The sequence below is a fragment of the Lucilia sericata genome, unplaced genomic scaffold (genome assembly GCF_015586225.1).
Source record: "Lucilia sericata isolate MDLA Ls3-8-SP2 unplaced genomic scaffold, ASM1558622v1 Contig000058F_arrow, whole genome shotgun sequence".
NCBI lineage: Eukaryota > Metazoa > Arthropoda > Insecta > Diptera > Calliphoridae > Lucilia > Lucilia sericata.
This window is the reverse complement of record NW_023994094.1, coordinates 460,050-532,138: the sequence shown is the minus strand read 5'-3', so window position 1 is coordinate 532,138 and position 72,089 is coordinate 460,050. Positions and strand designations below refer to the sequence as shown.

General features: G+C 33.7%; 3 protein-coding genes across 11 annotated transcripts; 1 reads left to right on the top strand and 2 right to left on the bottom strand.

Moving 5' to 3' along the window:
* Positions 1 to 12,133: 12,133 nt before the first annotated feature.
* LOC119616146 (titin) lies at positions 12,134 to 27,235 on the top strand. Of its 8 annotated transcripts, none has more exons than XM_037972409.1 (6): positions 12,134 to 12,371; positions 12,871 to 14,797; positions 15,402 to 15,668; positions 15,746 to 15,819; positions 15,882 to 15,952; positions 16,017 to 27,235. In XM_037972409.1, the coding sequence occupies exons 2-6, from the start codon at positions 13,130 to 13,132 to the stop codon at positions 26,993 to 26,995; spliced, it is 13,059 nt and encodes a 4,352-aa protein (XP_037828337.1). In that variant the 5' UTR covers positions 12,134 to 12,371; positions 12,871 to 13,129; the 3' UTR covers positions 26,996 to 27,235. The 8 variants fall into 8 exon arrangements, with proteins under 8 accessions (XP_037828337.1, XP_037828336.1, XP_037828335.1 ...); XM_037972408.1 differs by having other exon boundaries at positions 12,843 to 14,797; XM_037972407.1 differs by having other exon boundaries at positions 12,134 to 12,421.
* A 622-nt stretch (positions 27,236 to 27,857) lies between these two features.
* Positions 27,858 to 32,621, bottom strand: LOC119616148 (vesicular inhibitory amino acid transporter). 2 transcript variants are annotated; one of them, XM_037972414.1, is made up of 4 exons: positions 32,528 to 32,621; positions 31,713 to 31,862; positions 31,521 to 31,650; positions 27,858 to 29,577 (listed from the first exon to the last, which is right to left on the bottom strand). In XM_037972414.1, the coding sequence occupies exons 2-4, from the start codon at positions 31,837 to 31,839 to the stop codon at positions 28,281 to 28,283; spliced, it is 1,554 nt and encodes a 517-aa protein (XP_037828342.1). In that variant the 5' UTR covers positions 31,840 to 31,862; positions 32,528 to 32,621; the 3' UTR covers positions 27,858 to 28,280. The 2 variants fall into 2 exon arrangements, with proteins under 2 accessions (XP_037828342.1, XP_037828341.1); XM_037972413.1 differs by having other exon boundaries at positions 31,713 to 32,395; positions 32,528 to 32,608.
* A 2,219-nt stretch (positions 32,622 to 34,840) lies between these two features.
* LOC119616147 (putative transcription factor SOX-15) lies at positions 34,841 to 60,381 on the bottom strand. Its single transcript, XM_037972412.1, has 3 exons — positions 59,554 to 60,381; positions 36,823 to 37,613; positions 34,841 to 36,719 (listed from the first exon to the last, which is right to left on the bottom strand). The coding sequence occupies exons 1-3, from the start codon at positions 59,637 to 59,639 to the stop codon at positions 35,047 to 35,049; spliced, it is 2,550 nt and encodes an 849-aa protein (XP_037828340.1). The 5' UTR covers positions 59,640 to 60,381; the 3' UTR covers positions 34,841 to 35,046.
* Between the last annotated feature and the right edge of the window lie 11,708 nt (positions 60,382 to 72,089).

Genomic DNA, 72,089 nt, shown 5'->3' with positions numbered 1-72,089 from the left:
ACTGTAGACTAGACTTTAGACTATACTATAGAATAGACTTTAGATTAGACTATAGACTCGACTGTAGACTTGACTATAGACTAAACTATCGACTAGACTGTAGACTACACTATAGACTACAATATAGACTAGACTATAGATTATACTATAAACTAGACTATTGGTAAGACTGTAGACTATACTTTAGACTGGACTATAGAATAGACTTTAGATTAGACTATAGACTCGACTGTAGACTAGACTATAGACTAGACTATACACTAGGCTTTAGACTAGACTATGGACTAGACTATAGACTAGACTTTATTATAGATCAGGCTACACACTAAAGTAAAAACTACACTGTAGACTGAAACAGTTCGTATACAGTCAACGTTGCTGTTCTAGACTCCGTAGATAATACCCCATTTGGAACAGTTGTTCCTGCTAACCTTGGCTTGAGACTATTACAAAAAACTATCATAGCAGTCCACACACAATATTTCGATTTTGCTGTTAAGCTAAATCAAATTAATGCGATTGCATGTTTCTACAGATTTTTAATTAAACACAAACAAGTAGTACGTTCAATTGTGGGTGTAACTGTAGTTTTGGTACAACAGAATGTGCCGCCTCACTAATAATGAATATGTGCTGTGAAAAAAACGGCTTCATTTTGTATTTTTTTTTTTTTTTAATAATTATTTCAACAACCATTTGTTTTGATTTAATGTTAGTAAAAATAAAGTTCTCATATACTCGTACAGATGACCTTGTTTTCATGAAATGTTATTTCCTCTTATTAACTAAATATTTTGTTTATTCATATTTGTTAGAGATTTTAGCTTTTTTTTAATTTGTTTTAGAGTTGGATAACAGTTTGTTGTGCTTTTTTATGAAAATCGTCTGTGCTATTTAAGCCGGTTTTGAGATTTTAAGCGTTTTTTAATGGGGAGTTGTGTGCTGTCGTTTTTAATTTGCTTTATCGACTGTAGCTAATGTTTTAAATTTTCTATATAAAACTGGATTTGAAAGTTATTATTAAATATTTACATATTTATTTAACTATGAGGTAAATAAAAGTAAAGATAGTAGAAAATAAAAAAACTTATTATCTGGGTAAATATAAAAATTTTAACAATAATATTTATATTTGTAAAGTAAAAATAAAAATTGCAAAATATTATTTATTGATTTAGCAACATTTGAAATTTAAAAGTTAAAAATCTTTTAATGTTTTCTTTTAAACTAATGACGTTTTGTTCTAAAAATAACTAATAAAGAGTTAATTATAAAATTATTTTCCTACAAATTTTAAAAGATTTTTTCTCTTCTAATAACAAACGTTTTTGTTATTTAACAAATATTTTTTTTTAACAATTTTTGTTTTGCCGTTTAAAGTAAATAACATTAAAGCTAAAAACTTTTATTTACACTGTAAACATATTAATAACAAAAAAATAAGTAAATTATATAAATGTGTGACAAAAATATTTAAAAAGATAAATTAATATTTATCACGAATATAAATTGTTTAAATAATTCATGAAATCAGTGTGCAGTAGCCAGCAGTCAGTAGTCGAATGTTAGCAGTTAAAGATAAAAATTCAATGCAGTTCAAATTTGTACAACAATTATAAAAGAAATATTTTAAAAGAAATATTAACATTAAAATGATAAAAATTTTAATAGTTATCAGAGAAAAAGACAGTTGTTAAGAAACTGTATATATTTATTGCTAAAATTTAAATTTTAACAAGAAGTTGAATTTTTTTATTGTGCTAATTTGCAAATTATCGTTTATTTGCCCTGTTTTTAAACTTTCGCTACAGTGTGACGTAATCGTAAGACAACAATTTTTTATTGATTTAAAAAATCACGTTAACAATTTTATTAAGAATATGAGAATGAAATTATTTTCCAATATTTAAAGGCGCTTGAACTTTATTTCAACAAAGTGTTCAGTGTTCGTAAAAGCAATGTCAATGTCTTTTTTTATTATCCGAATGTTTAAAAAGGCCTGTTCGGAAATCTGATAATCGTGTTTGTTAACTTTAAGATTCTGACGCGAAACAGCTACAGTTCCAGATCTGATTTTGTTCAGTTCTAGTTCAGTTCTATTTCAGTTCTATTTCAGTTCTAGTTCAGTTCTAGTTCAGTTCTAGTTCAGTTCTTGTTCAGTTCTAGTTCAGTTCTAGTTCAGTTCTAGTTCAGTTCTAGTTCAGTTCTAGTTCAGTTCTAGTTCAGTTCTAGTTCAGTTCTAGTTCAGTTCTAGTTCAGTCCTAGTTCAGTTCTAGTTCAGTTCTAGTTCAGTTCTAGTTCAGTTCTAGTTCAGTTCTAGTTCAGTTCTAGTTCAGTTCTAGTTCAGTTCTAGTTCAGTTCTAGTTCAGTTCTAGTTCAGTTCTAGTTCAGTTCTAGTTCAGTTCTAGTTCAGTTCTAGTTCAGTTCTAGTTCAGTTCTAGTTCAGTTCTAGTTCAGTTCTAGTTCAGTTCTAGTTCTAGTTCGTTCAGTTCTAGTTCAGTTCTAGTTCAGTTCTAGTTCAGTTCTAGTTCAGTTCTAGTTCAGTTCTAGTTCAGTTCTAGTTCAGTTCTAGTTCAGTTCTAGTTCAGTTCTAGTTCAGTTCTAGTTCAGTTCTAGTTCAGTTCTAGTTCAGTTCTAGTTCAGTTCTAGTTCAGTTCTAGTTCAGTTCTAGTTCTAGTTCAGTTCTAGTTCAGTTCTAGTTCAGTTCTAGTTCAGTTCTAGTTCAATTCTAGTTCAGTTCTAGTTCAGTTCTAGTTCAGTTCTAGTTCAGTTCTAGTTCAGTTCTAGTTTAGTTCTAGTTCAGTTCTAGTTCAGTTCTAGTTCAGTTCTAGTTCAGTTCTAGTTCAGTTCTAGTTCAGTTCTAGTTCAGTTCTAGTTCAGTTCTAGTTCAGTTCTAGTTCAGTTCTAGTTCAGTTCTAGTCCAGTTCTAGTTCAGTTCTAGTTCAATTCTAGTTCAGTTCTAGTTCAGTTCTAGTTCAGTTCTAGTTCAGTTCTAGTTCAGTTCTAGTTCAGTTCTAGTTTAATTCTAGTTCAGTTCTAGTTCAATTCTAGTTCAGTTCTAGTTCAGTTCTAGTTCGATTCTAGTTCAGTTCTAGTTCAGTTCTTGTCAGCAAAGTTATACATTAAAGAAAAAAATTAAAATTTTGATTTTGAAGAAATATCGAAATTTTAAGATATTTTAAAAAAAATTTCAAAATAATTTGAAATATTGAAGAAATGAATGAAATTTAAAATAAATATCTAAATTTAAAAAAAATTAAAAATTCCAAAATTTTTAAGAAAATTTTAAATTTTGAAGAAATTTCAAAATTATGATAAAATTCGAAATTAAAACGAAATTTAAAGTTTTGATCAAAACTCAAAATGTTGAAAAAAATTAAAAATTTTAAAGAAAAATTTTATTTTTATATTTTTTTGAAAAAATTCAGAATCCCGGATTGAGAATCAGGCCTGTTGACAAATGATTTGCATTTGAAAACGAGTAAAATGGTTCGAAATTTCTCTTTTTGTGATTATAACAGGCGCAATATCGAACAAGACATCAATAAGTATATTCGATATTGCAAATTTGTCTTCTTAAGAACTTTACGCTTAAGATTAAACAAATATGTATTTTATTAAAAATCCATTTAAAAACGTCAAACACCTTTATATTGCAATTGACTCATCTCTCATCAACTTTAAGTAATAACAAACATTTTCAACTTTAAACAAAATTTAAATTTAATTTATTTATTTTTATAAAAAAAATCAATAAATAAAATATTGATATGGGTTTCAATTGCTATTCATGACAAAGGTATGATAAATATTGATTATAACATTTCGTATTTAAGCGAATATGCCTAAAAATACTTGGAAGGCAGAAAACCCTTATTATCATTTTATTTATTACTTTATTTGTGGGAATTATAAAAACAGTTGTTTACAAAATAAATTTGTTAAAAACAGTATGAGTAAGATTAGCCATATATTAGACATTTATTTTTTTATATATTATAAACAAATACTAATTATAATAGACGAAAACGGTATTTAACAAAGTCATTTTAAATAATATTTTAATAAAAATAATGATTTATTAGTGTTTTTAGTTATTCGATTATAAAGATTTTGAAGGAATTATAAATCTTTAAAATTATTTTAAAATCTATAAAATAAAGTTTAATATCAGGGGCAGGTATCTAATGGCGATCAAATGAATTATGTTGGATTTCTTTCGTGATAGTTATAAACTCAAATTGGAATCGATTAATTCTAATTGATCAAGAATGAGTGAAACTTTTTAATCGATTACTTGTAATTTTATTAACCGCTATATCAGTTCCTACTGATGTCTGGCTTTTTAAACATAATTCATCTCAATATGAGCATAATAAACTATAAATTTCAAATATTATTGAAATAAATTAGTCATTCGTAATTTTTTTTTTCAGTTTTAAATTAAAAATTAAATTTATATGGTTAAAACAAATACGTGGGCGCCTGTAAACCACATTAATATTTAACGACATGTATTGCAATTCAATTCAAAGAAAAAAAAAACAACTTCACTGCTTTTTTTCCTCTTTTTCTCCTCCCTACATTTGGAATAAGTTTTGACAGCGCCGACAACTTTCAAAAACCAGACTTTTTTCAGTCTGTTTCAGTGTGTGTTTTTTTCTTCAAGCTATTTTCTAACTTTAGACGATTTTTTTAAATGAAATAAATAAATTTTTGAAATGACAAAAACATAATTAGAAATAAAATTAAAAAATCAATAAAATTTCTAAGAATTTTCAATGATTTCAAAACAGATGTCATCATATTGAAAATAATGAAAAGAAATCGCATAAATTACCCTTAAATGTCAATTAAAAAATAAAGTTTAAAAAAATGAAAATAAAAATAAATAACGTCATTGTCGACATTATTCGTATTACTTTACCCATCCACAGAGTATTAAATGACAACTTTTCTCTCCTTCAAAAGTCTTCTTTTTTTTAAATTTAAACGAGAAGAATTTTTGGAACCTAAATAAAAAAAATATAAAATTGTTTTGAAATTCATGAGTATGCAAACTAAAAAAAAAGTATAAAATAAAACAGAATTAAACACTACAATAACAAGTGAAAAAGCAGTGAAAATTACGTCATGTTTTTTTTTCAAAAGCTACGTTCGGAAGGTTAATTTGTCTGTGTTTTTATTTGTTTATAATTTTTTTTTTTTTTAATTTTTTTATAGTTGTTGCTGTCATTATTCATCTTTGAGTGTGATTTTATTTTCAACTTCGACTTTGATTGCATTTGGTTGTTGTTTAAATCTGTATTTATTTTCTTCTCTGATTTCTTTTAAGTGACTGCATAATTTTTTAAAATATTTTATGACTCAATTTCTCGGTATTGGTCCCGTAGGTGAAATTAGACATTGTTCTAAAAGATAATTGTTCTAAAAAGAGATTTTGTTGTTCTAAATATAGAAATGACTCCATTTTTTAAATTTAAGTTTATATTATATAATTTTTAGTTATTTTTTAACTATTTAAGAATATCTCTGTCGTAAAAGCCGAACTTTTTTCTTCAACATCACCGATCTGTAAAATTCAATAAATATATAGACAGATAGGTAGATAGATAGATAGATTGATAGATAGATAGATAGATAGATAGATAAATAGATAGATAGATAGATAGATAGATAGATAGATAGATAGATAGATAGATAGATAGATAGATAGATAGATAGATTGATAGATAGATAGATAGATAGATAGATAGATAGATAGATAGATAGATAGATAGATAGATAGATAGATAGATAGATAGATAGATAGATAGATAGATAGATAGATAGATAGATAGATAGATAGATAGATAGATAGATAGATAGATAGATAGATAGATAGATAGATAGATAGATAGATAGATAGATAGATAGATATATAGATAGATATATAGATAGATAGATAGATAGATAGATAGATAGATAGATAGATAGATAGATAGATAGATAGATAGATAGATAGATAGATAGATAGATAGATAGATAGATAGATAGATAGATAGATAGATAGATAATAGATAGATAGATAGATAGATAGATAGATAGATAGATAGATAGATAGATAGATAGATAGATAGATAGATAGATAGATAGATAGATAGATAGATAGATAGATAGATAGATAGATAGATAGATAGATACATACATAGATAGATAGATAGATAGATAGATAGATAGATAGATAGATAGATAGATAGATAGATAGATAGATAGATAGATAGATAGATAGATAGATAGATAGATAGATAGATAGATAGATAGAAAGACTAGACTATAGAATAGTCTAGTCTAGACTGAACTTAAAGACTAGACTATAGACTAGACTATAGATTAGATTAGATCATAGATTCGACTATAGACTAGACTATAGACTAGACTATAGACTAGACTATAGACTAGGCTATAGACTAGACTATAGACTAGACTTTAGACTAGACTATAGACTAGACTATAGACTAGACTATAGACTAGACTATAGACTAGACTATAGACTAGACTATAGACTAGACTATAGACTAGACTATAGACTAGACTATAGACTAGACTATAGACTAGACTATAGACTAGACTATAGACTAGACTATAGACTAGACTATAGACTAGACTATAGACTAGACTATAGACTAGACTATAGACTAGACTATAGACTAGACTATAGACTAGACTATAGACTAGACTATAGACTAGACTATAGACTAGACTATAGACTAGACTATAGACTAGACTATAGACTAGACTATAGACTAGACTATAGACTAGACTATAGACTAGACTATAGACTAGACTATAGACTAGACTATAGACTAGACTATAGACTAGACTATAGACTAGACTATAGACTAGACTATAGACTAGACTATAGACTAGACTATAGACTAGACTATAGACTAGACTATAGACTAGACTATAGACTAGACTATAGACTAGACTATAGACTAGACTATAGACTAGACTATAGACTAGACTATAGACTAGACTATAGACTAGACTATAGACTAGACTATAGACTAGACTATAGACTAGACTATAGACTAGACAATAGACTGGACAATAGACTAGACTATAGACTAGACTATAGACTAGACTATAGACTAGACTATAGACTAGACTATAGACTAGACTATAGACTAGACTATAGACTAGACTATAGACTAGACTATAGACTAGACTATAGGCTAGACAATAGACTAGGCTATAGACTAGACTATAGACTAGACTATAGACTAGACAATAGACTAGACTGTATAATAGACTATAGACTATACTGTAGACTAGACGCTGAACTTAAAGCTTTTCTCTCAGTGACTTTAAGAATCAGCTATATATGTATTTGAATGCAGAAATTCAGTCCTTGTATCGAAAATGTGCCAAAATGTATTAGATTTCTGGTTCTATATCGAATGCCATCATCTGAAAAAAGACTATTACGATAATTTTTACTTGATCACAATTGCAGTAATTCGGCTCCCGGAATGCGTTAAAAAGCAAAGAGCACAAATTAGCACATTCGTAATTGAGTAAAGTTAATACAAATTTATATCGTATTGAACTGAGCGTCATTTCGGAATGAAATTAATTTTTATAAACTTCTATACGAAGTTTCAGATAAATTCAATTGCATAATGTATAAAGAATGTTATCTGTAATTTAATCATTGCAGGCATATTGATTAAAACCAACCAGTCGTAAAGTTGTAAAATTTTCGAGACATAATATCCACACAAATAACTAAAGGAACCGGTAGGTGTTATGTAATCTAAGACATAAGACTGTTACTATATTACTTCAATAATATTAATTTACTTGACTTACTAAAAAAATTCCAGTAAATTTTCTTGTTCAAAAGAAAAAAAAAAAAAAAAACTATAAACATTTACTTCGTAAAAATAGTTAGTTAGTGAGTATTTCATATCAAGTTTAAAAATAAATAAAAAATCTTGTATTTGAAAATAAAAGGGCCGGCCGACAAAGACTACTACGAGCTAAAATAAAGTCTAGCCAGTTGACAAGATTATACTATAAAGGGATTTGTTTATATTTGAAAAAAAAAACAGCAGCAACAAAATTTGATTTTTAAATTTCATTCAGTTCAAATTACAAATGAATGGGAATTATATTAAAACAATTAAAAAAAAAAATCTCAAACATAATGAAACCTCAAAACCGACATTTGTTGTGTTTTTTTACAACACCCATTCGTAAACCACAAAAGGTAGAAAATTGAGAGAAATGATGTCTGCTAATATTTAAATAATTATATAGTAAAAACCGGAGTATTAGTGGCAGAATACAATTAATTGGATTTTTGAACTTATTTGTCCAAGTATTTTTTTTTTGTGGTAGTGTTATTATTAAGCGGTCATTATGTGAAGAAATTTAGTTTAAAGAAACAAATAACTCAAATGTTAAGAGTTGTGTCTGACATTTTTCAACAGGAAAACGAAACGGGAGAGAGGGAGTTAAGTATGTTACAAGTTTGGCTTAAAACGACGTCGAGATGAATGTGACTGTGTTTGTAAATTTGTGCTACATGTCGCGTCAGATTGTTTCCTACGCAATGTTTGGTCTTACCTACACGCTTTTGACTTTTTTCGCCTTTTAAGTATGGACGTGTGTTTTGTCGTTGTTGTTGTTTTTGTTTCTTAGTCTTCTTTACAAATATGTCAGTGAGCGTTAGAAATATTGAATTGAATACTTACATTGCCCCACCGCATATGTTGGAGATGTGTTAGATATTGATACACTAGTTGATATTTGCATAAGGGTGATAATATTATTAAGAATCTACCACTATAATATGCAAATATCGAACAATTAGTTGTGTATATAAACGATTCACAGGGTATTACAGAGGCTTTAGACTAAAGCTATGGGTTATTATGGACCGATCCTCATGGAAGTTCATATAGAGATCTTGGTTTTTATAAAGCTTATTTATTTCGTATTCCAACGTTAATTTTCAGTATTATTTCTGGGTGCATGAAACTAACTTTGGTACAATTTTATACCGAATACTGAACGATCGTCATATTTATAACTGTTTAAATTGTATTTCTAGTAGTCGTGGACCGATATCGACAAGTTTTAACATCTTTAAGAAACCGTTTTAAAAGAGAATATTTGTAGAAAATGTTCATTACTTATTTCAGCATAAAGACATACATGGCTATATCATATTAGAATCTAATATGGACCCAGAATATACTTAATTTTATGGGTCTACGACAATATTTCGTTGAGTAATAAACAAAACCCCATCTTTTTTGATGGTGAATATATCGATCGATCGATACAGTTACTAGGAAACAGAAACAATTCCGATCGGAATATGTGACAAGCATTCAAGAAATCTGGTACAATATATCATTTTTTCGGTATTCAGTTTTTCCTTGTGTCCATTGAAAGTACGATAAAGCCTTAATAGAAGTAGCAAAGGATATGGAAATATCCTCAAATATTGAAAATTAATTTGGTATTGGAAATATGAAGATTCGGTCCAACTAGTTTAATATCTTACCGTCCAATACAACATGCAATTAAAGCGCTTAATAGGTTTTAAACTGATTACTGACAGGCCGACAGATTTTTACCCAGAAACCATTGTATACTCTATTAAAGGTTTGCGCCGCGCTAAATCAGAATCTGGTCTCTCCATCACTTCTGCAAATTGAGATATCGTGTACTAAAGTTTGAAAAAACGCCATTTTCCCATTTTGGAAACGTTTTAACAGCGTCAAGACAACTTTATTTATAAAATGTTGTATCAAAATCTGACCTCATATCTGGGATTCAAGATATCGTGTCCTGAAGTTTGAAAAAACACAACTTTTTCCTTCTTTAAGACGTTATAACAGCGTCAAAATAACTTTATTTATAAAACGTTGTACGCCATCTGACAGTACATTCTGTCAACTTTAAAATAAAGACTTAACATCAGACATATCTTCTTTCTCCTTAAGCAGGAGATCACTGTATACTCTTTTAAAGGTTTGATCTGCGCTGAAACAGAATCTGGCCTCCATCACTCTGGGATTCAAGATATCGTTTTAGTTAGTTAGTTTGAAAGGAGGATGTATATACATCAAATCCGAAGAAATACACCTAGGCCTCTATCGGGCCTGTTGTGCGCTCCTTAACCAGTGCCTCAGGTGGGAATCGAACCCACCACCTCCGGTCTACCAGACTAGAACACTAACCACTAACCTACCGGAGGCCACAGATATCGTTAAAAAAAAAAAAAAAAAAACGTAATTTTTAAGGCCCTTTTTGGGATCTTAAAATAGCTCCAAGATAACTTTATTTATAAAGTGTTGTATGCCATCTGAAGGTCCATTCTGTCAACTTTAAAATAAAGGCATCTGACATATCGACGAGCTTGAAAACTCATGGTTTTCGGCATATTTATGGTATTACTATAATCCAGAGGGTGTTATGCTTTGTAAATATTGTTTATAACGTATCAAAATATTGGTTTCACACCTATCTAAAGAGGTTCCAATCGACTCAAAATCCCTTTAATATCAAGTTATACTTTTTCCTTTAGAAAGCAAATATGTTGAAATTTTTATGCATTACTCCGTATTTCGATTCGAAATATATTTAGCATATAAATTCGATTTTTTTCATTTGTATTGAGTTACCCCGGGCAAAAATTGAGACTACTCCGCACACTTGTGTAAAAAGTACTCCTCAAAGGACTGGCCCAAAACTTATCCAAATACATGGAAAGAACATACTCCATTTAACACTGTGATGTCCTATATGAGGACCACGTAATCCCAAAACTATTCCGTTGCTTAAATAATGGGATTACATGATCCGCAAGATGGTCCCATGTAATGCAGGCTATGGACCATGTTGTTTTCAAACTAAACGAATCATGTACTCCAATAATGTATACAGAAAAGTAGTTTTTGGATTACTTAAATGGATCATGTACTCCAATAATGTTTGCAGGGACAGAGTAAACCCTCGGGTAATATTTTTTCAATATCATACAAGATAATACATTTTATATTAAGTTCGATATCGGAATTTCTATTCTATATGAAAGCCAATATAGTAAATCGGCCACTGCACAATTCATAAAGAATTGCACAAAAGATCTTTCGAACACATTTAAAGTAATTCGAGCCCAGAGCATGCGATATTGATGAAAATGTTAATAGAATTTAAATGTAGTTTTTAATCGTTATCATATATTATAGGGCCGGCATATAGGTATATAGGACCGCTTTATATTGTATATATAAACAATTTCGTTATATAAACATAATCAAAATACTTGAACAAAGAGTTCCTTTCGAGTGGCCAGATTTTGCCGGACGTTGGATTGAAATTACGATGGATAGCAGACGATGGTTAAGTAAAGGAGTATAGGGCCCTACAATATAAAGCGGCCCTATATACCTATATACCGGCCCTATATACCTTTACTTACCCATCGTAATTTCCAGCCTACGTCCGGCAAAATCTGGCCACCCGAAAGAAATGCTTTGTTCAAGAATTTCGATTTCTGTTTATATAACGAAATTGTTTAGATATACAATACAAAAAGTAACTCTTGCCTTATCCTAAAAAGGGGTCAAAATTCATCTACTTTACTGCAGTCTAATGCACTTGAAAGATATTTTTAACTATTACCACAAAGAATTCAAGACAAGAAAACCAAAGCGCGCTGTATTATCTTATCAAGAAAACATTTTTGCAAATAAAAAATGTCTGTGAACAAATTGCAAATTTTGTTTAAATTTTTCGATAAAATATCAGTTTTGTTATCTATAAGGTTAAACATTTAATACAGATACATTAATTTATTTAATTATTCATATAGAACAGAACCTTTTTTGCTAATGGTATGCTCCCAAAAAAAAAAAAAAAAAAAAAAAAATGGGGGCTGCCTTTATTTAAATAACAACAAATGTAGAAAGTAACAAAAAGAGTTTGTATGTTTGTAGGAGCACAGGCGAAACCCACTTGTGTTGTTCATTTATAAAAAAAAATAACAAAAAAAACACAAAAAATTAAGAGCAGTTGACGGCGCTGCCTTAAAAAACTATCGACAGCAGCCAGGTTGTTTAGAGCTCCAGTCACAGCAAATGATCAGTTCATATTTAGTGCTGGTACGCGACGGTCGACTTTTCCGAAAATAAAAAGTAAAGCATTTAAAATAAAAATAATCTTTTAATAATTAAAAAAAAGAAAAATAATAATAATAAAAAAATAAAAAATTAATTAAAATACAACAAACATATTAAAAAAAGAAATTAATTAATTAAACAAAAAAAAAAAATAATAAGAGAATAGAGAGAATTATCCAAACGAAACGAGTAATAAGCAAAAAATTAAGTTTAAATTTTTGTGTGTTAAAGCTTTTGAGGTTTGTTGTTGTTGCTTTTGTTTTGTTGTTAGCTTTGTTAACTTGAAACAGAAACAAAATAAATTCGAAAAAAAACCGAAATACATTTAGTGTTGTCATTTGTATGTACCTTGATTATTAGCTAAGAGTAAGTCGCTAGTGCTAGAGTGTTTTTCGTTCTGTTAGATATTTTTGCTAAAAAAAAAAAAAAAAAAATTAGAAAAAAAGAAACAAAAACAAAAAAGTGTTTTGTGTATACGTCTATGAAAACCTACTCTCTCACACTTTTGTATCTGAGTCCAAATTCATTAACTAAACCAATATAAAGTGCCAGTGAATAATATTTTAAAAATAAAGCATTTCGTTATTTCACTGTTTTATTATTTTCTGTGTTTTTTTTTTGTGTTTTATTTTATTTTTCGTGACAACTAATCAATAAAAGAAATTATTGTACAAAACTAAAATTATAGTTAAGAAATCAAAGAAGAAACAACACGCATACGAAAAATTGTAAAAAAGTAAAAGAAAATACAACGAAAAACCCGAAGAAAGAGAAAAAAAATAAAAATAAATTAAATTCGAAAGTTTAAAAAACAAAATATTTTGTTTAAATTTAAATTTATACAAAAACGTTTCAAAAGTGTAACGGAAATTTAAAAAAAACGAATTTAAAATTTTAACATTTATTTACACGTGGCAAAGTAACAAAAGTGTTTTATATCAAACAAAATGGTCTCAAGAAATGCCAAAAAGAAACAACAAAATGTTGGCACAACATCTTCCACATCTAACAATGCCGCCTCATCAACAACAAACGCCTCCTCCGCCACCTCCTCTAACAAGGCTGTGAAAAAGCTGGATGCTGATTTAGCACATGCCACGCAAGCGCAAGGCATAGCCAGCAGTACCTCAGGAGAATTTCATATGGCTAAGCACTATAAAGCCTCATCGTCGTCTTCAAAGTCGGCTATTAGCGAAACCAGTGTAACCGAGATACAATCGAATAACGAATCATCATTGTCATCATCATCGAAATTTAGCTCAAAATCTCAGCATCATCAAGAGATGTCGGATGAATTTTCCTCCATGGGAAAGATCATATCGTCTGTCGATTTAGTTAGTGAGTCTGCCATAAAGGAACCGGTATTTTCGGTGCCCATAGATGTGGTGGACATAACCACCAGTGGCAGTACCGGCAGCATGAAAAAAGTTTTCTCCTCCATCACCTCCTCATCGCAATCGACTTCCCAGTCCATGTCCCAAAATATGGCCTCTATATCATCCTCCTCTAAAGCCATCACCGATGGCTCAGCTGGTTATATAGTGGATGTTGAATTTAAGCCAGAAACGGTTATCATAAAAGATGAATCGATGGCTACTAAGCAAGCATTTCAAACGCTGGCTAAATCAACCAACGGTGCTACTGAAATGACATCATCGTCAACCATGTCAAGCCAGTTTATAGCTGCAGAATCAGTTAATGGCAAAACAACAAGAGCTGAGCAGCAGAGTAACACCAACACTGAAAAACAACATTATACCATACCAGCCACACAAGCAAATAATAATAAAACCATTACTAGTGGTGGTTCAGACAATAATGTTCTTTTACCTGCCGATACGTATGAGGTATTCATGCCGCCAACACCAACACCTTCTACGTCATCCATGACGTCGAATGTGCAAAACAACACAATCAACAAGTCTTCCATGCAAAACTTTGATGACTTCACTGCCATCGACAATAATACGTCACTGACCAGTATTGAGCAAAATAAAGCTTCCTCTACCAACATCAATACAAAGAACACTAGCAATACTAGCACCATCACCTCCTCTTCCTCGACAACTCAAGCATTACGTGATACCAATATTTCCAGCACTAACAGTGTAAATAAAAAATCTTTAAGCACGAAACAAATTTCCGAAAAAGAGAGCCTAACCCAAGAGCAATTATCGAAGAAGAGTTCTTCAAAGTCGAAGAAAGAGGTTTACGATGTCAAGACCAAGACCTGGAGTGAGTTTCATGAGGCCACCAACGATACTAAACAACCAACATACGAACGTTTCGTTAGCCAAGGTTCGGATGGTACTTGCAAAGTTACGTACAAAAAGAAAATCTATGATCGTCGTAACAACAAGTGGCGTATCGTTGAAGAGAAGACTGTGAATAATGCTAATGAAAAAGTATTCCCCGAAATAGTTGATGATGTCATTAATACTACGACCACTACATATACAACTAAAATCTATGATTCGAAGCTGGGACAGTGGAAAGTTGTTGATGAGAAATCGTTTGTTGATTCTAAAGCGTATGTGCCACAAGACATAGCTCGTGAGATTGAGAAAGATAATACAGATGTTGCCAACATTACAACAACAACTGAGATCACAAAGGTAAGAGAAAAAGTTTGCTAAAGAGAGAACATAAATGTAAGAGTGTATTGAAGTAAATAATTGTTATTCTCTGTCATTAGTAGAGAATCTTATTGTGAGAGAAATTTATGAGAATAGTAAAGGTATTCACTGCAGAAAGTGCAAAGCTGAGGAAGAATATCTTGCGATAGATGGATAGATAGATAGATAGATAGATAGATAGATAGATAGATAGATAGATAGATAGATAGATAGATAGATAGATAGATAGATAGATAGATAGATAGATAGATAGATAGATAGATATAGATAGATAGATAGATAGATAGATAGATAGATAGATAGATAGATAGATAGATAGATAGATAGATAAATAGATAAATAGATAAATAAATAGATAAATAGATAGATGGATAGATTGATGCCGTTATTTATACATGTTTAACTAATTCATCCTAAGCGTTAGTAGTGGTGAGAAATTTCGTATACAAATAACATAGGAAGTGTTCGGAATTCAAAGTACCTATCAGATGTTAAACTTAACAAGTACGTTAAAGTGAATACCTTTAATAATCAACAACAATAGCAAGCTAATCGCAAACATTAATTAAATTAATTTCTGCAGATCTACGATGCTAGTATTAATGACTGGCGTGTTCTAGATGAGAAAACGCGTACCGATGTCATTGAAAAGATTGTAGAGGCTCCCAAGAAAACCGTTTACATTGATGAGTATACTGAAATTGAGAAGAATTCAAAAATATTGGAAGATAATGAAAATATTGAATACAATTTAAATAAGACTTCAAAACGTAAAGATGTAACCGAAAATATTTACGATGAAATAAATGAAACACAAATAAATCGCAAGAAATTAACCGATTCACGAAAGGTAAATATTTTTTAATTAAACACACCATAGTCAAAATATCATCGCGATATTAAAAAAAAACATTCTATATTATTTAGGATGGAGTCGATAAAAGAACAACTCAAAGAACTACTCACACTGAAATGTGCATATGTGAAATTTGTACTTGCGGGTAAGTTTTCAAAAGAATATTTCATAATTTTTATAAATTTTATCACATATTTGAATTTTCAGACGCCATCATTGTACAACTAGCGATACAGTATCGAACACCTTAAAACAGGACACCCTTATAGAATCGACAGGTATTTAAAAGAAGCTTACTTACATTGATTTTTATTCTAATAATAAATTTTACTTCTCTTTTAGATATGGTTGACAATGTTGAAACAACAAGAGTACGCACAAACACGTGGTCGAAATCAGATTTCGAAGACAATGAATCTCTAACCACAACTAGAAAAACTGACAAATACATTCCCAAACCACTACCAGGTACCGAAAGACATTTAGATAGCACTAAGGAAGTAACAGAAAATGAAGAATACGAATACATTATACGAACTCAACCAGTGCGACCCCATGACAACTTGAAGCCGGAAGGTGAATTTTACAAACCCGAAAAAGAGCAGTATAGACCCTCCGAAAGACCAGCTCCCGTCAAACCAGAAGATAATTTAAGACCGGAGGGTGAGTTTTACACTCCTGATAAACCAGGTTATAGACCCTCAGAACGTCCCACACAAAAGCGTCCCGAAGATAATCTTAAACCTGAAGGAGAATTCTATACTCCAGAAAAGCCTGGCTACAGACCTGCTGACAGAACTGAAGTTATTATAAGAAAAGATAATCTTCGATCAGAAGGAGAAATGACTTTTACAGAAAAAGAAGAATACAAATATGTTCAAAGACCGCAGCCAGTTCTCAGGGGTGACAATCTCAAACCTGAGGGAGAATTTTATGCTCCGGAAAAACCTCAATATAAACCAGGCGAAAGACCCTCTCAAGTACGACCTGAGGATAATTTGAGGCCAGAAGGAGAATTTTATACCCCTGATAAACCTGGCTTTAGGCCCGCTGAAAGACCTCAACAAAAACGGCCTGAGGATAACTTAAAACCAGAGGGTGATTTCTATGCTCCAGAAAAACCTTCGTACAAACCTGGAGAAAGGCCTTCGCAAATTCGTCAGGCTGACAATTTGAAACCAGAAGGTGATTTTTATACACCAGAAAAACCTGGATTCAAACCTGCAGAAAGACCTCAACAAAAACGTCCAGAGGATAACTTGAAACCAGAAGGTGATTTTTACGCTCCAGATAAACCCTCATATAAGCCTGGTGAAAGACCAACTCAAGTTCGCCATGAAGACAACTTAAAACCAGAAGGTGATTTTTATACCCCAGAAAAGCCAGGTTTCAAGCCAGCAGAAAGACCACAACAAAAACGGCCCGAGGATAATTTAAGACCGGAGGGTGAATTTTACACACCGGAGAAACCAGGTTTCAGACCTGCTGAAAGGCCTCAACAAAAACGTCCAGAGGATAACTTGAAACCAGAAGGTGATTTTTACGCTCCAGATAAACCCTCATATAAGCCTGGTGAAAGACCTAGTCAAGTTCGCCATGAAGATAACTTGAGACCAGAAGGTGATTTTTATACTCCAGAAAAGCCAGGTTTTAAGCCAGCAGAAAGACCGCAACAAAAACGACCGGAGGATAATTTAAAACCAGAGGGTGACTTTTATGCGCCCGAAAAGCCTTCTTATAAACCAGGTGAAAGGCCCACACAAGTTCGCCCAGAAGACAATTTTAGACCAGAAGGTGAATTTTATACTACAGAAAAACCAGGTTTTAAGCCAGCCGAAAGACCACAACAAAAACGTCCAGAAGATAACTTGAAACCAGAGGGAGATTTTTACACACCGGACAAACCTGCATACAAACCTGGTGAAAGACCAACCCAAGTTCGCCATGAGGATAATTTAAGACCTGAGGGTGAGTTTTATACTCCTGAAAAACCTGGCTTCCGGCCAGCAGAAAGACCTCAGCAAAAACGTCCTGAGGACAATCTTAAACCAGAAGGTGATTTTTACGCTCCTGATAAACCCTCGTACAAACCAGGTGAAAGACCTACTCAAGTTCGACCAGAAGACAATTTAAGACCAGAAGGTGAATTTTACACTCCAGAAAAACCCGGCTTCCGACCAGCAGAAAGACCTCAGCAAAAGCGGCCTGAGGATAATCTAAAACCAGAAGGTGATTTTTACACTCCGGATAAACCTTTGTACAAACCAGGCGAAAGACCCACACAAGTTCGTCCAGAAGACAATTTAAGACCAGAGGGTGAATTCTACGCTCCTGAAAAGCCTGGATTCAAACCAGCGGAAAGACCACAACAAAAACGACCTGAAGATAATCTAAAACCTGAAGGTGAGTTTTATGCCCCAGATAAACCAAAATATAAACCTGGTGAAAGACCAACTCAAGTTCGTCCCGAAGACAATCTTCGACCAGAAGGTGAATTCTATACCCCAGAAAAGCTAGGATTCAGACCAGCAGAAAAAACTGAGAGGATTATTAGAAAGGACAATCTTCGCACAGAAGGAGAAATGTTTTTCACAGAAAAAGAAGAATATCATTATGTTAGCAGACCCGAACCAGTCAAAAGATTAGACAACTTAAAACCAGAAGGTGAATTCTATACTCCTGAAAAGCCTAAATTTGTTCCAGGTGAAAGACCCACTCAGGTACGTCACGATGATAACTTAAAACCGGAAGGAGAGTTCTATACGCCAGAAAAACCTGGATACAGACCAGCAGAACGTCCCACACAAAAGAAACCAGAGGATAATCTGAAACCCGAAGGTGAATTCTATACTCCAGATAAACCTGGATATAGACCAGCGGAGCGACCTATTCAGAAAAAACCGCAAGATAATTTGAAGCCAGAAGGCGAATTTACTGTACCAGATAAACCTACCTTCACCCCTGCTGAAAAAACCGAGCGTATTATTAGAAAGGATAATTTACGTACTGAGGGTGAAATGACATTTACCGAGAAAGAAGAATACCAATACGTAATTCGTCAAGAACCAGTAAAACGATTGGATAATTTGAAACCAGAAGGAGATTTTTATACACCAGAAAAGCCCAAATATATCGCTGGTGAACGTCCCCACCAAATTCGACCCGAAGATAATTTAAAGCCTGAAGGAGAATTCTACACTCCAGAAAAGACCGGCTATAGACCAGCAGAACGACCAGTTCAAAAGAAACCGGAAGACAATCTAAGACCAGAAGGCGAATTTACGGTTCCTGATAAGCATGTTTTTAAACCTGCTGAGCGAACTGAAAGAATAATAAGAACAGACAATCTGCGCACGGAAGGTGAAATGACATTTGTTGAGAAGGAAGAATATCAGTATGTTAAGCGACCAGAACCTGTAAGGAGATTAGACAATCTTAAGCCTGAAGGAGAATTTTATGCCCCAGAAAAACTGAAATACATGCCAGGCGAAAGACCAACACAAGTACGACCAGAAGATAATCTAAAACCAGAAGGAGATTTCTACACCCCAGAAAAGCCAGGTTTCCGTCCAGCTGAAAGACCAGTTCAAAAGAAACCAGAGGACAATCTTAAGCCTGAAGGAGATTTCTACACCCCAGAAAAGCCAGGTTTCCGTCCGGCTGAACGTCCAGTTCAAAAGAAACCAGAAGATAATCTAAAACCAGAAGGAGATTTCTACACTCCAGAAAAACCAGGTTTCCGTCCAGCTGAAAGACCAGTTCAAAAGAAACCAGAGGACAATCTTAAGCCTGAAGGCGATTTCTACACCCCTGAAAAACCTGGTTTCCGCCCAGCTGAAAGACCAGTGCAAAAGAAACCAGAAGATAATCTCAAACCCGAAGGAGATTTCTACACACCTGAAAAGCCTGGTTTCCGTCCAGCTGAAAGACCAGTTCAAAAGAAACCCGAGGACAATCTTAAGCCTGAAGGCGATTTCTACACCCCAGAAAAGCCTGGTTTCCGTCCAGCTGAAAGACCAGTTCAAAAGAAACCAGAAGATAATCTTAAGCCTGAAGGAGACTTTTACACTCCAGAAAAGCCTGGTTTCCGACCAGCTGAAAGACCAATTCAGAAGAAACCAGAAGACAATCTAAGACCAGAAGGTGAATTTACCGTTCCAGATAAGCCTGTTTTTAAACCTGCTGAGCGAACTGAAAGAATAATAAGAACAGATAACCTACGCACGGAAGGTGAAATGACATTTGTTGAGAAGGAAGAATATCAATATGTTAAGCGACCAGAACCTGTAAGGAGATTAGATAATCTTAAGCCTGAAGGAGAATTTTATGCTCCAGAAAAACTGAAATACGTACCAGGCGAAAGACCAACACAAGTACGACCAGAAGATAATCTAAAACCAGAAGGAGATTTCTACACCCCAGAAAAACAAGGTTTTCGTCCAGCTGAAAGACCAGTTCAAAAGAAACCTGAAGACAATCTTAAGCCTGAAGGAGATTTCTACACCCCAGAAAAACCAGGTTTCCGTCCGGCTGAACGTCCAGTTCAAAAGAAACCAGAAGATAATCTAAAACCAGAAGGAGATTTCTACACCCCAGAAAAACCAGGTTTCCGTCCAGCTGAAAGACCAGTTCAAAAGAAACCAGAAGATAATCTCAAACCTGAAGGGGACTTCTACACTCCAGAAAAGCCTGGTTTCCGTCCAGCTGAAAGACCAGTGCAAAAGAAACCAGAGGACAATCTGAAACCAGAGGGTGACTTTTATGCACCAGAGAAACCTAAGTACGTTTCCGGTGAAAGACCTTCACAGGTTCGTCCAGAAGATAATCTAAGACCTGAAGGAGATTTCTACACGCCTGACAAGCCAGATTTCCGTCCAGCTGAAAGACCAGTTCAAAAGAAGCCTGAAGATAATCTTAAACCTGAAGGAGATTTCTACACTCCAGAAAAGCCTGGTTTCCGACCAGCTGAAAGACCAGTGCAAAAGAAACCAGAAGACAATCTCAAGCCTGAAGGAGAGTTCTATACTCCAGAAAAACCTGGTTTCCGTCCAGCTGAAAGACCAGTACAAAAGAAACCAGAAGACAATCTCAAGCCTGAGGGAGATTTCTATACTCCAGAAAAACCTGGTTTCCGTCCAGCTGAAAGACCCGTGCAGAAAAAACCGGAGGACAATCTTAAACCAGAGGGCGATTTTTATGCACCAGAAAAACCTAAATACGTTTCCGGCGAAAGGCCTTCACAAGTTCGTCCAGAAGATAACTTAAGACCAGAAGGAGACTTCTATACACCTGATAAGACAGACTTCCGTCCAGCTGAAAGACCTGTGCAAAAGAAACCAGAAGATAATCTTAAGCCTGAAGGAGAGTTCTACACTCCAGAAAAGCCTGGTTTCCGTCCAGCTGAAAGACCCGTGCAGAAGAAACCAGAAGATAATCTCAAACCAGAAGGAGATTTCTATACACCTGAGAAACCTGGTTTCCGACCTGCTGAAAGACCAGTGCAAAAGAAACCAGAGGACAATCTCAAACCAGAAGGTGACTTCTATACGCCAGAGAAACCTAAATACGTTTCCGGTGAAAGACCTTCACAGGTTCGTCCAGAAGATAATCTGAGACCAGAGGGAGATTTCTACACTCCAGAAAAGCCTGGTTTCCGCCCAGCTGAAAGACCAGTGCAGAAGAAACCAGAAGATAATCTTAAACCAGAAGGAGATTTCTATACACCTGAAAAACCTGGTTTCCGACCTGCTGAAAGACCAGTTCAAAAGAAACCCGAGGACAATCTCAAACCAGAAGGTGACTTCTATACGCCAGAGAAACCTAAATACGTTTCCGGAGAAAGGCCTTCACAGGTTCGTCCAGAAGATAATCTGAGACCAGAGGGAGATTTCTATACTCCGGAAAAGCCTGGTTTCCATCCAGCTGAAAGACCAGTGCAAAAGAAACCAGAGGACAATCTCAAACCTGAGGGAGATTTCTATACTCCAGAAAAACCTGGTTTCCGTCCAGCTGAAAGACCAGTGCAAAAGAAACCAGAAGATAATCTAAAGCCTGAAGGAGATTTCTACACTCCAGAAAAGCCTGGTTTCCGCCCAGCTGAAAGACCAGTGCAAAAGAAACCAGAGGACAATCTCAAACCAGAAGGTGATTTTTATGCACCAGAGAAACCTAAATATGTTTCTGGTGAACGGCCTTCACAGGTTCGTCCAGAAGACAATCTAAGACCAGAAGGAGATTTTTACACTCCAGAAAAGCCTGGTTTCCGTCCAGCTGAAAGACCTGTGCAAAAGAAACCAGAGGATAATCTCAAACCAGAAGGAGATTTCTATACACCTGAGAAACCTGGTTTCCGACCTGCAGAGAGACCTCTTCAAAAGAAACCTGAAGATAACTTGAAGCCAGAGGGCGATTTCTATACACCAGAGAAGCCCGCCTATATTCCGGGCGAAAGACCTTCTCAAGTGCGCCCAGAGGATAACTTAAGGCCAGAAGGAGATTTTTCAGTACCCGATAAACCAAGTTATAGGCCAGCAGAAAAAACTGAACGCATTGTAAGGAAAGACAACTTGCGAACAGAAGGTGAAATGACATTTGTTGAAAAAGAAGAATATCAGTATGTTAAAAGGCCGGAGCCCGTTAAACGTTTGGATAATTTGAAACCAGAAGGAGAATTCTATGCCCCTGAAAAGCCGAAGTTTGTTGCTGGAGAAAGACCTACCCAAGTGCGTCCTGAAGATAATCTGAAACCAGAAGGTGATTTTACAATTCCGGAAAAGCCTACTTACAAACCTGCTGAAAGAGTTGAGCGTATTGTAAGAAAAGATAATCTTCGTACTGAAGGAGAAATGACATTTGTAGAGAAGGAAGATTATCAATTCGTCGTCAGGCCTGCCCAAGTACGTCCTGAAGATAACTTGAGACCTGAAGGTGATTTCTACACTCCCGAAAAGCCTGGTTTCCGTCCAGCCGAAAGACCAGTTCAAAAGAAACCAGAAGATAATCTGAAGCCCGAAGGAGATTTCTACACTCCTGAAAAACCTGGCTTCCGTCCTGCTGAAAGACCTGTACAAAAGAAACCGGAAGATAATCTTAAGCCTGAAGGAGATTTCTACACTCCCGAAAAGCCTGGTTTCCGTCCTGCTGAAAGACCAGTTCAAAAGAAACCAGAAGATAATCTGAAACCAGAAGGAGATTTCTACACGCCTGAAAAGCCTGGCTTCCGTCCGGCTGAAAGACCGGTACAAAAGAAACCTGAAGATAATCTTAAGCCTGAAGGAGATTTCTACACGCCTGAAAAGCCTGGTTTCCGTCCGGCTGAAAGACCCGTGCAAAAGAAACCTGAAGATAATCTTAAGCCTGAAGGAGATTTCTACACTCCAGAAAAACCTGGTTTCCGTCCTGCTGAAAGACCTGTGCAAAAGAAACCAGAAGATAATCTCAAACCAGAGGGTGATTTCTATACACCCGATAAGCCTAAATTCGTTTCGGGTGAAAGACCTTCCCAAATTCGTCCTGAAGATAATCTTAGACCCGAAGGAGACTTCTATACACCTGATAAGCCAGGTTTCCGTCCGGCCGAAAGACCTGTTCAAAAGAAACCAGAAGATAATCTAAAACCTGAAGGAGATTTCTATACTCCAGAAAAAACAGGTTTCCGTCCAGCTGAAAGACCCGTGCAAAAGAAACCTGAAGATAATCTTAAGCCTGAAGGAGATTTCTACACGCCAGAAAAGCCCGGTTACCGCCCGGCTGAAAGACCCGTTCAAAAGAAACCAGAAGATAATCTCAAACCAGAGGGTGATTTTTACACACCCGAAAAGCCTAAATTCGTTTCGGGTGAAAGACCTTCCCAAGTTCGTCCTGAGGATAATCTAAGACCAGAAGGAGACTTCTATACACCTGAGAAGCCTGGTTTCCGACCTGCCGAAAGACCCGTTCAAAAGAAACCAGAAGATAATCTTAAACCTGAAGGAGATTTCTACACTCCCGAAAAACCTGGTTTCCGTCCTGCTGAAAGACCTGTTCAAAAGAAACCAGAAGATAATCTTAAACCTGAAGGAGATTTCTATACTCCCGAAAAGACTGGTTACCGTCCTGCTGAAAGACCTATTCAAAAGAAGCCAGAGGATAATCTGAAGCCTGAAGGAGATTTCTACACTCCAGAAAAGCCTGGTTTCCGCCCTGCAGAAAGACCAGTACAAAAGAAACCAGAAGATAATCTTAAGCCTGAGGGTGAATTTACTGTTCCAGAAAAGACCGTTTTTAAACCCGCCGAAAAAACGCAAAGAATAATTCGTAAGGACAATCTTCGTACCGAGGGAGAAATGACCTTTGTTGAAAAAGAAGAATATAAATATGTTAGAAGACCTGAACCTGTTAAGAAAAGAGACAATCTTAAACCCGAAGGTGAATTCTATGCTCCTGAAAAACCGAAATTCATTCCTGGCGAACGACCAACCCAAGTTCGACATGAAGATAATCTTAAGCCTGAAGGCGACTTTTATTCTCCCGAAAAGACAGGTTACAAGCCTGCGGAAAAGGTGGTGCAGAAGAAACCCAAGGATAACCTTAAGCCTGAAGGTGAATTTACAGTTCCTGATAAGCCAACATTCAAACCAGCTGAAAAAACTGAACGGATCATAAGAAAAGATAATTTACGTACTGAAGGCGAAATGACATTTATTGAAAAAGAAGAGTATCAATATGTAAAGAGGCCTGAGCCCGTAAAAATGAAGGATAACCTGAAACCGGAGGGTGACTTCTATACCCCTGAGAAAGAAGGTTTTAAACCAGCAGAAAGACCTGTTCAAAAGAAACCACAAGATAACCTTAAACCAGAGGGTGATTTCTATACCCCAGAGAAGCAAGGCTTTAAACCGGCAGAGAGACCAGTTCAAAAGAAACCACAGGATAACTTGAAACCAGAAGGTGACTTTACCGTTCCGGATAAACCTACCTACAAGCCAGGAGAAAAGACAACACGTATTATTAGAAAAGATAATTTGCGTACAGAAGGTGAAATGACATTTGTTGAAAAAGATGAATACAAATATGTTAAGAGGCCAGAGCCAATCAAACAATCCGATAATCTTAAGCCGGAAGGCGAATTTTACACACCAGAGAAAAGTGGGTTTAAACCTGCTGAACGACCATCACAAAAGAAGCCTGTTGATAATCTTAAACCAGAAGGTGATTTTTATGCTCCAAGTAAACCTGGTTTTAAACCTGCCGAACGTCCAGTTGCAAAGAAACCGGTTGATAATTTGAAACCTGAGGGAGATTTTACAACTCCTGAAAAACCTTCTTATAAGCCAGCAGACAAAGTGCAGCGAGTCATTCACAAAGACAATTTGCGTACGGAAGGTGAAATGACATTTGAGCAAAAAGAAATATATCAACATGTGAAAAGGCCAACTCCAATTAAACCCACTGACAATTTGAAGCCAGAGGGCGAGTTTGTTACACCAGAAAAGCCTTTATATAAACCGGGTGAAAGAGTAGAGCGCGTTATACATAAGGATAACCTGCGTACAGAGGGTGAAATGACATTCGATAGAAAGACTACTTACCAACATGTAAAGAGACCAACACCAATCAAACCTAACGATAATTTGAAACCCGAAGGCGAATTCGTTACACCAGAAAAATCTCCTTATAAACCGGGAGAAAGAGTAGAGCGTGTGGTGCGCAAAGACAATCTTCGAACTGAAGGTGAAATGACATTCGAACAAAAAGATACTTATCAGTACGTTAAGAAACCAACACCAATCAAACCCACTGATAATCTAAAACCAGAGGGAGATTTCTACAAAAAAGAAAAACCCACGGGTCCTAAAGATGTTGTCGATAGAGCTACTCCTAAACGTCCAGTTGACAATTTGAAACTCGAAGGTAAAATGGATATTGTTAAAAAGAATGAAACTAAAACTACTCAACAAACCACTGTGCGTCAAACTAAGAGCAAATACGCACATAATAGTTCTTCCATTAGTTTGGGAACAGACAGTTCCATTCTTAAGACAACAAGTCAGATGAGTTTTGCATCTGGTAAGACAGCTGTTCCTGTTACTGATTTAACAACTGAAAAACCAGCTGATGGCATGGTCATTGTCTCTACTAAAAAGGTCATCACTGTCGTTGGGGGTAAATCCAAAAAGGAACCTGAAACACAATATATCAGGAGACAGGGCAAGGTTAATGTCATTGAAAATGTGGAAAAATCATCAACTACGAAGAATATAAAGAATGTGGAAAACATCCACCACGAAGACGTTTCTCTCACCCAAAACCGTGTAACGGCAAGAAACAAAACTATAGTGGATTCTACACAACATGATAGCAAGCATATAACAAATGGCAGCACTTCTGTGACTAACAGTATTCAAAATAACTCAACAGTACATGGTACACATAGAATAACGTCCGACAATCAACACCAGCACACATGCTTGGCTGACAAACTCACGTCTTCGAACCAACACATACATACCGATGGCACAACTATAATCAGAAGAGCTACCTGTGTTAATCAAAGACATGGAACTTCTTCTGATATGAAGAGCTTAATTAGTGGTGGAGGAAGCAGTGGTCATGTTTCGCACACCCACGATACTGCATCAAAGGTTGCAAAAACCATGAATGGAAATACCAGCAACATAGCCCGCACCAGCTCAACAAACATTAGCTCAAATAGTTTAGAAAGCTCTAGTGCCACCTCAACTTCGACAATGTCGACCAGCAAGCAGTTCCATCATCGTAAAACAGAATTTTCATCTGAGTCCAATGTGGCCAATACAATATTGCAACGTAAAAACGCACCAGCCGAAACCAATCAGTTTGGTAGTCTTACATCAAATGCCAAGATACAACGCAAGAGTATAATGAATCTTAACGAACAACCCTCGAGCAATTGGTTCCCCAGCGAAAGACAAAGTTACACCACTATCCATCGCCAGAAAGAAGCAGAGTCTTCAGCCGCAAACAATCTAAGTGAACGACGCAGCATAACAACAAAACACCGTGAAATGAAAGATCAACAGACCAACAACCGGGGATCAACAGCCCACCATACTATGTCTGTACATACATCCGCTCTCGATTTCCCTTCTTACAGCCGGGCGAGCTCAGAACGTGTTGTTACACGTCAACGTGCCAATCAATCATCGATTTCTTTCGGAAATGAAACTTCCTCTTCGTCAAGCCTTTATAAAATGGAATACAAAACGCTTCCGGTCACAACATGTGCTGTGCATAAAGTAAAACAAGGTGCATTCCAACACACTAGGGATACTCATGATCATAAATTTTTCAAAAGCAACTAATTAAGCAATTTGTAATATCTGATTTTTTTTTTGTAAACATGCAGAATTAATTGTTAATGCATATTATTAATATTCCCCCTATTTTCTTATTATTTTTTTGTTAACACATTAGTTACTAACATTTACACATATAATACGTAATAATATTTTTTTATACATATCACAATAAACAATACAATTGTCATTTATTATTAATAAAAAGTCTCGAAATTTAAAAAAAATAAAATTAAAACAATTGTGTTTTGAAATTGTTTGAAAACTTTAAGTTAACACCTTAAGGTATGCTTTAATTTATAAGAAAATGTTGAATATTCGGAGAGAAATTGTATGGAAGTTGTTTTTAATATATTTTAAGGGATAGGTGTTATTGGTATTTGTGTGATCAATGTCACACAGTGGGACGGAATCTTATAAAATTTGATATGGGCGTATTCAACTAAGTTTTAAACGCGTGCCATTATTTTGTTTCCCATCCGTGTGTTTGTAAGTAAGTACAAGAACAATATTTATCATATGAAGCTGTATGTTGTTGTTTTGTTTTTCTTTTTGTTAAAGCACGCACAAGAATTCACGTTTTTGATAAAAGTTTTCAAAGGTTGTCTCGGTTTTTTGCTCATATATCCGTAATTTCTCACGAAGGTGAAGGGTATAAAAATCCACTTTTCTTACAACAAAAACAAAATTATGTTTAAACCTTTTGTATATTAGTATATTTCTTTTCATTTTTAATCATTTCTTTTTTTGTTAAAAATTAGCAATAAATAATCGTTTAGAAGTGTTACTAACTATGAAATAAATTATTTATTTTTTATTAAATATTTGTTTTTAAAAATTTCAAATTAAATTTATACGCTTTTTTGTAATATTTATATGTATATATGAATATAGATTTAATAATAGTTGCTGTATAAATATAAATTAAATACAATTACAATGTTTGTTTGGAAGACTTTGTTATTTTTTATATATATTAATTATTATATTTATGTTTATGTTAATTATTTTGATTATTTTTAATTTAACAATTAGATATTCAACTATATATAGAATATTTATAGAGTTAAATGGAAGACAATTTTCAAATTTGTTTGTTACTTTGTTGGAAGACATTTTTCACTTATAAACTAAATTTGTTTGTATGTTTGTTTATATATGTATGTATGTTTGTTTGTATGAATATTACTAGATGATTATTTATAACTAAAGTTTGGTTACTAATTGATTTTTACTTATATTTATATATATAATTATTAAAAAAAAGTTTACACTTTTTCCTTTCGTTCGTTTAAAATGGAAGACCAATTTCGAAGGCATTTATTAAAGCATTGCCCGAATCGTAAATACCTATAACGCCGAAAAGCACACCCAATCCAATAATGATGTAGTCTTTAGCTATTTCCTTTTGATCCAATAAATGACCTTTAATCTTTAAATGGAAATAACAAGGCCAAATGAAACTTAACATAGTGCCCGTAAAACTGCCAATGAAACCCATAAGTATTGAGAAATGTGGTATGAAAATGGCCATCATAATAGTAGAGACAATAACGCCCACACGAAAACCTAAACCCCAAACCTTAAGCTCACCATCCAAGTGCCAGATGGTGGGAAATTTTGTCTTAGGAGGACCGCGAAAGAAGTTGCGTTCCAATAACTCACAGGCAGCATAGTACGGCAAGGGATAACTGAGTATAGCTTTAATAACTAAAAACACATTGACCAAACCCTTAAAGCCCTGAGAATGTAAATTATTCGTTATAACCTGTTGGGTATCGTTCTGAAAGGTCAGAAAGCATATATAACCAAAACCAGCCTTAAAAGCAGCTGCTGCTATATGCGACCAATCCAACATCCAATTAAACTTGGAACGATCTATCATATTGCCCTCTAAAGTGGGTAAAAATATCTGTGAAGTATAAGAGAACACTATCACACCCAAAGAAATGGGAAAGTTTTCAAAATCAATACTCCAACGCACTTTCGACCAGCCCCAATCGCCAATTTGTAGAATGCAATAACCCAAAATCACCACATTAATAACAATATGCGACATGGTACACCAGAAGGAGAGAGTCGAAACCATTTTAAGTGATTTTAAAAAGCCCATTGGCAGTAGAAATATGCCTATCAACATCATCCAGGAACGTGAATCGAATGCTCCTTGTGGATAGGTGCCGGCCATTAAATCTCCACAAACGACCACATATAATATGCAAGTCATTAGTAACTCGATTAACTGGGCAATACTTACAGCTCGTGCTCCCAGTTTGGGACCGAAACATACTTTTGCTATCGATACATAACTGTCGCGTACACGTACCAATTGTCCCGTAGCTGGATCTGGCTCATAGAGGCACTGCACCAACACTTTTCCTGTATAACAGCAAATGTAGGCAATACCCACCATAGCTATGATGGCCCAATAACCTCCATGAAGTACCGCAAATGGCAGGGATACGATGAACATACCTTGTATGGCGTTAGTTACGTTCCAGGCAGCTTGCATTTCATCGATTTTATGTCCACCACCACCTTCACCTTCGCACACAAATGAACTGCCCTCCGATGCAATGCTGCCTTGTCTGGAAAATTAAGAAAATAATTTTTGGGGTGAGTAAAATTTTCATTAGTAATACAGACCATTAAAAGCCAAAACCCAGACACTGTAGACTTTTAATCGATAGCCTAGACTAGACTATAGACTAGACTATAGACTAGACTATAGACTAGACTATAGACTAGACTATAGACTAGACTATAGACTAGACTATAGACTAGACTATAGACTAGACTATAGACCAGACTATAGACTAGACTATAGGCTAGACTATAGACTAGACTATAGGCTAGACTATAGACTAGACTAGACTATAGACTAGACTATAGACTAGACTATAGACTAGACTAGACTAGACTATAGACTAGACTATAGACTAGACTATAGACTAGACTATAGACTAGACTATAGACTAGACTATAGACTAGACTATAGACTAGACTAGACTATAGACTAGACTATAGACTAGACTATAGACTAGACTATAGACTAGAGTATAGACTAGAGTATAGACTAGACTATAGACTAGACTATAGACTAGACTATAGACTAGACTATAGACTAGACTATAGACTAGACTATAGACTAGACTATAGACTAGACTATAGACTAGACTATAGACTAGACTATAGACTAGACTATAGACTAGACTATAGACTAGACTAGACTATAGACTATAGACTACACTATAGACTAGACTAAACTATAGACTAGACTATAGACTAGACTATAGACTAGACTAGACTAGACTAGACTATAGACTAGACTATAGACTAGACTATAGACTAGACTAGACTATAGACTAGACTATAGACTAGACTATAGACTAGACTATAGACTAGACTATAGACTAGACTATAGACTAGACTAGACTATAGACTAGACTATAGACTAGACTATAGACTAGACTATAGACTAGACTATAGACTAGACTATAGACTAGACTAGACTATAGACTAGACTATAGACTAGACTAGACTATAGACTAGACTATAGACTAGACTATAGACTAGACTATAGACTAGACTATAGACTAGACTATAGACTAGACTATAGACTAGACTATAGACTAGACTATAGACTAGACTATAGACTAGACTATAGACTAGACTATAGACTAGACTATAGACTAGACTATAGACTAGACTATAGACTAGACTATAGACTAGACTATAGACTAGACTATAGACTAGACTATAGACTAGACTATAGACTAGACTATAGACTAGACTATAGACTAGACTATAGACTAGACTATAGACTAGACTATAGACTAGACTATAGACTAGACTATAGACTAGACTATAGACTAGACTATAGACTAGACTATAGACTAGACTATAGACTAGACTATAGACTAGACTATAGACTAGACTATAGACTAGACTATAGACTAGACTATAGACTAGACTATAGACTAGACTATAGACTAGACTATAGACTAGACTATAGACTAGACTATAGACTAGACTATAGACTAAACTATAGAGACTATAGACTAGACTATAGACTAGACTATAGACTAGACTATAGACTAGACTATAGACTAGACTATAGACTAAACTATAGACTAGACTATAGACTAGACTATAGACTAGACTATAGACTAGACTATAGACTAGACTATAGACTAAACTATAGACTAGACTATAGACTAGACTATAGACTAAACTATAGACTAGACTATAGACTAGACTATAGACTAGACTATAGACTAGACTATAGACTAGACTATAGACTAGACTATAGACTAAACTATAGACTAGACTATAGACTAGACTATAGACTAGACTATAGACTAGACTATAGACTAGACTATAGACTAGACTATAGACTAGACTATAGACTAGACTATAGACTAGACTATAGACTAGACTATAGACTAGACTATAGACTAGACTATAGACGTTTTGCCTTTCATTTCGAACAAGATTTTTTAAATTAAAAATTTTTAAAAATGTAACTTACCGAAAACCGTCATATTCATTGGCCACAAAAGACGTTGTCTGATAGCCTTCACCCTTATATTCACTGGCCTCACCATCATCAGCCCAACCATTTGGATTTCTAAAGGGATTCAATTCCGTAGGTCTGTCAACTAAAGATTAAAAAAAATCAAGGATAACTCTTAACTAAATATCCCAGAAGATAGGAACTTACCACTGCCATAGTTAGTTTCATCGCCCTGATACATGGCCTGTGTATTATTTGGTTGATTTTCATTATGTGGTTGTGCCATGCTACTGCTAACTCCTCCTGGCTGTTCATAGTCCTTCTTATCGGGCATATGTTGACGGGCCGTTTGCACAGCTACATTAAGAATATTTTTAATTGGTGGCAACTGTGAGGTTTTGATTTTATTTAAAAATGACATGATGGCTTTCAAATCTTATCCAATACGTGAGGTGTTACTACTACAAATCTATATTTATTTTCAAAGCGATGAAGGTGGCGATGGTGGTTTAAATTTCTTTATAATACAACAGCTTTAACTTTAAGTTGTTTCTTTTATAATTTTCAATCTTTTTTTTTTTAGGTTAGGCAAGCGAAAAGGGGATGATGATTTATTTTTCTTAACGAAAATTTCTCTTTAAAGAAATGTGTGCTTCTTATCGATTTTCTAATGCAATAGGATAATTTTGCTGATGTCGTCAATTCAATTGAAATTAAAATTTTATCCGGAATAGTATTTTAACTTGATTTCCCGCACCAATTTAGAATTTTTACCATGTTATACATTTTTTCTTACATTGGCCCATTAAATACTTTTTCGTTTAGCAAAAAAAAGTGATGAACAGAAATCGATACATACTATAATACAATTTTCTATATGAACACTAAAACTGAAATGGAAATGTGAAATTATTAGTTTAATAAATGAAACAAAAACAACTTTTTTAAACTATAAAACTAATAACGAATTGTTTAGAAAACAAATTGAAAAATAACTATAATTAGGTTTATTTAAAAATTACTTTTTTATGTAACGTTATAACAAGTAACTAACGCCAAAAAATTTTAGTGTAAAATGTGGATTTCTTGAGGTTTTTTTCTTCCTTTACATGTTAATTCTAACGCATGCTCTGTAATGTCCTTGATTGTTAAAGGATTTAAGGGTTGAACGAAACAATATCAAATCATTCACAATAGAATGTTTACAATAAGAAAGTGAATATTAAGTTTTTCTTTAATTATAAACATTTTGAATTTTTCTGAAAAGTGGACTTAATTTCCAATACTTACTTACTTATTCCAGACCACTTTTATCATTCATAGATATATAAGAAGTCTTTTCAGGTGTAAATTTAAGGAGGAAATATTTAAGTCTGTTGTCTACTATATAGACTAATCTATTGTTTAGACTATTGTCTAGAGACTAGTCTATTGTTTAGTCCATAGACTAGTCTATTGTCTAGTATATATAGTCTATTGTCTAGTCTATAGACTAATCAATTGTCTACTCTATAGACTAGTCTATTGTCTAGTCTATAGACTAATCAATTGTCTAGTCTATATACTAGTCAAATATTTAGTCTATTAACTAGTTAGTTAACTAGTCTGTTGTCTAGTCAATAGCCTAGTATGTTGTCTAGTCTATAGACTAGTCTATTGTCTAGTCTATAGACTAGTCTATTGTCTAGTCTATAGACTAGTCTCTTGTCTAGTCAATAGACTAGTCTAATGTCTAGTCTATAGACTAGTCTCTTGTCTAGTCAATAGACTAGTCTAATGTCTAGTCTATAGACTAGTCTAATGTCTAGTATGTTGACTAGTCTATAGACTAGTCTGTTGTCTGGTCTATAGACTAGACGACAGACTAGTCTACACAACTGACTAGTCTATAGACCTGACAAAAGACTAGTCTATAGACTAGTCAACAGACTTGTCTAGACTAGTATATAGACTAGTCTATTGTCTAGTCTATATACTAGTCTATTGTCTAGTCTATAGACTAGTCTATTGTCAAGTCTATATACTCGTCTATTGTCAAGTCTATATACTAGTCTATTGTCTATTGACTAGTATATTGTCTAGTCTATAGACTAGTCTGTTGTCTAGTCTATAGACTAGTCTATTGTCTATTGACTAGTATATTGTCTAGTCTATATACTAGTCTATTGTCTAGTCTATAGACTAGTCTATTGTCAAGTCTATATACTCGTCTATTGTCAAGTCTATATACTAGTCTATTGTCTATTGACTAGTATATTGTCTAGTCTATTGTCTAGTCTATAGACTAGTCTGTTGTCTAGTCTATAGACTAGTCTATTGTCTATTGACTAGTATATTGTCTAGTCTATAGACTAGTCTATTGTCTATTGACTAGTATATTGTCTAGTCTATAGACTAGACTATTGTCTAGTCTATAGACTAGTCTATTGTCTAGTCTATCGACTAGTCTATTGTCTAGTCTATCGACTAGTCTATTGTCTAGTCTATTGTCTAGTCTATTGTCTAGTCTATTGTCTAGTCTATTGTATTGTCTAGTCTATTGTCTAGTCTATTGTCTAGTCTATAGACTAGTCTATTGTCTAGTCTATAGACTAGTCTATTCTATTGACTAGTCTATAGACTAGTCTATTGTCTAGTCTACAGACTAGTCTATTGTCTAGTCTATAGACTAGTCTATTATCTAGTCTATAGACTAGTCTGTTGTCTAGTCTATAAACTAGTCTGTTGTCTAGTCTATAGACTAGTCTGTTGTCTAGTCTATAGACTAGTCTGTTGTCTAGTCTATAGACTAGTCAATTGTCAATAGTCTATAGACTAGTCTAGTCTATAGACTAGTCAATTGTCTAGTCTATAGACTAGTCTGTTGTCTGGTCTATAGACTAGTCTTTTGTCTAGTCTTTTGCTCAGTCTATTGTCTAGTCTTTAGACTAGTCTATTATCTAGTTTATGACTTGTCTATTCTATATACTAGTCTATTGTCTTGTCTATAGACTTATTAATCTGATCACTTCTTCAAAGACTCTAAAATATAATTCCAAACTAGAAAAACCGGTAAGGGCCCAAGATTTTTTGAAATATTAAATAATAACTTACCTTTTTATGGAATTATGTTAATCTTGCTTAATATTTCCTTGATTAGCTGTAATAAAAAAAAAAATCAACTGCGTGGGAGTTAACGGATCTGCGATTAACAAATTGTATCCAAGTTTTCACCTCAATCGAAATACACTTTGAACTAATATATAGTTTTTATTAAAACTTTAGTCTTGCCATTTTCTCAATCACAAATGCGTTAAAGCCGCGGCCATTTTGAATTAGTTTTTAATACAGCTTAAACACATTTTTTATTCAACTAAAATTATTTAGATTTTAGCTCTTTTTTTAATGAGAATTTTTGCATGTTTAACTATATACTACATTTGTATTTACATAATTATTAAGATTTATAAAAGGAAATTACATATTTCTTTAATGAAAAAGTAGCAACGAACAAATTCATATATGAATTATCAGCTATACAAATATCGAACGATACACAAACTTAATTACTGTAACAAGTTTTTCTTACACCCGCCAAAATGTTGCTTATTTCATCATCACGTCGAGGATCGAGTAATATCTCTCCTACACCCAAAACTCCCGAGGAATTTGGTATACTACCAAATATCTGTGGATGGTGGCTGTGATGATGGTGGGGATGTGAATGAGCTGGATAGGGTGATGACTGAGCTAAAGAGGCGGTCAAAGGCGTGGCTGAGGCCTGTGTCATGAGACTCATTTGGGAGGCTGAATTGCCACCTTCATTTAGATGAGACATTTGTGTGGCAATCTGAGGACTATAATGGTTGTAATGAAGATAACTTTGATTTTGAGCCACTTGACCATAGACTCCGGCCGGTAGAGATGATTGCTGTAAAGGTAGAGTGAGTTGCAATGGAAATGACTGGCTGGCCAGGGAATAGGGTAGCTGACTATAGTAACTGCCTCCAGCTGAAGAAGTTGACACTACCATGGGATTGAATGCATCATAGCCATCGTAATTGTGATTGGAATCAGGATATTTATTTTGCTTGGCATTCTTTAAAGCGTCTTCTTCATTGTTCATGCCACTAGAGTTATTTTCACTAGACATAGCAGCGTAATCACTGTCAGCGAATGGTGAAGTATGCGCTGCGGCTGTGGTAGTATAACGTAGGTAATCCTCATATGCCGCATTCGAATTATAGGCATTAGGTGTTACTAGATAATCTCCCGCACAAGAGCCTTGAGACATGCGTGCATTTTCCAAGGAGAAATTCAAATCACTATGGTGATGTGATGTCGTTTGATGCGTTGAGTAAGGGACTGATCCTAAAGCTGAAGCATGTCCACTGGCAGAACTCATGACATTGGTATGTGTGCTAGAGTGCATTTTATCTTCATCTAAACTCGATACTGGTGGATAAAAGGTGCCTTTTACCGAGTGACCATGATCTAATAGGCCACGACTGCTACAGGTAACATACATACCTCGGCCAGCTACCACTGACAGCGAAGTTGCAGCTAAGGGATATGCGGATCTGAGCGAGTCATTCTCTTTACACTTATCCAAGTCCTTTTGTGATAGCTTATGAGCAGCGCCAGTATTTAATAATGAACGTGTCCGTGTTGGACCTTTAACCGCTTGTGTATTATTAGCAGATCTGGGACAACTTTTCTTATATGAGGTTCCATTCGTTGTCTCTTCTGATGCCACACCAAAATTGTGTTGAAGTTCACTTCTCGCTGCCGCCTCACTGCTATGAGGTGTGGGACAATTTAGGAAATCATTATTATCCGCCATATCTGGATTACTATAGCAATCTAATGAACTGGGTGAATAGTTGGGCCTTAAGGTTTGTTCATATAAAGTAGAGCTGGAGGTTGTATGCATGTGGGGTGTTGAGTTTCTTTGATGATTTGAATTCGTATCGAATGTACCCGATGACAGTGAGTTAGAGGGTGGGGTTGTTGATGTTTTTGTATTTGATTGTTTGTTTGGCGATTGAGTTCCCGCCACGCCATTTTGTTCCTTTCCTACACCATTCGTTTGTAAGGTGCGTAATTTCGATTGTTTTCTTCGTCGCGGCCGATATTTATAGTTGGGATGTTCGGTCATGTGTATAACACGCAAACGTTCAGCTTCCTCGACGTAAGGCCTACGATCTTGTGGTGTTAATGAACGCCATTTTTTGCCTGAAAGAATTTGTTCGAATAGGAGGATAATAACGAGTCTAAATCTTTTCTTGAAAAGATCTTAGAAATAAAAACAAAATTTATATTAGTTTTTCAAACTTACCCAACATTTTACTTAGATCAGCATTATGTAGATCGGGATTTTCATCGGCCAACTTTTTGCGTTCAATTTTTGCCCAAACCATAAATGCATTCATGGGTCTACGTATTCTAGCTTCTTTGGCACATTTGGACTGATTGCTGCCGACAGCACGAAACTTGACTTCATTGACTAATTTATGGCGATCCAGGAAATTTCGATTCGCCGCACAGATTTCACCTTTATAGTCATAGGCCCACATAGAACCATCCATTAAACTCGCACCACCCACCACGCCTCCAACATTTCCTCCGCCACCTCCAACTGAGCCACCGTATTCTTCAGTATCCGAAGACATGGCAACGGACATCATATTGGGATGCGATAAATACTTATTCAACATAGTCGACGAGGTACTATTTGTGAGTAATGGTGACATATTTGTACCGAGTAAATGCTGGGCCGCAGATGACTGTGTTGGCGGTGGTGTTGAGCCCATATAAGAGTTTGATATTATCACCGAATTGTGGCATTGGGAATTGAGAGATAATGAGGTGGCGGCTGCAACATCTGTCAGGTGATCATTATCATAACTATTGTTATGGGTGGGTGTGGATGTTGAGGTCGAGTGATGAATGGCAGGAGAGTGTAAACTTGAAGAAGAATGTTCGCTACCATGGCGATATTGATAAGAAATTTCACTATTTGTTTCGTGTATCAAACGGCCGTCGGCCAGCAGATTTGTGTGATCATGTAAATCTGCCGAACTATTATACTCCGGAGTACGACTGATGGGTGAGTTATATTTTTTGGAGCTGTAGAAAAAAAAAAATTTAAATTAGAAATAATACATATCACAACAGCTACTTAAAAATAAGCGACATGTTTTAAATTTAAATATTTTCTTTTTCATTTAGTTTCTGTTTCTGTTAAATGTCCCTGAACAGCAGCAACAAAAAAAATTTAAGAAAAAAACTCCAAGAGGAAGAGTTAAGAAAAAAATTCTTAAAACCGTGGCAACTGACGACAGTTAACGATTTATAGGTTCACTAAATATATGTATTTAAAGTAGACATATTGACAGTTTATCCTTAAATATTGAAATTGAACGAGAAAAATTCTGAAACCAAAATAAAAAAAAAAAATAAGTTTAATATTAAAACAAGAAACTTAAACCAAATTCAAGTGTCTTGGTTTAACTGTGCAATGCTTCTAGCACCGCCACCACACCATTACTACCAACTAAACAACCAACCAAACAGCCAGAGGAGTCATTGAGTAAAACCTTAAACATACATATTTCTTATACTTCGGCTTTTGCTACTACTATTTAGTTCCTTAAATCGTCTCACTGGTTCGTTTGTTTATTCGTTCAAATAAGCTCGTTTTAAATGTGCTAAAGATCGCCTGCTTTATGCGACTTGGTTACAGGAGTCCTATATTGCATATACGTTTAGCATTTATATATTTGTACAGCAGATATTTGTACTCCAACCATGCAGGCTGCTTGGTAAGCAGGCATTTATGAGACGACTATTTGCAAGAGACAATTTTTGTGTGTGTGTGTGTTTCGGCGGCAGCAGCAGACGATATATTGGTTGGTTAAAAAGCAAAAATTCGCTTAACATTGGTTTTCGGTAGACACTGAACTCGTAAATGTAAATTGGGCGCGTGCAGCTATTGTCATCATCAAAGAATTTACCGCACCGCAATATTTGCCGATGACGACTACACACAAACACACGTTTGAAGATATAACAAGTAAACGAACGATGAATCGATCGATCTACCGAATATAAACATAAGTAAACCGTAACAGAGAGTGGGTATTACGTTTATTAGAGTTAGTTGAGTGATGCCACATCGGTGGTTGTTTAGTAAAAAGAATCTCAAACCCTATGGATGTAATCGCAAGAAACATTTAAGATCTAAATAATGTGGCATTGACGATCAATATCTCGAATGTTATGAGATCGGAACGTATTCTCAATTACCAACTTAGAGAACACTCCGTCGAATTGATACGGATTTCAAGAAGGTGAAGCATTCGGGCAAATGAACTTGCCAAAGAATTCTTAATTAACGGATCGTTCTTGTACGAAACGGTTTCGCAAAAGAATATAATATTCTCCTTTATACAAAGACAATTAAAACTTTCAAATAACTAACTATACAGTAATAAGACTTAAGACTAAACTATAGATTAGACTATAGACTAGACTATAGACTAGAATATAGACAAGACTATAGACTAGAATATATACAAGACTATAAAATAGACTAGACTGTACACTAGACTATAGACTAGACTATAGACTAGACTATAGACTAGACTATAGACTAGACTATAGACTAGACTATAGACTAGACTATAGACTAGACTATAGACTAGACTATAGACTAGACTATAGACTAGACTATAGACTAGACTATAGACTAGACTATAGACTAGACTATAGACTAGACTATAGACTAGACTATAGACTAGACTATAGACTAGACTATAGACTAGACTATAGACTAGACTATAGACTAGACTATAGACTAGACTATAGACTAGACTATAGACTAGACTATAGACTAGACTATAGACTAGACTATAGACTAGACTATAGACTAGACTATAGACTAGACTATAGACTAGACTATAGACTAGACTATAGACTAGACTATAGACTAGACTATAGACTAGACTATAGACTAGACTATAGACTAGACTATAGACTAGACTATAGACTAGACTATAGACTAGATTATAGACTAGACTATAGACTAGACTAAAGACTAGACTATAGACTAGACTATAGACCAGACTATAGACTAGACTATAGACTAGACTATAGACCAGACTATAGACTAGACTATAGACTAGACTATAGACTAGACTATAGACTAGACTATAGACTGGACTATAGACTAGACTATAGACTTGACTACAGACTAGGCTACGGCCTTGACTACAGAATAGGCTAGACTATAGACTTGACTAGACTATTGACTAGACTATAGACTAGACTATAGACTAGACTATAGACTAGACTAGACTATAGACTGGACTATAGACTAGACCATAGACTTGACTACAGACTAGGCTATAGACTTGACTACAGACTAGGCTATAGAGTAGACTATAGACTGGACTATAGACTAGACTATAGAATAGGCTGTAGACTAGACTATAGACTAGACTATATACTAAGCTATAGACTAGACTATAGATCTATCTATCTATCTATCTATCTATCTATCTATCTATCTATATCTATCTATCTATCTATCTATCTATCTATCTATCTATCTATCTATCTATCTATCTATCTATCTATCTATCTATCTATCTATCTATCTATCTATCTATCTATCTATCTATCTATCTATCTATCTATCTATCTATCTATCTATCTATCTATCTATCTATCTATCTATCTATCTATCTATCTATCTATCTATCTATCTATCTATCTATCTATCTATCTATCTATCTATCTATCTATCTATCTATCTATCTATCTATCTATCTATCTATCTATCTATCTATCTATCTATCTATCTATCTATCTATCTATCTATCTATCTATCTATCTATCTATCTATCTATCTATCTATCTATCTATCTATCTATCTATCTATCTATCTATCTATCTATCTATCTATCTATCTATCTATCTATCTATCTATCTATCTATCTATCTATCTATCTATCTATCTATCTATCTATCTATCTATCTATCTATCTATCTATCTATCTATCTATCTATCTATCTATCTATCTATCTATCTATCTATCTAGCTATCTATCTATCTATCTATCTATCTATCTATCTATCTATCTATCTATCTATCTAGCTATCTATCTATCTAGCTATCTATCTAGAAACGGAGGGTATTTAATTTTCACAAATATGTCCGGTAACACTGTCCAAAGCAAAAAGCGGCAAGTTTAAGCTTTTGTTGATCAGCAGCGATCACCTACATCTGAAGGTACAAAAAAAACTCTTTCTTATTTAAAGCGAGTGATACACAAATGTTGTATTTTCTTCCTACATTTTAGTTATGCACAAAGGACACAACAACTCTTCGACACTTTTCGCAGTAAAACGCTTTCTTGGAATTTTCCAAAATAACTAAAATAATATGCGAAATGTTGATGACGTTCGTATGTATGGTGATGGGTCAGTTGAGTTAGTTTATATAGAATAAATGATGATGAATAAATAGTATTTGGTATTTATTTCGGTATGCATACTCGACACATTTATTTGAAAATCTTCTCTCACTTACTCAGACACAGTCAGCTTAGTCAGACACTCTTTGGAAAAGTTAATTATCTAAAGATTATCACTTATAAAGCAAAGTAGTTGTAGCTGGTAACCATTCAATAGAGAGTGAATTTTTTGTTGTTCTTCCTGAACTTACTAGTTACAGACTTTGTATGGTGGTGGGGAAACGTATCTATGGGTGAACACATTAATATTTATTGTGGTCATATTTGTACGTTCCAGTTAACTGGTAACTGTTGGTAATTTATTTAGAAATATATAAAATGAAAACAGAAGGATGTGAGCCAGAATTTGATAATTTATTGGGAGCTTTGTGACATTTTATTGCAAACATTTGTACGTGTGTTTATAAGCGATTTTTGGCTTAAGTACAGTGACTGAAAAATGGTTTCGTATAAGCTATGTCAACACTAAAACAAATTTACTCTCGTTTTCTATATGTCTGTTTATCCTAATATATATAATATTTCTTGTTTTCAAAATACAATTATTCTATCGGATTAACAATAACCAGAAGTTGACATTTGTCATATAAAACATTTTGAAATAGCAACCTATTTAACGGTTTTGTAAATTCGATAATCTAGAGGGTTTCAGCTAATTATTGATCGAATTCGTAGGGTAAAGACACACAGAAAACCCTTATTAATACAGAGAAAATTAAATTTTGAAAAAACTCTATAGACGTTCAATTTACCAAAACACTGTATACGATTATATATGATTAAGAATGTATTTATTTATGTGGTAAACCCTTTTGCCTGCCAGTTTCTTGGCATAATAATAAAAAAAGACAAGAGAAAAAGCGAAAAAGTCGCAAAAAAAAAAAACGACAGTACCAGCAGTAACCGTAACACAACCAGCCACTCAACAGTTTTTACTTACTCTGATACTACGTGAAGTAAAAAGAAAACGTACCCACAGTTAGGGCATCAGCACTCAGCCACACTCACTGTCTCTATGGCTGTCTGTCTGTTTGTTTGTTTATGTATGTTTGTATGTTGGCTGATTTAAAATAGGGCACCGCGCTACTGCATAATGTGACATACGGCAAAAATCGCACATAAATATTTACTACATACTAAAAACATACAAACTTTGGAATACTATATGCACAAGAACAACAACAACAGCTATAACTAAGCCCATGTTTACTTGTGGATTTGTATAAGCAATGAGAGACCATTGAAAGTTTAACCGAACAGTAGTAGTGGTCGTTTAAGCAGCTCCCAAAAACATTTGACTAGTAAAAGCCAGTTAGGAGGCTTAAGGTTTAAACGTTAAGCTAAGCACAAAGTCGGTAAATTTTTTCTTTCAAGCTGTAAAATGTCAACATTTTTAAGAAATGTTGCATATTCTAAATCTGGTCCAGCAAAACAGAATATCAATATAACGTCATGGTCTTAAGTTGTTTGGTTTTTAGTTTGTTTTCGTTGGTTATTTGGCAGTAGTTGTAAGGAATGCAAATATTTTGAGTTTAATTTAGAAATTTTGTATTGATAGATTAGGAAGTTCGAGTTAGACAGGGGAGAGTTCGATAGCCGATTACACAGGACAGCAAATTTTGAACAAATTTTGAAAAATTCGAAAGCTTTTCTGAAGGATTAAGCTGCTCTGAACATGTTTTCATATTTTACAACTGAAGAAATTTAGATACACCTCAATCCAAAGAATATTTTGGTTTTAACTGGGTGAAACTTTTACTGGCTTGTGTCATTTTCAATTTTATCTATTATCTATCTATCTATCTATCTATCTATCTATCTATCTATCTATCTATCTATCTATCTATCTATCTATCTATCTATCTATCTATCTATCTATCTATCTATCTATCTATCTATCTATCTATCTATCTATCTATCTATCTATCTATCTATCTATCTATCTATCTATATATCTATCTATCTATCTATCTATCTATCTATCTATCTATCTATCTATCTATCTATCTATCTATCTATCTATCTATCTATCTATCTATCTATCTATCTATCTATCTATCTATCTATCTATCTATCTATCTATCTATCTATCTATCTATCTATCTATCTATCTATCTATCTATCTATCTATCTATCTATCTATCTATCTATCTATCTATCTATCTATCTATCTATCTATCTATCTATCTATCTATCTATCTATCTATCTATCTATCTATCTATCTATCTATCTATCTATCTATCTATCTATCTATCTATCTAACGAAAAAATTCCGTTAAATCTCTGTTTGTTTAAATATACAGCAAGCGGCCTAAACATTTGCCTTAACTAGCCATGTTGTCGGCCTGTTTCAGAGTTATATTCTGTATTATTTGTTTTTTTAACTTCATTTTCATTTTGCAAAAAAAAAACTGACGACCATATTTCCATGCGGCATGCATTCATTGTATACCGACCATGTGTTGTTGGTTGGCCCACCTTTTATACAAACTGAGAGAAGAAACACCAACAAAAAAACCCACAAGAAATCATACTTGGACTTGTGCATATATAACGAAGTATTAACTATTTACTTAGTATGTACGTAGTATGTGATCAACACACTTATCTATATTTATATACGAGGGAAAATTATAAAGATTTTTAAATAAAATACATTGTAAGAATCTTTTTTGAAAATTCAGACAAAATTCGTTTTTCCAGCTCAAAGATCAAAAGATCTCTTTTTAATTTAAAATTTTCCGATTTATAAAACTTAGAGATATAAAGCACTTTCGAGATGCCCCTCGTACTTACTAAAGGCGACTTTTTTATAACTTTGCTCTACTACTTTAGCTTGTTGCACAAACAATTACAAACATACATACATTTAATATTCCAACATATACTTGTATCTTCGTAGGAAAAAAAAACATAAACATTTAACATTATTGGTAGGAGACATCAAGATGCCACACTTTATGGCAGAAATAAGAGGAAGAAAAAACGACAACAAACAAAGCAGCAGCAGCTTCATCATCATCTCTAAACTACTCTGTAACGTAGAAGACCACTTGGATGACAAAGCAAAATGGTTTTGCTTATGAAGGAGCTCTTTTCCATTTTTTCGTAGCAGTTTTTTTTTCTTTTTTTGCTACAGTTTGGTAGAGAACCGGTAGAAAAGTGTCAAGGCTTTAGCATATTTCATGAGAAGTGGCTTTAACACGTCCCTTTTTACTTTCCGATTCGTTAGTACGTACGAACGCTAAGTACAAACGTATAAACTTGTATTTTTTTATGCAAGTACTGCTAGAGTACGTATTTATAAGTAGAAATCCAAGTTCGAGTTGTGATTTTAAAGTATTGAGAAAACAACTAGACTTACGGAAGTGTATGTTAGTTTGTTCGTTTGTTTAAGCCCTAAGATTAATTCTTGCAGCGCAATGCATTGCATTGCACCATAATATTCAAACACATCATGCCACCACATACGAGTATATTGCAACATTTAAGAAAAAAACAAACCTACTTACAAACACACATATGTATGTATATACTTATGCATTTGCAACATACAGTGGCAAAAGATTTATATCATCTCCAATAATGGCATTTGTTTTCGAGTTTTCAGTTGAGTTTTTCTCGTTGTTGTTGTTGTTTGTTTTTATTTTCATTTTTGCAACGTTTGTAACTTTTTGTCATTATTTTTAAGCCAGAATAAATAAATTTCAATAATTGGAACGATTCGTTTAAAATATGATAAAAATGTCGATTGGTATTTATAAATATTGATACAATTTAAAAACATTAATATGTGTTTTTGTGTTACGGGTGTTATTTATGCTCATATATCGGTTGTTAGCAGCGGCTGGTATTTATTTCTCATTATTTTATTTTAATTTAGATTCCAGTTTTCTTTATTTAATATGCAGTAATTTCATATATTTGTTCTAAATGCTTATAATTCAAAATAGAATAGTCTCGTGTTTTGGGACAAAAAAGGGGATCCAGTAAGTTAAATACAGGCAACTCCCGGTATAACGAATGATATATTGTCAGGCCCATTCGTAAAATCGAAAAATTCGTTATATCGGAATTATTTGTTTCATTAAACTTCTTTATTTAATGAACAAAAAACCATTTAATTCAATCTTTGAAATTATAATTTCAAATTTTATTTTAAACAACTAATAAGAAAGCATATATTTTTCCATTTTGTACATCTGGGCGGAACGAAAAAATCGCTAATGGATTTCCGTTTTCGACCTACTGTAATTCCCTGCTACTTCCTCAATTTAATTTTATTTGTTTGTTCTAAATTGAAACTAAAAATAAACTAATTTTAAAGTAAAACTAAACTTAAGAATCGATAACTGAGTCTCATGCTAATAATTTCATCACTCTTGAATAATTGTGCTGGGTTGGGATATCTTCGTCCATCCCGAAATCATTCAGTTTTTGCTGTAAAATTGTATTATCCGGTTTAAAACTTGTTTCAGGCAAAACTTATCATTAAATTTACATCTTATAGATTCAGACTTTTTAGATTATAATGACCTCATGAAATAAATTTTTTAAATATTGTAATTAATTTAATTTTGTGTTCTTAAATTATATACTGCTTGCTATACATATAATAATGTCTATGTCAAAAATTTCCTAGTTTACCTATTTTTCTGAGATATTTTTTTTTTTGTTATATCGAGTATGAAATTTTTTAAACTTTCGTTATATAAGGTAGTTAATGTTAAAAATTTGGCGGTGCGTTATATCGGATTTTCGTTAAAGTGAGATTCGGATTTGCCTGTATGTCGATTTTATTTGGAAATTGATCTTTTTTATGTATTTTGAAAAAGACATTAAAATTATTTAGATAAAAGGGTTTAATTATTAAATATCGGAAATTATTGTTGTTGTCATTCTTTTTGCAAACAATTTTCTGAAATTCTTTAAAATTCTAAGACAATTCTAAGAAATATAAGTTGATGGTACTATAAATCATTAACGAAAGGAGAAATTGTTTTAAATTTGTTATCTATATCTATGAGGATTGTTTGGTGAAATGGGCCAATCAAAGAAATTTAGAATAATAATCTATAAGTGGACAGACTACCCGCATCGTACGGGCGAATTACCCACAATATTGTAAATCTAACCATATTGCTCGTATATAGCACTAATTTAATGTTTTCAGAACCATTTAAAAAACGAACAAGTAAGAAATTATAGTCGGGCGAGGCCGACCATATAATACCGTACACCTGTTACAAAAATAAAATGTGATTTAGTTTTCATAATAAAGCATTTAAATTGAATTGTACTTAAGCCATTTATTGTTGAATAAAATAGTGGACATTTAAGTCAAATTTTGAAAGGGGCTATGATCAAATGAGACCCTATAATTATAAAATTCATGAGGGTCATCAAGGCTACTATAGAACTTGGTTTTGCAGCTTTTTGTATTTATAAACTTAAAAGCCCCATTCGTCGGGTTCAGTTGTATGGGGGCTAGGTGAAATAATGGACCGATGTTAACCATTTTCAATAGGCTTCGTCTCCGGTACCATAGAAGTTCATGTGCTAAATTTCATTGAATTATCTTCAAAATTGCGAGCTGTAGTTTGATTACAAGGTTTACAAACCCTATTCAGGGGTTCAGTTGTATGTGGGCTAGGTGAAATAATGGACTGATCTTAACCATTTTCAATAGACCAAATTTCATTGAATTATCTTCAAAATTGCGGTCTGTAGTTTTATTGCAAGGTTTACAAGGACAGACAGACAGACAGACGGAAGGACATAGCTAAATCGATTCAGAAAATGTTTCTAAGACGATTGGTATACTTTAAGGTGGGTATAGGACCAATATTATTGAGCGTTACAAACATCAGCACAAACCCAATATACCCTCCCCACTAAAGTGGTGTAGGGTATAACAAGTAAGAATTAATAGTCGATCATGGCCGATGTTATGATACCCTACACTATGAGTATGTACAAAAGTGGATTATTTTTATGTTTCTCCCTTAACTTTAAAATATTTTAACAATTTGTTAATAAAAAGTTATTTTTTGAAAAAGGCTTTATATGGAGGCAATGTTTAAGTATAGATATCGGCCGGCTCTCATAAGTTTTGGGAAAGGGATTACGTTGACATAAAAGGTAAAACGTGATTCTAGAGTTTATGAGTGAATTATTGCATATCAAGTCCTTTTATGTACTGGGCTTAGAAAATTACTATTTATAGAACGAAAAAGTATCAAAAAGTCCTCTTTTTTATATTCTCAATATATTACTCTTGACCGCTATAGCAAGACATTCGCAAAAAAGGTGGTAGACCGTTTCCACTTTCTACCTGTCATTGCAACTGCAACAAAATTCGTTGTCCAAGCCGTTTTGCATGTCTGCCTAGCACCCTGTGTCCAGTTATTACTGCCAGAAACCTTGATATATCCCGCCTGTTTCGGGTTAAAAGTTGCCTTTAAAAAAAGGCTATAATAACTTAGCTCTTCTATATACATACATATACTATATTATTCCATATATTTCCAGCCGTATGAAAAAAGAATCTGAAGATACTAATTTCAACAAATCCCAAGGAACTTGCTACTAAAACAACGTTGGAGATATCTAAAGCAGATCCCGTTTTTGCCTGTTAATTCCCTCATTATGCGGAGAGACCCAAACTAGGATAATGTCAGACAGATGATCCAACCTTGACCTTAATCATTCTTGCTCTATCTGATCAATAGGTAAGTGGTAGTGTATGTAGTTAGATCGGCAATCCAGCCTTAACAGATCATTCTTGAGTTATCAGATCTATAGGAATATGGTAGTGTAAAAGTTCAATGAAAGAATTCTTAAACTGATTGAGAAATTTTACATTTATCACTTACCTAACAAAATACTTTTCAATGCTTACAACATAACGTGTGGATTACATAGAAGTAGGTAGTCTAATAATGTCTTACAAATAATGTTATATAAATACTTTCTAATTCATAAGTCATCTTGTCAGTAAAGATATAGAAGCTGTATACGTTTTTCATGCGATTTACAATGACTACTTTTTCTAATTACTTGTAATCGTTTGTGGTAAGTACTTGCCTCCAATGACATCACCATGTTTAAATAATGAGTAAATTTTAGCATTTTAACCCCTTACATGATAATAAAAGTTCTTAGGGGTCACACCATTTTTGTCAAATATCTGATGGTGTGATCGTACCTTAAGATATCAGGAAAACCTAAAGTGATGAGAACAGGTTCGGCTACTGGTCTCTGGGTTAAACATCTTTTGGTCTGTGTCATCTACATATGAATTATTCTTTAAATAATAAAAATAGTTGGATTATTTGTTATATTAGCTCCATTATTAAGAATTACAATTTAATTAATATAGACAAATATTTATTTAATTCCACTTTACAACACTATTTAAACTTATTGTAAACATTAAATAGTTTAATGTCAAAATTTCTCAAATTAACGTCACATTAACAAACTGATGATTTTTTTTTTTTGTTTTCATTCACAAAAGTTAGAAAACAATAGCAAAGTGTAAAAAAATTCCTAAATAATGTAAAAGATAAACACAACAAAAAACAAGTCGTTTCATATTGTGTTGACAACCAACTGCGAGACACAATATTAACACCAATTTGTCTTATAATTTGTTACTCATCTTTACACAATGTAACAGCAGCAGCATCCATTCCTAAACACACAGTCACACACACACACAGCTTCAGTTACATACCAGTTACAACAATTTCCTCACAGACATCATCCATATGAACAAAAGTATTTGTATCGAGTTATAACGGAAACCATTTTGATATTTGTTGTGTGTTGGGGGTGTGTCCATAATCAAAGCATAATATGGTTCTAGTTGCACTTCATTGGCTGTTTTGGGGCCGACTGACTGGTTGTTTGGTAAGTGAGTGAGTGTGATTTTTAAATTGATTTTTGTTTGCGCCATGAGTTCAGATTGTTTACATACGGTAACGACTATTGGAAAAACCAGTCATTCTGGTATCTGAGGTACAAAAAGTGGAAATGAACAAAAAAAGTAAAAACACAAGACCATGTAGAGGCTTAAGATGCATCAGTCAGCAATAGCCATTAGCACTACTCGCACACAGCCATACACACACACATATTCATGACTTACAAAGAGCAATGATGCTGATGTTACCCACTAGTTTTACTAAGAATCAATGTATCCCTTTTAGACAGGATATTTTTACAAATTATTTACTATTATGGGTCACTTCAGATGTATGTAGATAGAAGCCATTAGCTACTTTTGTGTCCCCTAGTAAACTAAAGGGAAGATCACTTTAGTAATCACTTTAGTAATCCATGTCATTTAAGGAGTCTGTCCTTTTTTTTACCCACCAAAACCAATCTTTATGTAAACTTGAAGATCTTTAAAAGACAATTGACAAAAACCTCCGATTCGTTACAGTCTCCCAGAACTGCAGGGTAATGCTCTTGATGTTAGTGTTGGTGGTGGCACACTACTTTTTTTTGTGGAAACAGAATTTTATTTGTTGTATACTTAAGACCTAAATAGTATTTAGATGACCATAATGTTGCACGTGCAAGCTTTATAATATTGGACAGAATCTACTTAAGACTACTTTTCATATAAAATGAGAGACACCTTTGGCGCCAGACTTTTAACAACCAATAAGCAGCATCCATTATTTAAACTGCAACTCAACATATGCAAAAGATTTAAAGAAAGATACACATACTTGTTCCACTCCAATGAAGCAACTAAAGTGTGCGTAATGGGTTTGCAACATTTTGCAATAATGTATTTCAGAAATTTTGACATTAAAGAAGACTATTTTCTCAATTGGAGCATTTTTAAGGGATCTTCAGCCTATTTAAAGTTTCTTTCATAAAAAGCGATCACTATTCTCTCAATTGGAGTGTTTTTAAAGGATTTACAGCCGATTTTAAGTTTCTTATATAAAAATCGATTTTTGGTGGGAAATATGAGTGATCACAGGTTTTCACTATTTTCTCAATTGGAGAGTTTTTAAAGGAACTACAGCCGATTTTAAGTTTCTTATATAAAAATCGGTTTTTGATGGGAAATATGAGTGATCACAGATTTTCACTATTTTCTCAATTGGAGCGTTTTTAAAGGAACTTTAGCCGATTTTAAGTTTCTTATATAAAATCGATTTTTGGTGGGAAATATGAGTGATCACAGATTATCACTATTTCTCAATTGGAGAGTTTTTAAAGGAACTACAGCCGATTTTAAGTTTCTTATATAAAAATCGATTTTTGGTGGGAAATATGAGTGATCATAGATTTTCACTATTTTCCCAATTGGAGCGTTTTTAAAGGAACTTTAGCCGATTTTAAGTTTCTTATATAAAATCGATTTTTGGTGGGAAATATGAGTGATCACAGATTATCACTATTTTGTCAATTGGAGCGTTTTTAAAGGAACTACAGCCGATTTTAAGTTTCTTATATAAAAATCGATTTTTGGTGGGAAATATGAGTGATCACAGATTTTCACTATTTTCTCAATTGGAGCGTTATTTAAGCAACTACAGCCGATTTTAAGTTTCTTATATAAAAATCGGTTTTTGATGGGAAATATGAGTGATCACAGATTTTCACTATTTTCTCAATTGGAGCGTTTTTAAAGGAACTATAGCCGATTTTAAGTTTCTTATATAAAAATTGATATTTTGGGGGAAATATGAGTGATCACAGATTGTTACTATTTTTTCAATTTTAGCATTTTTAAAGGATCTACAGCCGATTTTAAGTTTCTTATATAAAAATCGATTTTTGGTGGGAAATATGAGTGATCACAGATTTTCATTATTTTCTCAATTCGAGCGTTTTTAAAGGATTTACAACCGATTTTAAGCTTTTATATAAAAATCGATTTTTGGTGGGAAATATGAGCGATCACAGAGTATCATTATTTTCTCAATTGGAACGTTTTTAAAGGAACTACAGCCGATTTTAAGTTTCTTATATAAAAATCGATTTTTGGTGGGAAATATAAGTGATCACAGATTTTCACTATTTTCTCAATTGGAGCGTTCTTAAAGGAACTACAGCCGATTTTAAGTTTCTTATATAAAAATCGATTTTTGGTGGGAAATATAAGTGATCACAGATTTTCACTATTTTCTCAATTGGAGCGTTTTTAAAGGAACTACAGCCGATTTTAAGTTTCTTATATAAAAATCGATTTTTGGTGGGAAATATAAGTGATCACAGATTTTCACTATTTTCTCAATTGGAGCGTTCTTAAAGGAACTACAGCCGATTTTAAGTTTCTTATATAAAAATCGATTTTTGGTGGGAAATATAAGTGATCACAGATTTTCACTATTTTCTCAATTGGAGCGTTTTTAAAGGAACTACAGCCGATTTTAAGTTTCTTATATAAAAATCGATTTTTGATGGGAAATATAAGTGATCACAGATTTTCACTATTTTCTCAATTGGAGCGTTATTTAAGGAACTGCAGCCGATTTTAAGTTTCTTATATAAAAATCGATTTTTGGTGGGAAATATAAGTGATCACAGATTTTCACTATTTTCTCAATTGGAGCGTTTTTAAAGGAACTGCAGCCGATTTTTAGTTTCTTATATAAAAATCGATTTTTGATGGGAAATATGAGTGATCACAGATTATCACTACTTTCTCAATTGGAGCGTTATTTAAGGAAATACAGCTGATTTTAAGTTTCTTACATAAAAATCGATTTTTGGTGGGAAATATGAATGATCACAGATTATCACTATTTTGTCAAGTGGAGCGTTTTTAAAGGATTTACAGCCGATTTTAAGTTTCTTATATAAAAATCGATTCAACTGAGCGATTTTAAAGGATTTAGGTACAGCCGATTTTAAGTTTCTTATATAAAAATAAATTTTTGTGGGAAATTTGAGTGATCACAAATTTTCACTATTTCCTCAATTGGAGCGTTTTTAAGGGATCTACAGCCGATTTTAAGTTTCTTATATAAAAATCGGTTTTTTGGGGGAAATATGAGTGATCACAGATTTTCACTATTTTCTCAATTGGAGCGTTTTTAAGGGATTTACAGCCGATTTTAAGTTTCTTATATAAAAATCGATTTTTGGTGGGAAATATGAGTGAACACAGATTTTCACTATTTCCTCAATTGGAGCGTTTTTAAGGGATCTACAACCGATTTTAAGTTTCTTATATAAAAATCGATTTTTGGTCGGAAATGTGAGTGATCACAGATTTTCATTATTTTCTCAATTGGAGCGTTTTTAAACGATTTACAGCCGATTTTAAGTTCCTGATATAAAAATCGATTTTTGGTGGGAAATATGAGTGATCACAGATTTTCTCTATTTTCTCAATTGGAGCGTTATTTAAGGAACTACAGCCGATTTTAAGTTTCTTATATAAAAATCGATTTTTGGTGGGAAATATGAGTGATCACAGATTTTCACTATTTTCTCAATTGGAGCGTTTTTAAGGGATCTACAGCCGATTTTAAGTTTCTTATATAAAAATCGATTTTTGGTAGGAAATATGAGTGATCTCAGATTTTCACTATTTTGTCAATTGGAGCGTTTTTAAAGGATCTACAGCCGATTTTAAGTTTCTTATATGAAAATCGATTTTTGGTGGGAAATATGAGTGATCACAGATTTTCACTATTTTCTCAATTGGAGCGTTATTTAAGGAACTAAGGCCAATTTTAAGTTTCTTATATAAAATCGATTTTTGGTGGGAAATATGAGTGAACACAGATTTTCACTATTTCCTCAATTGGAGCGTTTTTAAAGGATCTACAGCCGATTTTAAGTTTCTTATATAAAAATCAATTTTTGTGGGAAATTTGATTTGATTTTCACTATTTCCTCAATTGGAGCGTTTTTAAGGGATCTACAGCCGATTTTAAGTTTCTTATATAAAAATCGATTTTTGGTAGGAAATATGAGTGATCTCAGATTTTCACTATTTTCTCAATTGGCGCGTTTTAAAGGATTTACAGCCGATTTTAAGTTTCTTATATAAAAGATTATTAGATTATTACTATTTTCTCAATTGGAGCGTTTTTAAAGGAACTACAGCCGATTTTAAGTTTCTTATATAGAAATCGATTTTTGGTGGGAAATATGAGTGATCACAGATTATCACTATTTTCTCAATTGGAGCGTTTTTAAGGGATCTACAGCCGATTTTAATTTTTTTTATATAAAAATCGATTTTTGGTGGGAAATATGAGTGATCACAGATTTTCAGTATTTTCTCAATTGGAGCGTTTCTATAGGAACTACTGCCGATTTTAAGTTTCTTATATAAAAATGAGTGATCACAGATTATCATTATTTTCTCAATTGGATTGTTTTTAAGGGATCTACAGCCGATTTAAAGTTTGTTACATAAAAATCGATTTTTGGTGGGATGTACAAGTGGTTTCAAGTGGAGCGTTTTCTTATATAAATATTGCTTCGTACTGGGAGTTTGGCCGTTTTCCTAATTGACACGTTTTTTATGTTTTTCATATAAAAATCTTAAAAGATATTTTAAAATAAAGTACACATACATAAAGCTGCAAGTAATTGTATAGTGTTGCAATAGAGAAACAATTTTGTATCAATTTTGAAAAAAATGCTGTTTAGTGCATTGTTCTAAACTTAATTTTGTTAAATGCAGTACGTGTGAGAACTTACATTGCTGCGTAAGTATCTAAACAAATTTATGCAGCAGAATTGGGATTAAACTTTGGGACTGTTCGGTGTTCGGTTTAAAAAATCTTTCTATAAATAACTGAACTTAACAAAACATTTCAAAATGCCCAACATCAGCAGAGCTATAGGTAGGTGTACTTGTACATTGTTCCCCAGTGTAATGTTGCTGTTGTTGTATATAAAATACTACTTTCTGGTACTTTTGAATAAATACATAGACGACGATGTTGTTGTTGTTTTGACTGGGGTTACGAATAAATTTTCTCTTCAATTTTTTTTTTTTTTTGTATTTTGTCTTCTTTTTTTCTAATGGCAACGCAGTAGACCCAATTCTCACAGCACCACATACTTAGTTAAGATGTAAATAATAATATTATAAAAACTACAACCAAAAAACGTAAGAAAAAAACATAATAATAATGAAAATGTAAAGAAACAGACAAGATCGTACCCAAGAAAATAATAACGACGACGACAACGTCTATGGTCGTATACGACAAGAAAAACAGTCAGTCACAGGCAAGTAGTAGTTCAGATCATGAAATAAAAATAGTAAATTAATGTATTTATCATTTACTACACGAACCATGACATACATACGCTTTATAAATATGTATAGATGTATCTTTAAGTATGTTTTACGAAGGTATCTATTGCTATGTTTATATATTTATAAGAAGGTGTATTTTTTATATACCCTATAGCCCGTAGAGTACTATGTATTTGTTACACGCGAAGAAAAAATAAACATAATTCATGTGCTCATAACTGCCCTCTCAAAAGTCGCATGCCAAAAGTCTACGTTGAATCTTTATTTTCTGTTCAAAATTTTATTAAATTGGAAAGAGAAAGGTCTGTAATCTTCTGCGACATTTTACTTGAACAGCCTGAACATGGAATCACTGCGCAAATGGTCGAATGTTTGATAAGCTATGTGACAGAATTTGCCATTATTCTGAAACAAAATATTATCCAAGTTTATATTGTCCGCCTTTAGCCCATTAAAAACACATAATCATGGCTCTGTTGCGTTACCGTTGGCCATAAATTTGGTTTTCAACACTTCCACATCTTTGGCCTCAGCAGATCTAAACTCAACGCTCTCGTTGAGGCTCCAGAAAATCTTCTATAGTCTAGCCTATAGTCTAGTCTATAGTCTAGCCTATAGTCTAGTCTATAGTCTAGTCTATAGTCTAGTCTATAGTCTAGCCTATAGTCTAGCCTATAGTCTAGTCTATAGTCTAGTCTATAGTCTAGTCTATAGTCTAGTCTATAGTCTAGTCTAGTCTATAGTCTAGTCTATAGTCTAGTCTATAGTCTAGTCTATAGTCTAGTCTATAGTCTAGTCTATAGTCTAGTCTATAGTCTAGTCTATAGTCTCGTCTATAGTATAGTCTAGTCTATAGTCTAGTCTATAGTCTAGTCTATAGTCTCGTCTATAGTATAGTCTAGTCTATAGTCTCGTCTATAGTATAGTCTAGTCTATAGTCTAGTCTATAGTCTAGTCTATAGTCTAGTCTATAGTCTAGTCTATAGTCTATTCTAGTCTATAGTCTATTCTATAGTCTAGTCTATAGTCTAGTCTATAGTCTAGTCTATAGTCTAGTCTATAGTCTAGTCTATAGTCTAGTCTATAGTCTAGTCTATAGTCTAGTCTATAGTCTATTCTAGTCTATAGTCTATTCTATAGTCTATAGTCTATTCTATAGTCTAGTCTATAGTCTAGTCTATAGTCTAGTCTATAGTATAGTCTATAGTCTAGTCTATAGTCCAGTTTATAGTCTAGTCTATAGTCTAGTCTATAGTCTAGTCTATATCTAGTCTATAGTCTAGTCTATAGTCTAGTCTATAATCTAGTCTATAGTCTAGTCTATATCTAGTCTATAGTCTAGTCTATAGTCTAGTCTATAGTCTAGTCTATAGTCTAGTCTATAAGCTAGTCTATAGTCTAGTCTATATCTAGTCTATAGTCTAGTCTATAGTCTAGTCTATAGTCTAGTCTATAGTCTAGTCTATAGTCTAGTCTATAGCTAGTCTATAGTCTAGTCTATAGTCTAGTCTATAGTCTAGTCTATAGTCTAGTCTATAGTCTAGTCTATAGTCTAGTCTATAGTCTAGTCTATAGTCTAGTCTATAGTCTAGTCTATAGTCTAGTCTATAGTCTAGTCTATAGTCTAGTCTATAGTCTAGTCTATAGTCTAGTCTATAGTCTAGTCTATAGTCTAGTCTATAGTCTAGTCTATAGTCTAGTCTATAGTCTAGTCTATAGTCTAGTCTATAGTCTAGTCTATAGTCTAGTCTATAGTCTAGTCTATAGTCTAGTCTATAGTCTAGTCTATAGTCTAGTCTATAGTCTAGTCTATAGTCTAGTCTATAGTCTAGTCTATAGTCTAGTCTATAGTCTAGTCTATAGTCTAGTCTATAGTCTAGTCTATAGTCTAGTCTATAGTCTAGTCTATAGTCTAGTCTATAGTCTAGTCTATAGTCTAGTCTATAGTCTAGTCTATAGTCTAGTCTATAGTCTAGTCTATAGTCTAGTCTATAGTCTAGTCTATAGTCTAGTCTATAGTCTAGTCTATAGTCTAGTCTATAGTCTAGTCTATAGTCTAGTAGTCTAGTCTATAGTCTAGTCTATAGTCTAGTCTATAGTCTAGTCTATAGTCTAGTCTATAGTCTAGTCTATAGTCTAGTCTATAGTCTAGTCTATAGTCTAGTCTATAGTCTAGTCTATAGTCTAGTCTATAGTCTAGTCTATAGTCTAGTCTATAGTCTAGTCTATAGTCTAGTCTATAGTCTAGTCTATAGTCTAGTCTATAGTCTAGTCTATAGTGTAGTCTATAGTGTAGTCTATAGTGTAGTCTATAGTCTAGTCTATAGTCTAGTCTATAGTCTAGTCTATAGTCTAGTTATAGTCTAGTCTATAGTCTAGTCTATAGTCTAGTCTATAGTCTAGTCTATAGTCTAGTCTATAGTCTAGTCTATAGTCTAGTCTATAGTCTAGTCTATAGTCTAGTCTATAGTCTAGTCTATAGTCTAGTCTATAGTCTAGTCTATAGTCTAGTCTATAGTCTAGTCTATAGTCTAGTCTATAGTCTAGTCTATAGTCTAGTCTATAGTCTAGTCTAGTCTATAGTCTAGTCTATAGTCTAGTCTATAGTCTAGTCTATAGTCTAGTCTATAGTCTAGTCTATAGTCTAGTTTATAGTCTAGTCTATAGTCTAGTCTATAGTCTAGTCTATAGTCTAGTCTATAGTCTAATCTATGGTCTAGTCTATAGTCTAATCTATGGTCTAGTCTAAAGTCTAGTCTATGGTCTAGTCTATAGTCTAGTCTATAGTCTAGTCTAGTCTATAGTCTAGTCTATAGTCTAGTCTAAAGTCTAGTCTAAAGTCTAGTCTAGTCTATAGTCTAGTATATAGTCTAGTCTATAGTCTAGTCTATAGTCTAGTCTATAGTTTAGTCTGGTCTATTGTCTAGTCTATAGTCTAGTCTATTGTCTAGTCTATAGTCTAGTCTATAGTCTAGTCTATAGTCTAGTCTATAGTCTAGTCTATAGTCTAGTCCATAGTCTAGTCTATAGTCTAGTCCATAGTCTAGTCTATAGTCTAGTCCACAGTCTAGTCTATAGTCTAGTCTAAAGTCTAGTCTAAAGTCTAGTCTATAGTCTAGTCAATAGTCTAGTCTATAATCTATTCTATAGTCTACTCTATAGTCTACTCTATAGTCTAGTTTATAGTCTAGTTTATAGTCTAGTCTATAGTCTATGTATAGTCGAACGAAGGAAATGATGAAAAAATATCGGAAACACTGAACATATACCACATTTCCATAAGTAAACATGAGTGTGTATTAATAAAGAATGATCTATGAGAGCGGTAGAAACTCGCAAATAATAAATCATACTAATTTTTTGTGGTTGAAAAATTTTTTAAATACTTTCACCAAATAAAGTTAGCAAAATTACCCTTAAAAGAAATAAAAATTTAGAAGCAAAAATGTAAATAAAGTTTTATTACAAATAACATTTTAAGAAAGTATTTCTTTAAAAAAAATCAAAGCAAATTTTAAATCGCAGCTTAGATCTTATTCATTACAACACCGTTTTTTAAATTATCATAAATAGGGCAACAAATTTGACTTCTAAATAAAAACATTAACAGAGAATGAACGAGTAACAACATTCCTTTAAAATATACAAATATAAATAACTAGAATTTATTGCTTAATAAAATTTAAATAATCTATTCTGCATACTTTTATGTATGTATGTTTGTGTGTTAAAATGTATTAAATCCATTCTAAAAACAAACCTGTAATTGCATATAGATAGAATGCATATTTCGATGCCTATATACTACAAACATAGAATCTATTTCTAAATTTGTCTGTTTGTGTGTAATATCAAATGCACATACATATACATTTATAGCACAATATTTATTATGTTTATTATCTAAAAGATATGTATCTACGCTTTACTTGGATATAATTAAAAAGGTACAAAAACTACAACAACAAGCACTAAAATACAGTAACAACATTATGACTATAAAAACTTTACTTAAAAAAAATACAAAAATAATATAAATAAAACAGCAAGCCGCACTTTAAGGTAAAAAAAAACAGCACAGTACGATAGATTTAAAAATAAGCTAAATACAGTCGAGTGAATTTTATTATAAGCAGTCGGATTTAATTCTTAAATCAAAGTTTTCACAGATCATACTTTAAAACACTTTAATCCAAAAAAAACTTTATAAAAAATACTTTCTCTTAAATTTCCCGTCGGTAAGGTATGATCCAGCTAAAACTATATGACGGAGTTTTCAAAAAGATATTTTCCCATCAAGGAACATAGAAGACAGTGACTAACTAAGACTAGACTATAGACTAGACTATAGACTAGACTATAGACTAGACTATAGACTAGACTATAGACTAGACTATAGACTAGACTATAGACTAGACTATAGACTAGACTATAGACTAGACTATAGACTAGACTATAGACTAGACTATAGACTAGACTATAGACTAGACTATAGACTAGACTATAGACTAGACTATAGACTAGACTATAGACTAGACTATAGACTAGACTATAGACTAGACTATAGACTAGACTATAGACTAGACTATAGACTAGACTATAGACTAGACTATAGACTAGACTATAGACTAGACTATCGACTGGATTATAGACTAGACTAGACTATAGACTAGACTATAGACTGGATTATAGACTAGACTATAGACTAGACTATAGACTAGACTATAGACTAGACTATAGACTAGACTATAGACTAGACTATAGACTAGACAATAGACTAGACTATAGACTAGTCTATAGACTAGACAATAGACTAGACTAGACTATAGACTAGACTATAGACTAGACTATAGACTAGACTATAGACTAGACTATAGACTAGACTATAGACTAGACTATAGACTAGAATAATCAATAGCCTAGACTAAACTATAGAGTAATCTATAGACTCGAATATAGACTAGACTATATACTCAACTATAGACTAAACCATAGACTAAACTATATACTAAACCATAGACTAGACTATAGAATGGTCTATTGACGACTATATAGACTACTTATCAAAAGTTAGAAAAATATATCGGAAATATTTTGGTGGTACCGCAGTATTTTCCGATATGCCTGGTGGAGAATATTAAAATGCTTTTAATTAAAGGCACTGGAGTGTATAAATGTTTGACTATACATAAGTAATAATAAAATTAAATTAAGTAAAAAAATAGTATAAATAAATACACTATCATGGGAAAAATGTAAATATTGTATTACTTGTAATTTGTTAGTAGATGTTGTTGTTGCTGTTGTTGCTGCTGCTGATGATGATGTGGATGTTCGTGATCATATGAGGGTTCCATTTTACGTCGTCGTTATTAACGTTGTCTTTGCAACGGTATATGTAGTAGTGACGGACGGCTTGGTAGTGGTGGTGGTGGTTGGCGATGGTAGTGGCGGTGACAGCAATAGCAGCGTTAATAATAAAAAATAATGAAAACTTTAAGACAAAATGTGGAAAACTTTGTTTGAAATAACAATTTTCTTTGTCAGCGTTACCCTCTTCAACTTTTGCTACGTTTTCTTGGTATTTGAGTTTGTTTTCTTTGATTCGTTTTTGATGTTGTTTTTTTTTATAAGTTGGCTGTAATGTTAATAATGATGTTGATAAAATTGTTGTTGCAATAGTTAGAGATGATGATAATGAAGATGGTGGTGGTAGTAGTTGCTGTTGTCGTTGTAGGAGTATTAGGGCCAAAAGCATTTTGTTCAATGTTGCATTTTTTTCCGTTAGATTTCCCTTCCAACAACAAACTACGAAAAGTCAACAAGTGTTTTCCACCGTTCCACACACACACACACGCTGTGTTGCATTAACCAACACGCACACTGTAGTAAATGAAAATGTATCACAATCACAAATGTGGGGAGTATCTAGAGCTCTTTATTTATATTTCTTATTTTTTTCTCACAATTCATATTTTTTGTTATTTTTTTAATTTCAAAACACTAGTTGAAAAGAAAATCTTGTATTTAGTTTTTCTTTTTTTTTTGTAATTTTCTTATTTTTTTTTTTAAACCAACATAAATGATCGAGTTTTATATCTTGAGATTTCCCTGCTTGTAAATAATTATTTAAGATTTTCTTTTCTCAATTTCATTTCTTTAAATAAATATTTTTTTCTTATTTCAGCACAATTTGTAGACACTTTTGAAGGCGATTTTTATTTGTTTTTATAATTGTTGATCTTTAAACACAATTTAATTATTATAGTTATTCTGAAAATATTGTTATAATTTTAATAAAATTTATTTTTTAGAATACTTTCTCGAGAGGCTAACTTCTCCTCTTGAACTATGCAAAAGTTCTTTGCAATTCTCAGAGTTCTATATAAATCTTTAAACTGATTGGCTGATATCATAAGGAAACAGATTTTAGTAACGATTTTTGTTATGATTTTTACTTTAATTAATAAATCCTAAGCGGAAATTCCCGCGAAATTTTTCTCGCCAGAAACTCTAACGTCAGAACGCAGTGGGGAAATTAAAGGGAAAATAATCCCTAATTATTTGCCAGAAAGTACAACTTAGACAACTTATAAGTCCAGGGATATAATGTCTATATATCATGTAGAGAAATCTCAATGAATCAAAGCGTCAATAATAGTCAGTAGATCAGTTTGTAGTCCATTCTAGTCTAGTCTACTCTATATTCTAGTATAAAGTCTATAGTCTACTCCAAAATCGACTCTATAGTCTAGTCCGTCTTATAGCCTATAGTCTATAGAGTAGACTATAGACCCGAACATGGTAAAGTAGACTATAGTCTAGTCTATAGTGCCTGATATGTCAACTATTAACAGTGTTCGACCGGGTAGTTCAAGTTGAAATATTGCAACTGTGGTAAGACGATCAAAATTGATTAGAGAATAAGGTTACGGTAAATAGAATCGAGTTTCCCGAGAGATAAGCAACAAAATTTTGACCAATTATTGAAGATAAGGATATCTCGGACATTTCGTTTCAAAATAACGATGTCATATGATGCACGGTCACCGAAATAATGGCAATTTAATGATCGCATAACTTTGCGTTATGAATTGATCTCATCGATAAAGTGATTTAAAATCTCTGGCTTAAAAGCCTTTGCAGAGCCAATCGAATCAGCTACAGACTTAAATCTCAAAATCTGCGACGTGATTAACAAAATAACCCTCCATTTTCATGAAATGTGATCAAAATTAGTTTAGAGTTCAATAGTAAAAGCTTTCTAGCGACATATGTATGTTAGTAATATTAGCTGAACCCAGTTTATAAAGGAGATTTTACCATTTTAAAGAGAATTACGTTCATTTGGTTCTAAATCGTCTTACGTCGTCTTTGTGAATCTTACATGCCGTTGGCAATTTTGTATATGGTTCTGCTGGTCCATGTACAAACACTTTGCTGAAGTGCTTGAGCTATCTAATTTCTAACCATTGCTAACCCCGGCAACAGCACCTAGAGACGTACTCGTTAGACTTAAATACGAATCCATTGAAGAAACTGAGGACTTTGTTCTTATTCACAGAGAACACACTCTATGAACACAGTGAAATCCAGGTATGGACAAGGAAAATTCTATGATATAACTTGTATAAGGTATCTTTCATCCAGCCTTATTTGACTATGGTACTTTTCAACCACTAGGTGAGCTGACCAGACGACTTACTACAGCCCCTTTTTGAATCTTACATGCAATTTTTGTACATGGTTCTGCCGGTCTATGTACAAGCACTTTGCTCAAGTATTCGAGCTATCAAATCTCTGACTTTTGCTACCCCCGGCAACAGCACCTAGAGACATACTCGGTAGACCTAAACACGAATCCATCAATACTCACAGAGAACACACTGTGGTAAATCTTTGAGCACAGTAAACCCTGAACATACCCGGACAAGGAAAATTCTATGGTCTCACTTCCCATTTATTCAAAATACTCATAGAGAACAACTCACTCGAGGTACACGGGCCGGGGAAGACCCGCATAGCCTGCATTCATCATGTATCATATACATTTAAAACCAACTCATTTCCAACGCATAGTTCCATAGTCACTCCTCTGTGGGGTATCTGTTGACTTCGTCAACAGCACCGAACTCATTCTGAATTATAGACTGTGCATCAGTCTTTTAATCGACATGTGCATCAGTCTTTTAACCGACATTCTCTTCCCGCGAATTTGGGTTTAATCCACAGCCACAACGTGCAAAGGATCTCTCCAATAACCGGGACAAGACAAAGTCCGAAACTCTACCCTGCGGGCTACCGGTTCCCGTGATACCAGATTATGTGGTTCTCTGGCGCGACCCCATATTAAATCATTCTAGTCCCGGCAGACAAGAGCCTCTCTTTTCCCCGGGATTTAAATCACACCAAGATGGGGCCTTTCTTTCGCTTTTTAAGCGAAAGCGAAGACAGCTGTCAATTTACTTTCCCCCTATAATACTTGACATTTTTGTGAAAAAAAGGTCGGTCTAATTGAAAAAGGTAAAAAAAGTCTAAATTATGAAAACTAAGGTGGCGCTAGAAAAATAGAATCCTCTATGATCTGGCAGCACAGAAGCGCCTACTTATAATCAAATAAAGATTTTTAAAGAACTACACCTTCCAATATTAAAATAAATTTATGGATTCCTAATTCCTTTTTCAAAAATAAATATTCCCTTATAATTTTTTTAATTTTCCCTATTATTTTTTTAAATATTAAAATTATTTGTTTTTATTATTATGATTCATTTTCTTTGTGATTTCAAATGTTGATAATAATTGTGTTCACACTATGCACATGACTGCAAATTATAATTTGAAACACTTAAAACATTTGCAACATTACATCAAGCGAAGTTTTAATAAATTTTTCTTTTAAATTTAAAAATTTTATTTCAAATTAATCAAACATTATTTTATTATAATAAAATTATAATGTAACTAAATCTTACTTCATTATAAATTCATATTTAAACATATTTTATTCAAAAACGTTTTTATTTATTTTATGCTAATAAGATTTTTCATAATTTTGTTTTTGTTATTTTTTTGATATAAGTAAAATTTTCACAATTTGAATATTTTATTTCGAAATTTTAGTTTAGTGGTTTTTGGGTGGTATGACGACGACATGTAGTAATAAACGAGAGAAAAAACGCGTTTAAGATTGCGGAACGTCTTGCAAAGACTAATGAACGTATCTGGTGGTTAAAATCAAGGGCTCTGCAATTTACATGCCTTTGTTGCAAGACACCAACAGTGTACATTTGATCATTCATACAACAACACTATTGTATCTATACTCTTGGGAAAGTACCAACACCAACATACAATTCAAACGAGTACAATATTATTTTATATTTTTATTTTTAAGATACAACGCAACACTTAAGTTTTTTGTATTTTGTTTTTTACTTTTCAGTTTCTTAAAAAAAAAAAGATTGTTTCAGAGGCGAAACGACGAAAACTTGCACTTTATTTACAGTCAAAGCAATCAAGCTAAAAATCAAACGACCGCACAAGCATACGAACGAACAAGCTAACGAAATAAAACAACAAGCGTTCTAAAAAGTACAACCGTACGACCACACCGTCATCGTTAAACAGAAGAGTGAGTTTGGTTTTAACCTGGCTTACAAAACAATCTAAAGTTTATAGTTATTTTATGAGACTAAGGTCGATCGACCTGAGCGACCGTAGCCAGCCAGAGTATGTGTTGCATGCATCTCCTCAATGATTGTTAGCCACACAATCAACTCTTTACCCCCAACACAACCACCATCACAACGATCAAAAAAGCAAAACTTTCAGATACTCTCGATATTGAACCAAGAAAAACTTATCCCACACATTTGTGGGCCACAGGGAGGGAAAAGACTTATCTGCTGGGGATCACAGAAGCAGATGGAGGGAGATCGAGCGAGCGAGCGAGCGAGCGAGGAGCGAGCGAGCGAGCGAGCGAGCGAGCGAGCGAGCGAGCGAGCGAGCGAGCGAGCGAGCGAGCGAGCGAGCGAGCGAGCGAGCGAGCGAGCAGCGAGCGAGCGAGCGGCGAGAGAGCGAGCGAGCGAGCGAGCGAGCGAGAGAGCGAGCGAGCGAGCGAGCGAGCGAGCGAGCGAGCGAGCGAGCGAGCGAGCGAGCGAGCGAGCGAGCGAGCGAGCGAGCGAGCGAGCGAGCGAGCGAGCGAGCGAGCGAGAGGAGCGAGCGAGCGAGCGGGAGCGAGCGAGAGCGAGCGAGCGAGCGAGCGAGCGAGCGAGCGAGCGAGCGAGCGAGCGAGCGAGCGAGCGAGCGAGCGAGCGAGCGAGCGAGCGAGCGAGCGAGCGAGCGAGCGAGCGAGCGAGGAGCGAGCGAGCGAGCGAGCGAGCGAGCGAGCGAGCGAGCGAGCGAGCGAGCGAGCGAGCGAGCGAGCGAGCGAGCGAGCGAGCGAGCGAGCGAGCGAGCGAGCGAGCGAGCAGCGAGCGAGCGAGCGAGCGAGCGAGCGAGCGAGAGCGAGCGAGCGAGAGAGAGCGAGCGAGCGAGCGAGCGAGCGAGCGAGCGAGCGAGCGAGGAGCGAGCGAGCGAGCGAGCGAGCGAGCGAGCGAGAGCGCGAGAGAGCGAGCGAGCGAGCGAGCGAGCGAGCGAGCGAGCGAGCGAGCGAGCGAGCGAGCGAGCGAGCGAGCGAGGAGCGAGCGAGCGAGCGAGCGAGCGAGCGAGCGAGCGAGCGAGCGAGCGAGCGAGCGAGCGAGCGAGGGCGAGCGAGCGAGCAAGCGAGCAAGCGAGCGAGAGAGCGAGAGCGAGCGAGCGAGCGAGCGAGCGAGCGAGCGAGCGAGCGAGCGAGCGAGCGAGAGAGAGCGATAGCGAGCGAGTAGCGAGCGAGGAGGAGGAGGAGAGGCGAGCAGAGCGAGCAGCGATCGAGGACGAGACGAGCGGCAGCGAGCGATCGAGAGCAGAAGGAGTAGCAATATCAAACGATAACCTATATATCAGATTAATCTATCTACTATCTATCTATCTATATATATAATATCTATCTATCTATCTATCGATAGATATCATCTATCTATCTTCTATCGATCATCGATCTATCTAATCTATCTACAACATAATCTATCTCTATCTATCATCTATCTATTATCTATCTATCTATCATCTATATATCTATCTATCTATCTATCTATTATCTATCTATCTATTATCTATCTATCTATCTATATATCATCTATCTATCTATCTACTATCTATTCTCTATCTATCTATCATTAACCGAAACATTTTCTATAGAAAATTCTCATTATTAAGCAGATATTTAACTTTAAGGTTTAAGGTACCCTTTCCTGGAATCGTCGCAATTTTTCTGGTAACACTTTTCATACGTTTGCTAAAGCTCTCTCGTTTTTAGCTTAACTCGTAACCCTCTCCTCTCCCCACGTTCTCTATTTCTCCGTTTAAATAACATACAACCTTTTTCATTTCAAAAATTAAGATCAACAAGAGTTTTGGGAACCCTCTTGTGATCATTAAAGCGTGACTGACAACAGTACCAGTACTTTTTCCTGTTAGTTGCTACTATTTTTCTAAAAGGGAAATCCGCTGTAAGTTTTCAGCAAAAAATAAATAAAATTACAACAAAAATGCTAAAAACAAACACATTAATGCGTATGTGTACGTACACACATTCAATCTCCACATTTTAGCGGGCAAAAAAAGCAAAAAACCTATTTTGCCTTAGAATCAATTAAAAAAATATTTATTAATGACAGAGATTATATTAGAATTTTTATAAATGTAAATATCGTCAACTTTTGAATGGAAATTAATTTATGGTAAAAATAAAGTAACTCGTACTTAATATTTCATTTTAGATTTAGAATCAATACAGTTTCAAAATTACTATGAATCGAACTCAGTATACACGTAAGTACTATTGCAAGCCCCCTCCCCCAACAGGAGAAATTTTAGCTGGTCTGCCATGCTCGACTATTACGCAGGACAACAAAAATTTAAAAAAGTCAAAACCCAGAGAGCAAAGTTTATTTAAGACTTTAAAACAGCTTAGAGACGTCTTTTTTAATTTTTAAAATAAAGGCATAACATCTGTAAAAGCTTCTTTCTTCTTCGAGATATGTATATCACGCTGTGCTGCATTTTGGCAAAAGTTGTATGGCCTAAGTGACAAATGAATTTTTCAATTTATTTATAATTTTCAGTATTGAATTTTAACCGATTTTGAAAATTTTTATTCAATTCCTTAGTATTCCGACCTTTTAATATAAATCTGAATCATTTTATAATTTTCATCATTTATTCTTTAAATATGTATAAATACAACTTCCTAAAGTGGAGTTAATCACTTTTGCAAATGTAGTAGATATAAGTAAATAATATTATAGTGAGAAAGCTTAAAGTTGAGACTACACAAAATTTAAATATAAAATTTACAAAAAAAAACAAACAGACAAAACGACTCACTGACTCACTTAGTCACTCTTAAAGATACATAAATAAATATTCATATGTGCAAAAAAAGTTTCATTTCATTAGTCATAGTCGTCCAATAAACTTGAAATTTGTTTATTTGTATTGCAAAATTATGTTTATCACTTCTGTTTTTACACATAAATAATTGCAAACCAACAAATGTATCTACTAGATACATACAATGATACACATATGCATGTATGTATCTAAGTCTGTAAAAAAAAACATTTGAAATAATAAATAACACACATACTAAACTTATATACAAATCTTAACTAAAAACCACAAATAAATAAATATATGAAAACAAGTTTTTTTTTAATTGAAAATAAAGAACGAACGCCTTGTATTTACACATTGAAAACGTTCTCCAATTGGTGGAGCTGATCTAAACAAACAAATAAAATAGTATACAAGAGGTGTTCGTGTATCTGTGTGTTCAATGCGTTTGAATGTAGTTGTTTATTATATTGAATATTCATATTCAGGTTTTAAATGTATGTGAGTGAGTGCTCCATTAACCATCCAAATGTATTACCTAAACCAGAGTGAGAGAGTTATGGTCAAAATGAAGATCAAAAAGTGTGTGTCTGAAAGGTACTCTTAAAAAACAACAAAAGTAAACGCACTTTGGAGATCTGAGTAATACCAATACCTAAAATAAATTTTAGAAAAATTGCACTATATATTTTATATTTATACTAAAAATCCGTAATCCCATAATCACCTACATATATTCTTTGTGGGTGTCGAATATTTACAGATCAATTTCATTCAATTTAAAAAACGTGGGAGGTTCGGAACTAAAGAACATCTTTCCTTCAGTACTGTGTTTATATAATTTTCGCAATATTTTCAGTATTCTTTTGATTTCAGCATATATTTAATGATGTTTCCTGCTGTTATTGATTCTCCTATTCTATTGTTTAAAAGTAGTCGCTTTTGATTCCATTTTGGACATTGGAACAGCAAATGTTCTACCGTTTCCACACTTTGCTCCACATGTCTCACAACATGATGTGTCCCCCAGATTAAACCTATGTAAGTATTGGTTAAGCTACCATGGTTTGTCAAAAATTGCGTCATATAGAAGCCCACATTTCCATGAGTTCTGTCGATCCGCTCCTTGATGTTTGAAATTAGATAGTATGTCCACCTTTCTTTTTCCTCATTTGACCATCTTTCTTGCCACTTTGTCATGGTATTGGATCTTGCGTTTTGTTTTATCTGTGTTTTCCTGAGTTCTAATTCTATAGGACTATAAAGTCTGCTTTCAAGTTGTTTTTGTTGGTTGTATGTATATCTCTTCTCTTTCTTGAGATATACATCCAACAAAAACAACTTGAAGGCAGTCTATCTTATCTATATCTATCTATCTATCTATCTATCTATCCTATCTACTATCTATCTATCTATCTATCTTCTAGCTATCTAGCACTAGCTATCTATCTATCTATTCTCTAGCTAGCGAGCTAGAGCGAACCTATCGACGAGCGATCGACCGAGCTCGACCTCGAGCGACCCTCGACTATCTATCGACAGCAGAGGAGAGAGAGAGAGAGAGAGAAGAGGAGAGAGAGAAGAATAAAGAGAGCGAGCGAGCAGGGATAGCAGGAGAGAGAGAGAATAAGAGAGAGAGAGAGAGAGAGATAGAGAGAGAGAGAGAGAGAGAGCCATCGATACTACTATCTATCTATCTATCTATCTAGCTATCTATTATATATCATTATCTATCTATCATCTAAATCTATCTATCTATCACTAATATCTACTATCTATCTATCTAGCATCTATCTATCTATATATCTATACTATCTATCTATCTATCTATCTATCATCTATCTATCTATATCTATCTATCTATCTATCTATCTATCTATCTATCTATCTATCTATCGATCTATCTAACGGATGAATTACCATGATAACCAACATTAGCTTTTGCTTTACAACCATTGAAGGTTGGTTTGAAATATATGAAGCTTTTAAGCTCGAAGCAGCATTTGGATGGGAGTTCAAATCGTCATCTTTCTATATGTCAAATATTGTGTAAATCAGTTGGATTTATAACTTGTTTATAAAAAATGACCGCAAGAAAAGGACCAACAGATTCGGAAACCTTGACATAAATCGAATCAGTTACTTTTTACAGGAGGTTACATCTACCTAAGATTTTGACAGCACTTTTTTGGGACGTCAAGACAGACGATCGCAACCAAAAAACTTAAAAAATTTATTTTTCCGATTTCAAGAATTGTGCAAATTAAAGAGATTTCCTCCTGTGGTAAAAAAAAAACTAATTACAGTTTGAAAAAATTAAAACAAAAAATCATTACCAATCCTTAAATCAGTTAACAGTTAACATACACACTCTTCAAAACAGGGGTTTTCCTAATAAAAGATAAAAAAAACAAACCACACAATCATAATTAAGCGTCATCAGATAAAAAATATTGGCCGCCACTTTGCTTACGAATATTTTTGAAAACATACATACTTAACTCAAACCAAAAAAAAAGACAACCAGAGGATTTCGGATTTATATGAGCCAAATTAAGCAAAGGTGGCGGCAAGCAATATTAACATGCAATTTGTTGTATTTAACGTTCGGAAAGGCAGGCAAATGAACGAATAACGTTAAAACAAATTCTTTATCGTATCGCATTGAAAATATGCTTGTGGCTATAAAATCAACAAAAAAAGGAAACAGTCAAAGTTTCCAGTCAAACAAACTAATAACTAAACAACTCCTAAAGCTCATGTGTGTGGATTTATACGATATTTGGGATTAAGATTGAAAACTTGTAAACAAATTTGAATGTTTGAATATATTTTATTAATATTTGTAGTAATTTAGGTTGGTTATGAATTTACGTTGTAGTTGTTGTTATTGTTGTTGTCCAAACCAACTGATCTTGCCAGTCAATTGTAATCGCATTAACTTCAAATAAAAATCTTGGCGCACGCGGCTAACAACAAACATTTAGTTAGCATTTTGGCGTATTTTAAACATTTTGCTTTTATTTTGTTGTTTTTATTAGCGCTTGCCAATCCCGTAGGAAGGAAAAGTTGTACAAAAAAAAAAACTTTGTTAGAGGTCAGTTAATCCCCATGTATGTATAGATGTAGATACTTACAAACTTATGTTCCAGGCATAGCAAGAGGTTGGTCCCTGGCGTCATATCAATGAGTATCGAACGCTCCAAAAAAATGATGGGCGTGTGACATTGCTGCCTCTATCTTTGAGCTTTGAGGATGTTTAAACAAATTATTATTGATAAGAATTTGTTTTTTTTTTTCTTCATTTATTCTCTTATTTTTTGTTTAGTTTGCTGAAGGTCTTCAAGCGACAAATATTACACTGAGAATAAATCAAGGATTCTTTAAACATTGAGGTTAAAATTCCTAAATGAAACTTTTGATAACACCCAACAATTTTTAGTTTAGTCTTTAGAGAACTACAGTTTAAATATTCGGGATTTAGTAAAAACAAGATAGAGTGCTATGCCGATTTTAAAACATCTTTTTCCTAGGAAGTGGACTTTATATGGGAGATATATCAATTATGAACCGTATGTATGTAATATATTGGTGTAGAATTTTATCCTGTGCCCCGTTTCTGTAATACTCGCATCGAGAAAATCTGTCGAAAAATTCATGATCATCTTGTGTAAAACAGGGTGAATACAAGAAATTTAAGAAGTTCTTATTAAATTTTAATAAGTACAGTTTAAAAATAATCTGAGTCACACTGTTAAAAACTGGAAGACTATTATATTTTAAGTTTTTTCTCGATTCGAGAAAATTACAGAAACGAGGTACTGATATCAGAGTTAAGGAATATGTAAGTTATTTACTATTAAGTAAATTTCAGAAAAGGGCTTTATCACTATTAGTTCAATAGTTATTTACTATAAAGTGATTTTCGGAAATGGACTATATATGGAAGCTATGATCAATTATGGGCTGATCCGTAGTAATTTGTTATAAAATTAATAATATTTCAATGTTTTTTTTTCAAAATTTCTTCTACATTCTTCCAGTGTAAACCAATAAATCTTATTGCAAAAGGTGCAGTCGGTTAAGGCTTATCAAAGATGAAGCTGGATGGCTGGCTGGTTTGGTTCTGCCTCTTGCTCTCCGTATTGTATCTCTGTGTATGAGTGTGTGTGTGTATGTGTGTCTGCATATAGGAACCACAAATAAAAAACAAACAAAAATCCAAAAAAGAATGAGTAGAGTTCATAGCACAAAGTCAGTCATCATACAAAGCTGTAGTGGATCCCTATTATGTAAGTTCTAAGACACATGATACTATGTCTGTTGATTGTATGAATGCATTTTTTCTTCGATTCTTTTTTTTTTTTTGTCGAAATTTTTGCAGTTGTTCTTGTTGATTTGTAAGATTGTTTTGGACATCTTCATGATTTGTTTCGTTTTTCGTACTGCGGTAGGTTGTTAATAAAAACAATTCTAAAATTTGTTTGTACAAATTGTTAGTTCGAGTTGTATATTAGCTAGTTGGATTGGGAGGGAGTATGTTTGGGTTTGATTTTATCCCAAAGGTGTTAGTTGTTGCAAGAATTCAAAAACCGTTATTAGTTTATTGAACAAAATAGTAAAGGTGGACATTATCTGATAAAAATTACAATTTCCTCTTTATGTAGATAGTACCAATCCTTTTTTTATAAATCATAGAAACATACATATACATACATACATGGAAATTTTAAATCAAAACATTTACATTAATTTAAACGAACAATTATTTTAAAATATTAAAATCGATTTAAAAAACGAAACTCGGCTTCCTTAAAGGGTTCTATAGTTTAAACAAAATGTCCACCTTCTGATTTTTTTCAATTTGCAAAAAGTCGAATTGTTTACTTTACGCATTTTTATACCCTACACCACTATAGAAGGTATTATGATTTTATACTGATATTTGCAAGAACCAAAAAAATTTTATGCCAGTCTGCATAGAATCACTTTCTGAGTCGATTAAGCCTTGTGTGCACATGTAGCACACAAGTTGTTTAAAATCAACTTACATACATATCGGCTTTTTAAATAAAACAGCAAACTTTTTTCGACAAAGTCGATTTACAGAACCCTACATTCTAACTTAACTATATAACGTTCAAAACATTCAAGGACACAGATTTCCAACAACTACATACAGACTAATCCTTTTTGTCTATCCTGAAGTATACTAAAACAAATGACAGATGTTTTTATAATGATTTTCTAGAACCAGCAACAACACATGTAAGAAAAAACGACATGCATTTTGTGTATGTTTAAAAAGGACAACAATGTCAAAATTTACC

Excerpts from the sequence above, each read along its gene's own strand:
- LOC119616146 (XM_037972409.1), top strand. The coding sequence starts at position 13,130 with ATGGTCTCAAGAAATGCCAAAAAGAAACAACAAAATGTTGGCACAACA. Across the intron at positions 15,820-15,881 it reads TGTGAAATTTGTACTTGCGG|ACGCCATCATTGTACAACTA; the intron begins GTAAGTTTTCAA and ends TTGAATTTTCAG. Across the intron at positions 15,953-16,016 it reads CACCCTTATAGAATCGACAG|ATATGGTTGACAATGTTGAA; the intron begins GTATTTAAAAGA and ends CTTCTCTTTTAG.
- LOC119616148 (XM_037972413.1), bottom strand. The coding sequence starts at position 31,926 with ATGTCATTTTTAAATAAAATCAAAACCTCACAGTTGCCACCAATTAAA. Across the intron at positions 31,651-31,712 it reads TGAAACTAACTATGGCAGTG|TTGACAGACCTACGGAATTG; the intron begins GTAAGTTCCTAT and ends TTTAATCTTTAG. Across the intron at positions 29,578-31,520 it reads AATGAATATGACGGTTTTCG|ACAAGGCAGCATTGCATCGG; the intron begins GTAAGTTACATT and ends TTAATTTTCCAG.
- LOC119616147 (XM_037972412.1), bottom strand. The coding sequence starts at position 59,639 with ATGGAACCCTCATATGATCACGAACATCCACATCATCATCAGCAGCAG. Across the intron at positions 37,614-59,553 it reads CATCTACTAACAAATTACAA|CTCCAAAAAATATAACTCAC; the intron begins GTAATACAATAT and ends TTTTTTCTACAG. Across the intron at positions 36,720-36,822 it reads TGATCTAAGTAAAATGTTGG|GCAAAAAATGGCGTTCATTA; the intron begins GTAAGTTTGAAA and ends AAATTCTTTCAG.